General features: G+C 37.4%; 1 protein-coding gene and 1 non-coding gene across 2 annotated transcripts; both read left to right on the top strand.

Annotated features, from left to right (window-relative positions):
• The first annotated feature begins 25,615 nt into the window (after positions 1 to 25,615).
• Positions 25,616 to 25,722, top strand: LOC145118040 (small nucleolar RNA R71). The gene has a single exon (XR_013713024.1). It is a non-coding gene; the product is annotated as a small nucleolar RNA R71 (small nucleolar RNA).
• A 16,551-nt stretch (positions 25,723 to 42,273) lies between these two features.
• LOC145115013 (putative protein S-acyltransferase 7) lies at positions 42,274 to 44,950 on the top strand. Its single transcript, XM_079051157.1, has 5 exons — positions 42,274 to 42,507; positions 42,988 to 43,170; positions 43,378 to 43,674; positions 43,876 to 44,109; positions 44,324 to 44,950. The coding sequence occupies exons 1-5, from the start codon at positions 42,409 to 42,411 to the stop codon at positions 44,780 to 44,782; spliced, it is 1,272 nt and encodes a 423-aa protein (XP_078907283.1). The 5' UTR covers positions 42,274 to 42,408; the 3' UTR covers positions 44,783 to 44,950.
• Positions 44,951 to 72,089: the final 27,139 nt, after the last annotated feature.

The raw sequence follows: 72,089 nt of genomic DNA, 5'->3' as shown, positions 1-72,089 counted from the left end.
TGAAAATGTTTGTATTTGTTTAGTGAAATGTTTGTATACTTCCCAGAAAATCCTATATTTTCTTCTAAAAATGAAATGTAGTCTTCTACCCAAGACCCGACTGTTTCGTATGTTTGTTCTCTTGTAATGGTGTAAAATGTAGGTTCGTACTTGAAATAGTATAAAATGTATGTTTTCCATATTTGTAAACCATCTTTACTAGAAAAATAGTATGCATTTCTCATGAGAGAAAATCACTGTATGAATGTAATGGAAAATGAAGGTTTACAGTAGTATTGAATGAAATACACTACTGATGCATTAACTACCTTGAAAACCAAACTGGTTAACTAAGGTTAAAATGTGATGAGGTTATAACCATGATCGATTGACTAGTGTAAAACAGGACGTTCTTCAGGCGTCGAAAAAGATATGACATTTGTCACCCGTAGACCTGCAGGTCCCACTGTAGCTAGCAGCGAGGTGTGGGATGGTCAATCCTGTATAGATCTATACACAAACTCACGCTCTCCCTCCAGGAGACTCTGGTTATAAAACGTAACATAGCAAGAATATTGCTATGCCAAGAAATAGTATCTCACATTTTAGTTATCTTGTTCACGTATAGTATGTAAGTTCCTTTCTGTTCTTGTAAATGAACAGTATACTTTGTAATGAATAGTAATAGTTTGTATGTATTGATTCATGTATTGTTCCTCTGTTCTAGAAAATAGTTTGTATTGATCCTCTAAACTATACATATTATAGGTTACTAGTATGTTTGTTTTGAACTGTAACTGATTTAGAGAAAAGACTCAATTGTTCAATGTATGCAACTAAGTTAAATATGTACTTTGAAAATGGGGTTTAATATTCATGTATATATTTAGCAAGTATAACTACGATTTAGCCGACAGTCGGACTAGTGATCCTACCCTAAGCCCACAACCAAACAAGGAACAGGAGTCAAGGTATTTAGCAATAGTCCTAAGTCCGTTAAAGCATACTTATACATAAATATATAAATGAATACAATTTTGATAATAAACAGTAATCTAAAATAGTTTAAAAGAGTTTGAAAATGATTTTAACAACGTTTAAAAGCATAAGAAATCCTTTGTTTGTTTTCAAATGTAAATATTAACACAATTAAATTGTATTCTACTTGTATTCCCCCCCCCCCCTAAAAGCATTTAAAAAGGTAAATTGTAGGGGTATGAACTCACCTTGTGTGAGTGATTCGTTTGGATGTTCGATATAGGGTGATTGTTTCCACAAGTTAGATCCCGAGACAAAACAAATCCTAAAATGCATTTCACGCGATATAATGACATGAAATTAGTGAATATAACCTCAAAGGTGCTAAGGAAACAACCTAGGATGTAAGAATTACTTACAAAAGAAGTGTTAGAAGCTAAATCGAGTGACTGCTTGGAGTTCACGACTGGGCTTCGGTGTTTACGGTCGTAAACAGTTCACGGCCACTTGAAGATTCAAGTGTTTTTGGCTGAGTGTTCTTGATGAGAAGAAGGAGATTCAAGGGTTTACGGCTGTAAACCCAGAAATGAAGGGTGCATGATCGATGAAAAGGAAGAAAAATAGATGTTCTTAATAAGATCCGAAGGTGAATCAAATGATCCTTGGATGATAGTTGAGAGAACACTTTGGGTTTTCGGTTGAAGATCTTGAGAGAAAAAGCTTGAGTTTTCGGCTAGAAGGGAAGAAGTGAGGAAAGAGTTCACGGCCCAGCCCTCATATAGGGTCAAAAACTTAATGCGACATCTTCGTTTGAAACCACACCGAAGGGATAAGACCGGAGTTTGCGGCCGAAGAGTTCACGGCCGAGGTTTGCGGCTGCGAACAGTTTGCGGCTCATGCGAGGGTTTGCGGCTCGGACAAGGTTCTTGGTTCTCGGTTCCAAATGTTTTCCTCCTTAACACACAACACCTTGAATACAAGGTCTATACACTTATAATTCATTTAATCTAAACATATTAAGATAATTCAAGAAATAAGTTTGACCTTCATTAGATAAGTTTGACTTTTACAATATTTGAAATTACGGGTTGTCACACAGATCCACTTGATGGTGCGGAATCCCAATCAAGTGAATGATGCAAGATAGAATGGGGAAGAAGAAGAACAACAACAACAAGATGAATCTTCAATGGATACAATGATATTCAATATGATCCAACACACAATATTCATACACACACAAGTTCTCTCTTACTTTCTCTCTCTAGAACACCAAGTATGACAATGGGTTCCTCTCAAAAACGTTACCTCTTCTTCTCTAGCCTCTAGTGTCTTGCTCTCAACACGCCCCTAATGACTATGTATATATATGGACCGAAAACCCAAGCCCAAAAATCAAAAGCTAGACCGAAATCACATGTGATTTCGGTCCAAACTACAACAAAACCCAAGATTGTTTTCGGCCCTAGACCGAAAACTACAAATACCTAGAAAAGCAAAGTATAAACCATCAATTTAGACCTAACAATCTCCCCCTTGGTTTATAGCTTTCTTTTCTTATGACCTAACAAACTCCCCCTGGGTTTGTAGCTTGCTTTTCTTTTCAATCTTTGCTTTATGCTTGGCTTCAGCTTTAATCTCCGATTTCTTCACAACTTCAAGATGAACACATGAATCTTCTATGTGAATGACTTCATCTTGAACAGTTGGGTTTTTCTTCAAAAATTTGACTTTGAACGCACATTGGGTGTGGAGGCTTCTTGTAAAGATTCTTGAAAATCAGCACTTTTAGCTTGAGAATCTTCAGAAAAAATAACAGAGATACAGATTCCTCTGGATCACTTCAGCAGGTTCATAGATAGCAGCAAATTGATTGAGGATGCTTCAATGCAATCTGTCACATAATCTTCAAGTACAGCTTCACCTTGCTTCTGAGGTTGAAAGACTGAATGTTGAAAAATAATCTTCATTTCTTGTTTCTTCGAATGAATGTTCTTCAATGATCACCGTTGCGCCTTGAAAAGTAATCATGACTAAAAAGTCCCTGTGGATCACAGAGTTATGAAAAACCCTTCTCACCACAGTTGTTCAAGGATGAAACCTTGGCTCAGAAAGTTCCGATATAGTCTCCTTGAGTCTCTTCTTCCTCTGAGTTCTCTGATTTTTGAATTCGCTTTTCAAGACAAAGAAAATTTTGAGATAAAAACAAAACTAAAAGAAAATTTTAGCACACAATAGAAATCACTAAGAAGTAAAAACCAAAACTAAAATACACTCAAAAGTAAAACAAAAATATTTTTGGATTTTTGATTTTTTTTCTGAAAAAGAAATAAAAACATAAATAAACATATTTTTGTATTTTTTAATTTTCTGATTTTTGTTTGATTTTTTTTTTATTTTTATTTCTCCCCTAAATTTGTGCATAGAGGAATACTATGAACAAATTTAACAGAAACAAAAATAATAACTAAATTTAAGACTTTTTGGGATCATAAGTTTTGACACAACCTTAACTTGTTTTTCAGTACCTTCACCTTCATGAATATTTCTTCCAAAACAAATCAAAAATGCCAAAACCTTCAAGAAAAAATCCAAAAAACGTTTAATATCTTGCCAAATTAATTGATACGATCCAAGCTCTGATACCACTTGTAAGTCCCTAAATCGCTTTGATGTATCAATCCGATCCATTTGATGGTGCGGAATCCCAATCAAGTGGATGACGCAAGATAGAATGGAGAAGAAGAAGAAGAAGAAGAAGAAGAAGAAGAAGAAGAACAATATGAATCTTCAATGTATACAATGATATTCAATATGATCCAATACACAAGATTCATACACACACAAGTTCTCTCTTGCTTTCTCCCTCTAGAACACGTTCTCTCCTTAGGCCACTAGTGTCCCCCATTCTTCTCTAACCTCACCAAACACTCCTAATAGAACAATATATATACCTAGACTAAAACCCAAAGCCCAAACCCAAAACTCAATAGCTAGACTGAAATCACATGTGATTTCGGTCCAAACTACTACAAAACCCAAGACTGTTTTCGGCCCTAGACCGAAAACTACAATTGCCTAGAAAAGCAAAGTATAAACCATAAATTTAGACCCAACAGATCATAAAAGACCTCGAGGATGTTACACAGGTTTTCATGGTTATTCACATCTTGTGTGTGATTCTCGACATCCTAGTCACAAATATAAGAGCATAATCTGAGATTAAACATGTCATTGAATAGTTTAATTAATCTCAAAAGATGTAGGAATTTCATATTAGATTTAAATTGGGAAAGTTTTTTAGCTAATTAAAATAAATTCACAATTAGATTACAACATCCCTCTTCTTGATTTCAAATTGTATTTATGGATCCTAGCCTTGAATACTAATTTAATGATTGAATCAACTGACTATAATCATGTATATTGTCTTAGATGTTTGGAAATGGTGATCTTCCTCCTCCACCCACTCATAACTTTTCTCTATTGTCGATCCTATCAAAGCACAAGCTTACTTGTCCAAACTATATGGACTAGATGCAAAATTTGAAGATGGCATTATGTTATGAGTACAAGGAGTATGTTCTCGACACCCCGGTCCTAGAAATTGATAAGAAACTTATAGTCTTGAGGAATTGGATGAATACAACCAACATATTAACGATGCCACTAAAGTCGCTTTCATTATGATTGCAACCATGACACCTCATCTTCAAAAGTCCTATGAGGACTATTGGCCCTAGGAAATGAACTTGTCTCTCAAATGTTCCACAAGAAAGAGAGGCAAGAGCATTATGAAGTCATCAAGGCCCTGATTGCGTGCAAGTTGAAAGAAGGGAAATCTGTGTCTGCTCTTGTGAAAAAAAATGCAGAGACACATAGAGAGATTGGATAATTTTAATGTGAACTTTGACAAGGAGCTTTCTATTCACATGGTGCTCAACTCCATGCCTAGTAGTTATGATCAGTTCATCCTGACCTATCATTTGAACAATACTAAGAGCAAATTGATTGAGCTTCATAATCTCTTGCAAACTACTAAAGCTGGAATGAAGAAGACTCATTCAAATAGTTATGCAAGCGCCCCAGTCATGGCTATTCAACAAGTCAAGGGTAATAAGAGAAAAGCCTATTCCCATACCAATTGGAAAGGGAAAGCCCACATTGGAGAGTCTAGTGGATCAAAGGGAAAGGTCAACTTCCATGTTCCTCCTATCGGTGATCCGAAAGAAGTTGTGTGCTTTCATTATGGCCAAAAGGAATATTGAAAGAGAAGCCACCCCAAGTACCTACAATAAGTAAGAGATGCTAAGGGAAAGGTATCTGGCTCTTCATCTGGTGTGTACTCTTTTGAAATCAATAGAATTTATATTTCAAACTCTTGGATCCTTGATACGGGATGTGGTTTCCATATATTTCCTTATATGCAGAGGTTAAGAGAAAGTAAAAAGGTCGACCATGTGAAGCTGAACCTGATCATGAGGAATAGGTGAAAGTCGGTTGTTACCAGGATTGGAGTTTATGAGCTTTTGTTTGATTATAGTTTTAGAGTTTATTTAAACAATTGTTGTTATTCGTCAGAAATGACAAGAAACATAATTTTTTCATGCTTTATTTGGAGAAGGATATCGTTATAGTTTTGATAATAATGATTGTGCAATTTTAGTTTATAAAATGTTGCATTTATTTTCAAATCTTATCCTTCTAATGGTGTGTATGAAGCTGTAGTGTGTGCAAATGAACTTGTCGATAGTGTTTTTAGTCTTGATCTTCTAATTCATTTCCCAACTCCAAAAGGATGGAGTGTTGGAATCGTTTGATCTCAAATCAGTCGATGAATGTGAATCTTGTTTATTAGGCAAGATTACTTAGTCACATTTCACTAGTACTTATGAAATAGGTGAAGGATTGTTAAACGTCATGCATATTGATGTATGTAGTCCTTTCAAATCCGCCACAAGGGATGTTAATCGTGTTGGGTTATGAGCAGTCTAACACTCCTAAGTGTACATGCAACCCTAAATACCTTGGATCTATGTTTTCTCTATTATACATACAATTATGAACATCCAAGGTATTATCCTAATCTAGCATACAAAATAATAAATATAACAAGATAGAATACATACCTCTTTGATGTAGAATGTCTTCATGAAGCTTGAGTGCCTAGTGCCCCAAGTGTGACACCTCAAATGGTTCACACAACACCAAATACACTTGGAATAACTTGAGAGAAACTTGAACACTCCTTGAAATCGTCTAGCCCTCACACTCACACATTTAGTGCACGATTTCTTGAGCCATGGGATTCTTTTATATGGTGGCTATTAGGGTTACACCATGTAACTCATAACTTTACCCATTCCTTATGCTTCATGGATTTTAACCTCCATGGAGTATCCATGGGTCACCCCATGGACTTAGTCCAACATAAGGAATCTTGGATCACAAGCCCACATATATAAGAATGAATGATTTACACAATTAACCCATATATTTAATTAGTCTCCTTTTGATCACTTAATTAATTCCAAATTAATTCTTGATCAATACTAATTAAATAACCTTATTAATATATTAGAACTTATAATATATTAACCAACCTTAAGTGTTATTTCTCTCATTATAGTCTATCCAAATGCATGATGCCATGCAACCCAAATGGACCATGTCGGGTCGGGTCAAGTCTTACCAATTATAGTTATGGACTTAGACATTAATCCAACAGTCTCCCACTTGGATAAGTCTAAAACTATTATTGCGTATGACTTCAGGAACCGATCAGCAATCGCAGCTCTCAAAAGCTTCTATCGAACTCTGACCTTGTCGATGAACTCTGACCTTTGTCAATGACTTGTCCATTAGATAAGGGATCATATATTCCTCCATTCTAGATATCATATGGACTGAGACATGGATTATCAATCATTCTCTCTATCCATTTGTTGTTTCCCGATTTCCGATTCATGATGACTGACTGATTGAACAAATCAAATCAGTCCTGGCTTGGCCAAGCACTCACATGTATCATCTTTAAATCATCGAGGGGCCCACATATATCGCTTTTATCCCGAAGGTAAAAGGAATGGATAAACTTCGACTCATATGGCTTGTTCTACTACTTGTTGAATCATACACAAAGGCACGTTTTATAACATCGAGTTACCAATGCGTTTTCGTGCAATCAATGTATAACCAACTCATAGTAACAACTCATATCTCTAGGTTTGAAGAATATAAGATATTATCGTCTCATGATCACTCGTGATAATATCCATGAAGTGATTCAAATGAGCGCGGGTTGAATCCAATACTCAGAACTTATGAGCACTCATGAGTGTTGTAGCACCACTTTGTCCACCAACTTGGACCTTTACAAACCAACCCATGATAGTCTTGATTCATATCTACTTCCAACATATGACCGACTGTGGATGGTTTGAATAACTTAATCATTCAGGAAGAGCGACTTAGTTATTCTGGAAGTCAAAACATGCAAAGTGAAACACAAGAATAAATGAATCAAATATGGTATCAAACCCTATGAATATAAATAAACACTTTTATTTATCCCATACTGATTACTCATTATTCATTGTTTCAGTTTTATCAACTTTATACTTGAATTTAAAACAATAGTTGTCCCATGCTCCAAGCATGTAGACTATGTTTTCTAAACACTAGTCATGCCATACACCAAGTATGCATACTATGTTTGTCTATGATCTTTACTTTGTAAAATAGATCAATTGAACATCACTCCAATGATCCTCTTTTCACAGTCCTAAATCCTTACTGCAAATGCAAGAATTCCAAATTCATGCCATTTACTGAAATCTGTTAGATTCTAAACTTATATGCATTGATCCTCTTAATGATTATGCACGAAGTCAGAAAGACTTGACAACAATCATTACAGAGCATTCCAAAGGAGATCAGCTCCTTGGAAACATCCTTCTTTCATTAAGTTTCCTAATATTACACAGATTGAATAATTTCTAACTTTGAAACATTTCCATATTCCATTTTGACTATCACTTCTGAACAAGAGTTGCCTCCTTACAGATTATGTCAATATGGTCCTTCCAGAATTAACATTATACTTCCAACTGTCCTTGAGCAACCAATATTTGGTAAACCTTAGATTGTCCTCGACAATTGCTTAATCATTTTAGTCATATCCAATTCTAGACCTTTTCCCTTCATAATGCCCCAGGCATTTGGAAAATTTTAGAAAGGATGAATATAGCACATGTAATCGATCCTATATCCGAAGCATATGGGACACGATTCATGATGTCTCACATAAAGACTAAACCGGTCTTTTGCTATAATATTTCCATTTCAATTTGCCAAGTTCTCAAAATTCAGATTATGAAAAGGGATGCCGTAATCATAATCGAATTTTAGAACGCAAATAATGGACCCATATATAGAATTTCCTTATGTTGAGCCATTCCAACATGAAATTCATATATATATCCTTGATTAAATATGATTAGAATCTCAATCTAAGCTTTTTAGAATTGAAATGAAGTATAATTTCCTCTCCCTTAATTATAGCAAAACAACTTTTTCAACCCCTGCAACCTCACGAATTGAAACTTTTGTTTTCTATAATTAACATTGCTAACTTGCAACCTTTGTCATAATTATCATGCTCCCACTAACATGATGATTATTAGCATAACACTTATGCTCCCACTAGCTTTGACATGTACTCAGAAATCAACTGACTTTCTTACCAAAGTTCAGATTTCTGATACTAGATTGTTTTGATAAAACTTTATCAAAATCATACACCTCTCTTAGATAGCTCACATGTGTGTCTAAACAATTTTAGAACTATGAAAAGGGATGTCGTAATCATAGTCTCAATTGTTTAGACCTTTGCCACTTCTCACAAGTCCATGTTAGTGTGCCGGTAAACCACACACGCTCCACTAACGACTTTGAGAATGCAAATATCACAATTGCTATCTAGCTAAAATCTACTTAGTGAAAGTGTTTCCTCACCATCATTTTCATGAACCGGAGAGAAACCTTATGACACTTAGATTTAATAGTGTATGTGTTCTTATCCATGTGAATTTGTCAAAACCATAATCACAAGACAAGGTTAGTGACAAATCCAAACTCATATTGATTAAACTTGTGCAATCTTAAATTCTTGCCATTTGGCAGCTCAGGTGCCTGCCATTGCTTCCAAGTAGTTGTGCAACCAATTGAGAACTCTCAAAACTCCTATGCAAAGCCAACTTGAATAGGCACAAAAATTTCAACACGATAGGTTATAAACCTCAAGTCGTGTGCTAGTGAAGGACTTTAGGTTTTTATTCTTGATTAAGTCTTGAAACTTTCAAGAGCTTTAAGACTCCCACTGTCCTCTTGACATATAAGACTCCCTTGTCAAATATTCAAGAGATAGTGCGGATTCTTTATCAAGACTAACACTTTACACAATTGGCCTAAGTTGGTCTCTGTTTTATCCAAAACATCACAACTTACCAATTTCAAATGTACAAGAGTAGATAACCTTTTACTCTTACATTTGACTAGTGTTAACAAACCCTCTTTAAGATATGTCACTCAAGTTACAATCTTGGAGTATGACTCTAAGAATTGTTTTGGAACGAAGTATGACTCATCTTTTTGATTTAACCATTTCAACAATTCATGACTCCTCTTCTTGACTTTAGAGGACCAATTGTGATATGGTATCTTAATCATTAAGATGATCATAAACATGATACTAAAGTATTCTCCCATCTTTTCAGATTTGAGAAACTTTTATCTTTCTGCCATACTTTGATTCTTCTTATTCGTTCTGTCTCACATTGAAACTTCTCCAATGCTACAGACTTATACTTAAACTTATAAGTATAACCATATTTACTGAACTTAAGTAAATCATGACGAATAGTCTTCTTGATCTTTTGTGGTGGACTTGACCAGTGCACAAGAATGTGTACTCGATCCCTTAGTCCTTTCCTTATTCACATAAGGAATTAGTCTTAATTTTCCAAGCTGAAAGTTCTCATTCATCATACTATACAACTTGCATGATTCCAAGTTTCGGTCCAATTGAACCTTGGGTGATGAGAATCTTTCCTTATTTGGTAATATTAGACACTACCACAACCGAAAGAATCAAATCCATTTTTCCAATATTGCTATCAATGGAATCTTATAAGCAACAACTTTTCACAAATGCCATTGTAAGGATACTTAAAATAAATAAAATCAAAACCTTTTTTCTTTTATTTTAAAACTTTGCGGAAAAACTTATCCTTACAATCCATATGAAAACCTTGTTGTTATCTATTCCTAAGCAATATAAATATCATAACTCTTAAGTAATAGCCCAAAATTCTGATCACCGAACCATGCGATTGAAATCCATCTTCGCGATCAGAATCAGCATGTACTTAATAGAGTTAGACAATGGACTTTACCTGAAGTAGAGCCAAACTTATTGACTTTAACATCCTTAGGTAAATTTGGCAGCTTCGTAACCAATGCCCCTTCCTTTGGCAATAGTTACCTATGGATCCTTGATAATGGGACTATCTCAGACTTCGCCTCTCTCTTTACCATTGGGTCAACAGAGTTGACTGTGGCCGATCCCTTTCCATTGGGAAGAGAGAGCTTTACTGGATATCCAATGGCATCATTGTCAATGTCCATAGCATTTTAGGAAGTTAATCTTAGCAAATAGATAAGATCATTAAGGGTCTTGTCTTAGTCTGTTTCATAGGATTCCCAAAAGAACTCACTATGTGACTTAGAAAGTAGTTGAGCCACCAACTTTCTCAAGACTTTGACACCCAACTCTCCCGACTTGTCAATATGTGACTACATCTCCAAGATGTGATCACACCTAGACCTTGCCTTGCCAATAGGGCTTGAGTGACCTTAAACTTTTTAGGAACTTGTGGGTTAGGGAGAATAATTGGAGGAGGTGAAAGAAGTATGATATCCATGGGACATCATCTTCATTTAGGAAAGCTTGTTTCAAGAGATTTGGGAAGATCATAAATGTCTAGACCAGACATCTTTTTGGGAGATATTCAAGATAGTTGATTTAAAGTCCTTAATATGACACCCAATATGAAATATTAAGGCTAGGACCCAACAAACTATTTTATAACTTAGAAGAGGGATGTCGTAATCCAAGCTATAAAATATTTGAAGGTAGGTGAATGACGATTCACCAATTTCCACCATGAAAAACGAAATAATTTATTAGGTTTTAATTGGATTTGAAAGTCCTAGATCTTTGAGATTCATTGAACTGTTCAAAGGCATGTTTCAATCTCGAGTGTGCCCTTCAGGTTTTGTGACTGGGATGCCGAGGATCACAAAACAAGGTGTGAATAACCATGCAAATATACTTGGTACCCTTAATATTTACCCCTTAATCAGTGTGCCGGTTAACCACACACGCTCCACCGATACTATGATAAATATTAAGTTACCCTTTGCCTACCTTGTTAAGTCCAGGTTAGTGTGCCGGTTAACCACACACGCTCCACTAACGACTTAAGCAAAGTGCAAAGTGTAATTTCATGGGTTAGCACCAAATTCACATTTTCCTAAGTAACTAAGATTGGGTATTAATAAGAGTTTAGTTACTTAGTATTTATCATTAATACTTTTAATGAAAGGAGATATATAGTCCTTGTCCTACCCGTTCGGCTAACGACCCTCCACCAGTCAAGGAAGCGGTGGGTGAGAGTGGACACCCATTAAACTGCCATTTTATAGGCAGTAACCTTATACCCCCCCCCCTTATAGACCGGCTTCGTGAATGAGGCCTACTAACGGTAAGACTGACTTTACTCTTATACATATATATAAATATTATTAACTTATAATATTATAAAGTATAAGGGTTGAATTTTAACTTTTAAAATTCTAAGGGCTAACTTGGAATTAAAGTATTCATAAGTGAAAACTTTTCAAATTCCAAAACTTGAGGGCAAGTTTTGAAACTATTCAAAACTAATTAATTCCATAATTTATGAGTTTAAAGTAGTTTTAATTAAAAAAAAAAAAAAAAAACTCTTCAAGTTCCATAATTTGAGGACAAGTTATGGAAGACTTTAAACTAATTAATAAAAAAAAATAACTTTTTTTTTATTGTAACTTATGGAACTAATTAAGGTTACACTTTTTTTTTAAAATTTAATGAAGAGACTCTTGAACCTCCATAACTTGAGGACAAGTTATGGAGTCATAAAACCATTTAATTAGAACTAGACTCTTCATTTTGTAACCTTTGCCAACTTTTATGAGTTTTATGATTCTTAAATGTGACTTTTCATATAACTTGAGGACAAGTTACAAAACACACTTTGGAATCAACTCTTAGATTAAAATGGATTGAAAACAACTATTTCACACAACTTTTCTATTAATCTAAGAACCTCATAAGAACAAGATAATTCAAATCATCAATCTTCAAGAAATTAGCATGAACATACAAACTAATACAAATCTTGAAATTATGACAATTATCTTAGAAATTGGATTAGCATGAACATTACCACATCAAAAACAAGTTTATAAGTCCAAAAACATCTTAGGGTAATGTTCCTAGTCCAATTCCAGCCAAAACAATCGAATATATGCATCCAACTCGATTTTTCAGCTACTTTTGCAAGTATAACAAGAAAACAAGCCTAGGCTCTGATACCTATGTTGGGTTATGAGCATTCTTACACTCCTAAGTGTATATGCAACCCTAAATACCTTGGATCTATGTTTTCTCTATTATACATACAATTATGAACATCCAAGGTATTATCCTAATCTAGCATACAAAATAATAAATATAACAAGATAGAATACATACCTCTTTGATGTAGAATGTCTTCATGAAGCTTGAGTGCCTAGTGCCCCAAGTGTGACACCTCAAATGGTTCACACAACACCAAATACACTTGGAATAACTTGAGAGAAACTTGAACACTCCTTGAAATCGTCTAGCCCTCACACTCACACATTTAGTGCACGATTTCTTGAGCCATGGGATTCTTTTATATGGTGGCTATTAGGGTTACACCATGTAACTCATAACTTTACCCATTCCTTATGCTCCATCGATTTTAACCTCCATGGAGTATCCATGGGTCACCCCATGGACTTAGTCCAACATAAGGAATCTTGGATCACAAGCCCACATATATAAGAATGAATGATTTACACAATCAACCCATATATTTAATTAGTCTCCTTTTGATCACTTAATTAATTCCAAATTAATTCTTGATCAATACTAATTAAATAACCTTATTAATATATTAGAACTTATAATATATTAACCAACCTTAAGTGTTATTTCTCTCATTATAGTCTATCCAAATGCATGATGCCATGCAACCCAAATGGACCATGCCGGGTCGGGTCAAGTCTTACCAATTATAGTTATGGACTTAGACATTAATCCAACAAATCGCTGCTACGTGACATTCATTGATGATTATAGTAGATATGGGTATATCTATTTAATTAAGCATAAATTAGAAAGTTTTGAAATTTTTAAAGAGTTTAAGAACAAGGTAGAGAATAAATTAGGAAATAAGATAACGATAATCTGATTTGATAGAGGTGGAGAGTATCTTAGTATCGAGTTCAACGACTATCTTAAGGAATGTGTAATTGTTCCTAGGACACCACAACTTAATGGTGTAGTTGAGAGGCGAAATCGAACCTTGGTTGACATGGTTCGTTCCATAATGAGTCAAGTTTTACCCCCTATATTGTTTTGGGGATATGCCTTAGAGACAACCGCCCATATCCTTAATTTTGTTCCTACCAAGAAGGTTGCCAAAACACCTCATGAGATTTGGATAAGGAAACCTCCCTCGCTCTTACATATCAAGGTCTAGGGTTGTGAGGCTCTCGTTAGGCACGAGGACCAAGATAAATTGGAACCTAGAACTTAGAGATTTATTTTATGGGTTTCGGGCCTCATTAGATCAAACATAGGGCAGTGGAAATGATAAAAAAAATATGTTCTAATACTCAAAACATATGGATCTAAACTCAACTAATCTATGCAACTTATTAGAACTTAATAGAATAAAAAACATACCTTTTCTTTCTTAGTTGGTTTCTTCTTTTGTTAAGCTAGTCGATTGGACTAGAGACCCCAAAGGAGATTTCCTCTTTTGTGATCGCATCCAAGACACAAACAAGAAATAGATCCAAACAATCCTCGAACTACCAGCTGCAAACCAAATCGAAATCTCGATTGGGCTCTTCGGCTACGACATGGGAATGAAAATTCAGGATTCTTTAGGGTTTTGAGTAATCTGAACTTTTGACAACTGAGAGGTATTTTCACATATACCAAAACCGGATTTTGAGCCCTTTATTTATAGGGAGGTGATTTAAAACCCTAGAGATAATTACCAAATATAATAGTAATAATATGATGAATTCAAATCATTTTGGAATATTCCATATTCCATTTATTTGTTATTAATTAATTAATTTATTCATTAATTAAAAAAACAAGCCCCTCAAAGAAATATATTTTTAGATCTGCTTCATTTTTGTTGTTGTGTGTAACCCGAAAGGACACTTCTATTTATAGTAATATTGTTGGGTTTTGTTATGGCTATGGGTACTAATCTCCATCAGCTTCCACTTGAAATTAGTCATCAACAATTGACCAGTCTAATACTTACTAGGAACAACAATGACTGGTAGTCCAATGCAACTACTATACTTATAGCAATTTTGTTATAAACAACCCAAAGACTAATAACTTCAAATTACTTTGATATTCATGATACCTTATTATGAACTAAAGATATGGATCAACGCTCAATCTCATGGTTCAAGATCATGTTTCCCGATACTGACTTATGGTAACCTTTCACACTGACTGTCGAATCTATTTAACTTAGTCTCAGCTTGGCCAAGCATTTGTTGTAAACACTAAATCAATGAGGGGACCAGAGATATCTACCTTTCCATTACTGGCAGAAGGATCAAATAAACTTTGACTACATAGGTTAGTACTATTCCTCATGCAATACCTAGTCAAACCCTGTATATATGCCAGTTACGGACAACATTGGGGAAAAACCAAGATATAACACATTGTAGGACAAAACCTCATGTATCTCCATTTGAAGAATATGAAAAATAGTCGTCTTAATTTACTCATGACATAATCCATGGAGTAATCTTTAAGCGTGGTTACTCTAATACTTAAAATTCCCATTTTCAAGTACTCATCAGTACTGATCGCAGAGCTTTACAATGTTCATCTTCATGAACAATCTACCAATAATATAACAATCTTAATTCACTACTATCTTCCAAGACTAGGATTGATTGTGGAAGTTCGAATAATAAATTATTCTAGAAGTGGTTCTAAACATGAAAAAGTAGAACACAGATAATATGAACAATCATAGTAACTTATTATTAATAATTACCAAATCAAAATATCCAAAACTTCCCAAAAAGAGATCAAACTACAAATTATGTTATCAAACCAATTCACTAGAAAATCTAATGCCAATAAACCTAGTATGAGCATCATGCTTAATCTGTGATAATGGTTTGATGAGCAGATTTGTTGGATTGTCTTCAGATGGAACCCAAATCACAATAATGTCTCCATCTTCAACTAGTTTCCTTATAAGATGGAACTTTCTCTTAATATGTCTTGTGTGCTATGATCTCGAGGTTCTTTAGTTAAGGCAACTTCACCTTCATTATCATAGAAGATCTCAACCGATTTAGTTATGCTTGGAACAACACCTAAATCATTGATGAACTTCTTGAGCCACATTGCTTCTTTAGCTGCTTCATTGGTTTTAATATACTCCGACTTTATAGTTGAATCAGCAATAGTCTCTTTCTTGGAACTTCTCCAAGCCACTGCTCCACCATTTAGTGTGAACACAAAAACTGACTGAGATCTTGAGTTATCTCTTTCAGTTTGGAAACTTGCATCCACATATCCTTTGTCACTTATCTCATATTTACCACCATATCCATGAACATATCTTTCGTCATCTTAAGATACTTCAGAATGTTCTTGACTACAGTCAAATGAATTTCACCAGGGTTAGCATGATAACGACTTGTCACACTAATGGCGAATGAGACATCTAGCCTTGTACATAGCATGACGTAGATGATCAATCTTATAGCAGAAGCATATGAGAGTCGACTAATTATTTCTAGTTCTTCACTAGTATTAGGACATTAGGTTTTACTCAAAATTGTGTTGCATATGTATAAATTCGTTCTTAGATTCTTCCATCTTGAATTTCTTCAAGATTTTATCTAAGTAAGCGTTTTGGAAAATTCCTATTAGACGCCTAGATATATCCCTATAGATCATGGTAACTAGTATGTAGGCAACTTCTCCTAAGTCCTTCACAGTGAAAGTTTTCCCAAGCCTTGATTTTACAATATAAAGTGTACGGATGTCGTTTCCTATGAGTAGAATGTCTTTGAAATGAAAGAAAAGAAAGACAACTACTCCCCCACTAGATCTAACATACACACTGATGCGTGCAAATAGCTACACCTAATTTTACCTACTATTCTACTAGCTATTCGACCCAGGGCAGTGTACCCGTTCGCAAATGGTATAGCACAAAAGTCGGGTATCAAACACAGGGAACATAATTAATTATTTAACATACTTACTATTGAGTTAACCTAAAATTCTAACAAAAGTAAAACGATTTTTATCTAATTTTGTAAGTTTAGATAAACTTAAATTCTCAAACACAATTCAATCAAATAATAAAAACACTTCTATTAGTTTGAATCCACTTTCCCTCAATGGTTTAACTATTAATTATGACAATTCCCGTTGGTTACCAATTTATTTATTATTAGCAATTCAAGTCCAAATTTACTAATATTGAATTAATTCATGTAGAGTTATGCATGGCCATACATAATTTAACACATAATCAATTATTAAATAGGATTCGAGCTATGTGAGATTGAATAACAAACACAATTATGGGCATAATATGAGTTCTCCAGCACAGCTAAATTCAATACTTTAATTACTTATCTAAGATTGGTTCGATCTTAGCTCTAATAATCTAATGTTCACTAAATTACTGGGTAATCAAATTCATGCAGATTAATGGTCACTAAACTACACAGAATATGAATTAGAGCAATCTAGTATTAAATTAAGCATGCTAGGTATAAAAAATCAAACACAAGACATTAACCAACTAGGAAAATCTATATTAACATAACCAAACCATGAGTTCCAGCTTCATCTAGCTAACAGAAGCAGCTAGATTCAGCTACTCATAGCTAAAATAAAACACACAATTTCAACTACTAAAGACATAATGAATTGTACCAAATCAAAAGTAAAGTAATGATCTTCCTATCCTTCTTCCAATACCAATGTTTGATTTTTCTCTTAATTCTCTCTGAAATTCGTCTTCTGGAACTTCTAATCTCCATCCAACCTCACAAACCCGTAAGTACCAAGGATATATATATATATATATATATATATATATATATATATATATATATATACTTATCGTGAATTTGCACTCCACGTCGTAGATTAGGACTCCACGTTGTGGCTTTGGATGAATCCTTATCGGGCAAGGATTTCTACTTTCTGTGTACTCATCTTCCAGAATTTTCCATGCCACGTCGTGTAAATGAACTCCACGACGTGACTTTAGCTGTTTTCATGGATTTTCTTTTCTTTAATTCTCCAAGCCTCCGAAGTTCAATATTTTGTCGCTTTTAGTCCTTGTTCTTCAATAATGCTCCTTTTAGCTGCAAAATACAATTTTTTATCTTATAAGTACCACTTATGTATGCAGATAACTAAAATATTAAGCAAAACGTATTAAAATATTGCCTAAAAATATGTATAAATATGGCAATATCAAATACCCCACACTTATCTTTTGCTTGCCCTCAAGCAAAACTAACTATTTTTAATCCAAACCTTCATCACTAGCATCACATAAAATAATCCATTTTGAAGTCAGCCATTATACCAAGACCGCAAGCGCATATTTGTGTCTAAATCTCCTAATAACTTCCCGATCCTAAATACTCGTAATCCTTATGAACCTTCACCCCTTAGCTTATATGACACTCATTTTTGCAACCCTCCGAATCAATCCTCAGAAATCTTTCTTAACCTCAAGGTATTTTTGGTTAAGCTACCCAAGCATACATAATCTAGAAATTACAACTTTAGATACCACAATAGAGCTCTTTGAATTCTTCTCTTATTTGAATATTTGGTCTTTGATTTCTTTGAATTCACCTCCTTTTTGTTTGATTTTTGGTATCTTCAACTTTTGGTTGTTTGGAATTTTTATCTTTTGATCTTCATACTTGATAGCTCCAAAATTCTTCAACTTTTTAGTAATTTCTCTCTTTTTTTATATAACTCACTTTTTTCACTCAAAACCTACATGCTTAAGCAAGGGAGTTTAAATTCAACCTTTATTGGCTAGAGGTATTAGTCTAAGTAAAATGACTACATAAGCTTTCCTAGATAGATTTCAGGTTTAGGCTGCAAAACATATTATGCCATATAAACTACCAGATTACCTTTCATATCTCATGGCTTTTCACTAGGAATGGGATGCCACAAATATACTATAACATCTATTGGCTCAATTAAACATTTGAGCTCTCATCGGATCATACCACGCAACACTAGCAACTTAAGTTTAAACTAATACTAGATTTAATTGTTAAATTATTTCAAACCTATTCCTAAATTTTCAAATTTTTAAATTTCAAATTTTTTCTAGCAATTTACTTTTTCAACCCCCTACCCCACACTTATTACATACAATACTCTCACTGTATGCATAAAATAATATAAAAGCAATAAAAAGGGAGAAAAAGGAACAGACTCCCCTGAGGTAGTAGTAGTGAGATCGAATTCTTGACAGTGTGGATAACTTGAACATCCTGAACTTAGGCATCTTCAATTATGGATAGTGGAACTTGGATCTTTAACGAGTGAGATACGTAAATGTGCCAGCAAAATATGAATCCGAGACTTTAATATTCAACAAATGTAGTGTAGAAAATCTTCAAAGCATAATAGACCAATGTGGGAAAGCATACGCCACATTGCATGGTGTAGAGAAGAAGAGAAATGTAACTTCTGAATTCCACGTCGTGGTGTAGGAATACACGACGTGGCTTCGAGTGATAACGTTTTCTGAAATCGTGATTTAAACTCAATCCACGACGTGTAGTTGATGTCCACGTCGTGGAAACTGGACGTCACAGAAAACAGTTTTGCCGATTCTTCTTTAAATAAGTGCAATGCAAACTTGTGTCTTAATAGATTAAGACCCTTCTTAACTCTATATTACGTGACTCTTCTCCAACTCGCTTCTCTCTCGATTAACCCCACACTTATCTAAGATTGTGGGTCTCGACTCATAAATCTAAATAACATGGCCTCTCTCGGAAAATTCTATCTCTAACTCTTAACTTCTCGCTCACGAAAACTCACAAAATCTGCAACAAAACAAGTTATAGAGAAGAAAAGGAAATAATCATCCATCATTCGGTTACAAGTTTTAAACATAAAAGGATAAACAAACAATTTCAAAAACCAAATAAAAACATAAAAATAAAAACTAATAATCATCGTCATCGCCTTGAGCTCCACTAGTTCCTGCCCCGTCTCCTTGTGTCGTCCATAACTCTTCCCATGTTGGAATATACGGGCAATGAGGTGGTATCGTGGGAGGTCGCTCCATATTCATATGTGTACATAAAGCATTGAGCACTTGAGTGTTGTAGTTGACACCTCCACGAAGATTGTCCAAATATAAACCAACCCGACTTTGAAATGGATCGGTCGGTATCCCACCCTCAAATTGTTAAGGTGGTTGTTGTGGTTGTCCCCTCTCTCCTAGGGCTTTCACATTCCTCCTCCTAGGCCTAGGTTGTTCTCCTTGTTGCCCTATGGGTTGTTCATCTTCCTCGGGTGGTATCACAAAAACTCCTCCAACATTCACCACAACCCGCATTACACTCAAAAATGGAATAGTTAAGTCATTGTCCGGAAAGAGCATGAGGTTCCTAATAAAATTAGGACTCAAGATACCATAAGACCATGCAAGTCGGGTGACTAAGTGTCCACCCGTAATGGGACTACCGGGTCTAGAATTGGTCGCCTTCCTTCCCATAAACCTCGCAAGCATGTAAGGGATGTCACAAAAAATATCGGGTGTAATTATGCTCCACAAATGAAACAAATTTTGAATGGGCACTTTATCTCCATGATTTTTATGATTGATCGAGAAGGTGATGAGGCGATGCAATAAATGATAAACAGGATTCCGGATTTGTCCTTCGCTTGCATCACGAGAATTGTACTCGTGATTAGAAATCGTTCTCCAAAACTAGACATCAAAAATCCCGGAAGTGAAATATCGAACACACCCTTGTAAAAATAGAACAACGAATGGTGAGTGTGTTTCCTCCTCAGTATAAAGTCCCATGCCCCATGAAAATTCTCTAAGGCTGCACTCGCGGTACACTCCTCCCAATCGAAAAGCAAGCGCGTGGTTGTAGTTGGGATCGGTGGTCTTATCCTCAAAGTTGACGGTAGCAAAGAACTCCACCGATAATTCCCAATTAACGAGTTCTTGGATAGAAAAGAGGTTCCTCCAACCGTTACACGTGAATGTAAAGCCATCTCCCACAAATACTTTTGTCCAATACCTTTGCAACTCCGTAACCATACCAACCCCATGTAACCATGCCCAATCCACCACAGGAGCAATCGCGGTTGTACAACCACCCCAAACGATTTTCATAATTATTTAACATAGCACGGGAGAGGTATTGAGGGAACCGGCAGAGTGGGTGAATACTCGACACATCAATAGGGTCTTGTGCTTGAGGAACTGCCCTTTGAGGACCCATTTTTCCTGAAATGACCAACAACAAACAAAACAAACCAAAACCTCAATTGTTTAAATTTTATTGAAAAACAGAAGTCTGGTTGCCCAGATTTCACAACGTGGGTTTCAAGTCCACGTCGTGGGCTTGATTCGTGGTGGGTGTCAAGACCACCAAATAAAAAAAAACATAAATACGACGACATACAAAAATGAATTGTAATAGCGGTAATAGCGATCGAATCCACAGGGATTGGTTCGAATCAAATCTATGCATTCAGTTTCTACGAAATAAAAAAATATATATAAAATGGTATGGGGGTTTTCAAAATGTTAAATGCGATAAAAACTATTTTACAAAAATAACAAAAATGGAAAATACAAAATCTATAAAATAAAATGTTCCAATATCGGGATAAATCGCAAGTTCAACTATTTGACTAATCATCATAATTTTGTGGTGTAATGAGTTTAATGGATACTAATTTGGCTATAGTAATCTAAGAAGTTTGATATCACCTAGACTTTTCTTAGTTAATACAATGGTTAGAGAAGCTCATAACACATTTTCTTAGTTAAAGTCACAATTTCCATGAAACATGTAATTAATGAAAATTAACTAGCATTAAGATTTAAAAGTCAACAAATCCAAGAGGAGTCAAAATGTTTTCACTACCATGTTGGAGAAAATACTTTCATGATTGTGTGAGAGGAAAGCAATCACAAGAACCATTTGTCGATTGTTAATTCGAGGATCTATTACGTAATCAAAAAATTAACCAACTAATTAAACATTCACATATCTAAACTCATGATTAAAGACATATGGACATAAATAGATGTTTTACTAAAAAATATTTTCATAACATACCATCAAAACCATACAAAAATATTCCTAATCAATTAATTGTTCCATAGATTCACCCAATATTGAAAATAAAAACTAACTACACATAATAATGATGACAATAAAAAGGATAGAAATTATACCAATACCGATTACGAAACGAATATGACAAAGCTTCCTGAAATCGTCACTTCTTGTTGCTTCAAAAACTCCATCAATAATCAAAGTATTAATACAAAAATTAACCTAATCTAATCTAAAAAAAATAACTAATTACAACACAATAAAATCATGACATAAATATCAATGATAATATTGTTTGATTGTTCCAAAAATAAGAAAAGAAAAGAAGACACCAAAGAGGCGCCGCTTTCTGTTCTCTCTATTCAGTGTGATGCACTGATGTTATCAAAAGCAATGCCCTACATTTCTTTTATCTTTTCGTTCAATTCAGCACAAGTTCAAAGTGGGCTATCCTCAAAATGGGCTGCAATTCTTTTTTCTGGGCTGCTGGATTAATCAGAAATGGGCTTGTACAATTACTCTATTGGGTTGCCATAAAATACTAACGTGGGCTGCATATTGGACTTCATGTATTGGGCTGCCAAAACTAAGTTTGGCAGCAATCTGCATTGTTCCTCAATCAGACCAAAAACCCTACCAAAACATATCCGAATCAGCTCATTTTTTGTGTGATTGAAGATCAACGAGTTGGGAAGATTCCTGTAGATTTTCAGCTCAAACGGACATCGTTTGCCCCTCTGATCGCTTGAAGAAAGCCGCACAAAGCTGTCAAAATCCGAAAAATTAATTTATTTCGCTTTATTTTTCTTTTCGCTCCCGGATTTTGCTACGAGATTTCAATCATGGTTGCAAGGCATTCAATGTGGCTTTAACAATGTTCCAAAATACCATATTGCTCGTACAAATCTACACAAAAATAGTTTAAACGAGAAAATATTCAAAAAAAAATAAATCTAACGATTTAATGCAAAAAGAATATTAAAAATGCTAAAAACTAAAATAAAAAGAATGCTAAAATATATACAAAAAATCAAGCTATCAATTCGTGTCGTGAATATGGATCGGTCCAAAGAAGGTCAAAAATAACCAAAATTTTCACTTGGGGTTTGTTAATTTCGTCAATCTAAGGTCTTATATCGCACATGCAGTGGGAAATTATCAATCAAGCCACTCCATTTTGGGTATTTCATCTCTAAATAAACCCTAACCACCAAATGCATAAAACGGGAATAAAGTTATAAGATTAGTGGATGTAATACTTACCAAATGTTGTTAGGAGACAAAGAATGCAAGAAATTTTTGAAGAAAATGGCAGAAAATCGGATGTGGGGCTATTGTTCTTCGTTCGTGCCTGTGGTAAACAAATGAGGATTGTCAAAGGGTTTAGTATAAACTGGTCCTCCCCCCCCCCCCCCCCCGGGTGACTTTTTAAAGTCCACGTCGTATATTGCAAGGCCACATCGTGGGCTTGTTAGGTGGGTTTAAAATCATCGGGCCATATGAACTTACCACGAGGGGGCTTTTGGGACACGAGATGATGTCGAGGTTTCACACATAAAATGTCCATTTTACTATAAAAACCTTAATTTATTCTACCACTCAATTTTTAAAAGGCTCCACACTTGATTTCACCAATTTCTAAAATAATTAAGATGATTAGATGATTAATTATCCTAAAAATCAACTAAAAATGCAAAAATTAAACTAAATGCAAAAATGAATAGAAATCGCAAACCAAGTTCGGGTTGCCTCCTGAGAAGCGCTTCTTTTTTATTGGAGTCATGAGTCAGACTCCGTGCCACCTCATGTTGAATTTGTCGGATTGTCCATCACCAATTGCACCTTTTGCTCATTATCTTTCCTTTTATAAGCTTGAACTCGTCTAAGATAAGCCTTTTTAGAATTTTCTTTTTTACCCTTCGCATCATTTTCTTCGAGTTTTCTCTTAGTTCCCTTATTTTCCACAATATGAGGTTTTGTTTTTCTTCATTTTTTAGCTCCACAGGCACCATCTTCTTATCCATAGTTAGTCTCTTTTCATTGAAAGTAACTTCGCCCTCGTCTCTTAGTACCAAGTCTTCACTTTCCTCACTCACCCAAGATGTTGTAGTTTTATAAGCAATTACTTCAAAAACAAGTGGAACGGATGCTCTTGGTTTGGTGTGTTTAACTTGTTGAATTGACTTAAGTTCTTCTTCCATTAACTTCTCCAACTCTTCAAGCTCATCTTCTTCATCAATGTTGAAGACTCCACCTTCAACATCATTGCCGTGAAAACCATCTTCTACTCCAAAAGTAGCTTCATCATCTCCAACTCTCAAAGTAAGTTTGGACTAGCGAATATCAACCAAGGCTCGAGTAGTATTTAACAAGGGGCGACCAAGAATTATTGGGACATTGTTGTCTTCTTTCATGTCCATTACGACAAAGTCAATTGGCAAAACGAATTTCCCAATTTTTACCAAAATATCTTCTACAATGCCTCTAGGATATGTCACCGAATGGTTAGCCATGTGAATTGTCATTCTTGTAGCCTTCAAATCCAGAAGATTTAACTTTTGATAGAACGAGTAAGGCATTAGATTTAGGCTAGCTCCAGAATCAGCTAAAGCATAAGTCTTCAAATTATTCCCAAACTCACATGGAAGAGTGAGGCGTCCAGGATCTCCCATCTTCTTTGGTAACTCTCCCATAATCACTTTATAACTCTGCTCACAAAGTATTACCTTGGAATTCTTCTCTAATTGTTGGCGAGTGTCAAGTAGATCTTGCAAGAATTTGGCATATTCAGGAACTTTAGAAAAATGCTTCTATAAAAGGAGTATTTATTGAAATACCCTTCACTTGCTTCATAAAATTCAAATGTTCCTGCTCCAGTGGGTGAATATGAGCTCGTGATAAAAACAGAAACGGAGGACAATAAGCTTGAACATCATCAAAGTTTTTCTGATCAGACCCTGCCCACGTCGTGGGCTTTGAATTCCCACGTCGCGGGTTTGGTGTTTCAGCAACATTTTTTTCTTCTAATCGTGACTTCTTCGAGCTTGGTCCGGTCTGAGATGGATCGACTTCTGGTGCTTCAAGGAACTCAGAGATGGTATCCTCTTCAGTTTCTATTACCATTACATGCGATTGAGGCTTTGCCTCAGTAATTTTTGGAGATACTTTTTCTTGCACAAAAGTAGTTAGTTGAACTAGTTGGACTTCAATATTTTAGATCGATGCTTGGTGATTTCTTAGCAAGGCTTGTTGTTCCATCATGATATTTTAATGTTCCTTTATCATTGCATCTGTCTCATCATGTCTTTTCTCGGAAACCTCCATAAATCTATGTAACATAGACTCAAGATCAACCTTCTTTTCAGGAGGTGGTTGTTCTTTTTGGTAGAAGCCTCGATCAGTCTGCCTATATTTTTCTTCTTTCAGCTTCTTATATTCATCATATGGTAACCACTCCCTCTTTGGTTTTCTCCAATTTTCATCATACTTATCCCCACTCGAGTAGCAAACTTGCACCTTTTTATTTCCATTTTCATCCAAGTGGCAATATTTTGTTAAGTATGGACCATTGCACCTTTCACATCCAACTCTAATCGCATGAATTGACTGGTCCATCTTCGTCATTCTCCTGTCCATGGTGTGAAGCATAGCTAGTACAACAGCCATGTCTTCAGAATTTCCTCCCCCAATTCCTTTAGCTCCATCATGTCTTGGATTATGGTACTCACGAGAATGCTTCGAGAACTATTCAATCAACTCCTTTGCTTCACCCGGATTTTTCTTAGTAAATGGTCCTTCAGAATCAAGGAGTTGCCTTGTCATGACATTCACCCCATCCTAGAAGATAGACACTTCTTGTTGCATGTTAAGGTTATTTTGAGGGCAGTTTCTTAGTAACCCTTTATAAAGCTCCCATGCCTCATAAAGCGACTCATCCACATGTTGCTCAAAGATGGCTATTTCCTTCTTGAGTTTAGATATCTTTGATGGTGAGCAGAATTGTTCTAGGAATTGCTCACGCATCTGTGCCCAAGTAGTAATTGCACCGGGTGGAAGTGCTTTCAACCAATCTTTTGCAGCTCCCTTAAAAGTAACGGGAAGCATCCTTAACAAAACTGTCTCTCTAGGAACAATCGGTACATTGAAATAACCTCATCTAAATGCTTATAAGCATCCTTATGATCCTTCCCAGAAAATGGTACATCCTTAAGTGTAGTAAGAATGTGTCCTTTCAACTCGAATGTTGCAGCAGCGGGAATTGCGGGTTTTACTAAATCAGGACCAGCATCATCTCTTATTCGCTTCTTGTATGCTCCCATGGACATATCAGCAATGTATGCCATCTCGTTCTTTGGCTCGTCGTCGGAATCGATTTCTTCAAACTCGGGTTCAGTCTCGTATTCTATATCTTTTGGATTTGGATTTTGTTCAAAGCTTTCTATTTTGCTTCCTTCCTTGTTTTGGCTAATAGACTCACCCACGTTCTTTCCTTTCTTCTTTCCAAAAACTAATTTAAGGTCCTTGAAAGGAGACTACTTTGACGGGTTTGCTTCTTCTATGTTTTTATCCGTCTTTTTGTGAAGGGCCGACTCTGGATCTTCAAGTGGTGGTACCAAAGGTGTGTTGGAACCTCTGGTCATGAACTACTGCAACAAAAAAAACAAAAATAAAAACGTAAATATGAAAAAAAAAACTATATAAAACTCACCTACTGACTGGACTCACGTCGTGAGCTTAAGGCCTACGTCGTGAGTTCAGCACTGAAACAAGAACTAATGCATAAACTTAACTTTTTGCAGGTTTTACCCCACAAAAATGATCGATTAACCTAAAGCAAATAAATCAACAATCAAATAAGTTGTTCCCCTGCAACGGCGCCAAAAACTTGATGCGTGCAAATAACTACACCTAATTTTACCTACTATTCTACTAGCTATTCGACCCAGAGCAGTGTACCCGTTCGCAAATAGTATAGCACAAAAGTCAGAATTAATTATTTAACCTACTTACTATTGAGTTAACCTAAAATTTTAACAAAAGTAAAAGGGTTTTTATCTAATTTTGCAAGTTTAGATAAACTTAAATTCTCAAACACAATTCAATCAAATATTAAAAACACTTCTGTTACTTTGAATCCACTTTCCCTCAATGGTTTAACTATTAATTATGACAATTCCCGTTGGTTACCAATTTATTTATTATTAGCAATTCAAGTCCAAATTTACTAATATTGAATTAATTCATGTAGATCTATGCATGGTCATACATAATTTAACACATAATCAATTATTAAATAAGATTGGAGCTATGTAAGATTGAATTAACAAACACAATTATGGTCATAATATGAGTTCTCCAGCGCAGCCGAATTCAATACTTTAATTACTTATCTAAGATTGGTTCGATCTTAGCTCTAACAATATAATGTTCACTAAATTACTAGGTAATCAAATTCATGAAGATTAATGTCACTAAACTACACAGAATATGAATTAGAGAAATATAGTATTAAATTAATCATGCTAGGTATAAAAAATCAAACACAAGACATTAACCAACTAGGAAAATCTATATTAACATAACCAAACCATGAGTTCCAGCTTCATCTAGCTAACAGAAGCAGCTAGATTCAGCTACTCATAGCTAAAATAAAACACACAATTTCAACTACTAAAGACATAATGAATTGTACCAAATCAAAAGTAAAGTAATGATCTTCCTATCCTTCTTCCAATACCAATGCTTGATTTTTCTCTTAATTCTCTCTGAAATTCGTCTTCTGGAACTTCTAATCTCCAGCCAACCTCACAAACCTGTAAGTACCAAGGATATATATATATATATATATATATATATATATATATATATATGCTTAGATTATTCTATTTTAAGTAATTATTGTGTTACTGTATGCATCAATGTAGGCCAATCATTTTACTTATTTTAAGAAAGTGATTTACCTATATTATTAAATAAAAGAAAAATAGAATAATGCCATTTAATTAAAAGAAGGGTAATATTGTACATTTGCATTGCCTTAAAATTAGGAAACCCAAATTTAAAAAAAAAAAGAAATTTACAGATTTTAATGGGTCTTTGATTATCTTAATTTTTGAATTTTGGTTTTTTTTAAATTAATTTAGTTTAAATAATTCTAACATATGTTTTAATCATACCTGGTTTTATTCTGACAGAATGACATTGTTTTTATAATGATATTCTATGAAAATGCACGCCATAAACTAATAAAGAGTCTTACTTCTCGCAGAATAAACAAATTTTTAGATACAAGTTAAATTTTTTCAATCACATCCTTGATATAATAAAAAACTTTATATTTTATTCTATAATAATGAAACACTCCCTAATAACAAACAAATATAATATGTGGATTATTCTATTGGAATATACTATTACATATACTCTTATCATTCTATTATAGATTAATCTAACAGAATATGACAATGAGTAGTGCATTTTTGTGGAAGAACGGTGACCATTGCGGATTGTTCATGTATATCCCACACACATTCATCCAACCTTCGGGCCATTGATCATCATGTACTTCATTCATTCTATGAGAATAACTGTCATGAAATTGAATTATGTAAGAATAAAACTATGTGAGAATGCTTTTATACAACAAAAATAAAACAAATTTTAGTAATTCTAGGAGAACTCATACTACATGTTAAAATCAAGTAACACAAATAACGAACTCATAAATTATTTTTGTGTTCTTCAAGAATTTGAACATCAAGTTCTCTTTCAGGCATTTCTACAAACACCTGGTGTGCAATATTCTCATAGAATTATTTTTTGTGTTCTTCCATATGTTACCTTTGCTACTGGTAGTAAGTTCTGGTCAACTGCTCGGTCATATATCTTCAGTTTAAAAACCTAATACGAGTTTCTAGTTCACTTCCTAGAGCATAATTTCAAGCTTCTATTCTTCCCAACTATGTTTAGACCATTCAAAGACTCAAACAACATCTTACAAAATGGAAAAAGATCATAAATCGGTAAGTAAATCATATATAAAATGCTAGGGGTTTGATGTATAAAACGAAGAAATAAAGAAAGGGGAATAGAAATCAAACCTGTTATCGATACAAGGGTGTACAATCGATTGGTCCGATCGAACCCTAAACGACGCACCTGACCACCAAAATTTAAACTTCGAATTACACACCAGTACATTACGAGATCATTATTGTGTGTTGACATGATGGATTCAATGGCTTGTCTGATTCATCTGGTTCAGACGAAGAAGGCACTGGTAGCAGCAATAGCGTCGCAGCAGGTAACAGAGGCGGGCTACATATGATCATCGAGAGCCTGATTAGCATAATCCCACCAGAAAACGATAGCGGGTAGTGTAGCTTTCTTCTTCGATTATTAAGAATCGTGATCATGGTGATGTCGATCTTGTTCACTTTCGGTGGTTTTAAAAAGCCGATGGAGAAAACCTAGGTAGGTAGCTATGTCAATGGTTACCATAATTATAGGATATTATTTGTGGAAACTAATTATCAAATTCCCTATTTATCCTTATTTATTTATTTAATTATTTGTTTTTATTTTAAATTTTCATTGGCCCACATGTATGCATACAATAACACAATAATTACTTTGAATACCTGAACCTAGCTCTCTCTCTCTCTCTCTCTCTATATATATATATATATATATATATATATATATATATATATATATATATATACTTATCGTGAATTTGCACTCCACGTCGTGGCTTTGGATGAATCCTTATCGGGCAAGGATTTCGACTTTCTGTGTACTCATCTTCCAGAATTTTTCATGCCACGTCGTGTAAATGAAGCCCACGACGTGGCTTTAGCTGTTTTCGTGGATTTTCTTTGCTTTAATTCTCCAAGCCTCCGAAGTTTAATCTTTTGTCGCTTTTGGTCCTTGTTCTTCAAGAATGCTCCTTTTAGCTACAAAATACAATTTTTTATCTTATAAGTACCACTTATCTATGCAAATAACTAAAATATTAAGCAAAACGTATAAATATTGCCTAAAATATGTATAAATATGGAAATATCAGACACATTGGTCATCTTCATTTCGTGAGAAACCGAACTCCTTGATTTTCTCATCAAAACAATTGTTCCACCTGTGAGGTGCTTGTTTAAGTCCATAGATTGACTTCTCAAGCATACATACCATATTAGGATACTTAGATTGTACAAAACCTTCTGGCTAAGCCATGTAAACATCCTCAATCAATTTCTCATTAAGGAAAGCTGTTTTTACATCCATTTTCCATATTTCATAATCATGAAATGTAGCTATGGCAAATAGTGTCCTCATAGACTTAATCACAGTTAATGGTGAGAAGGTTTCCTTATAATCAATTACTTGAGTTTGAGTATAACCTTTCGTGACCAATTGAGCTTTATAATCTGTACATTCCCATCCATGTCAGTCTTCTTCTTGAAGACCCATCTACATCTAATGATTTTAAGAACATGTGTATGATCAACTAAGTTCCATACTTGCTTATCATACATGGATTGAATCTCGTTTTCCATCACCTCTTTCCATTTTGTAGCCTTTGGGCTTGTCATGGCTTCGTGATAGCTGTGTGGCACATTATCGCCTAACAGGTTGTCATCCTCTGGAGTAATATGAAATCCATAAAATTTAGGTTGACGACGTTCTCTATCAGATCTATGAGGTGGAGTTGAAGTTACATTAGATTCATCAATAGTTTGTTCAACCTCTTGTTGAGGTCTACTGTTAACTGCAAGTTCTTCATTGGTTGACTCTTAAATCTCAGCAAGATCAATTGGGCTCCCACTAGTTTCTTTTTATATCAGACTCTCTCATGAAAGATTGTCTCACAAGCAACAAAGACCTTATTTCAGTAGGCTTGTAAAAAAAGTATCCAAAAGAATCTTTGGGATAACCAATGAAGCAACACCTTTCTGATCTGAGTTCAAGTTTGTCTAGCGCTTCTCGATGAACGAAAGCCTCACAACCCTAAACCTCGATTCATGCAAGAGAGGGACAAGTCTTTTTCCACATTTCAAATGGTTTTTTGTCAACCTTATTAGTTGGAACGAGGTTTAGAATACAAGCAGCCATTTCTAGAGCATAACCCCAAATACTAACCGAAAGTGTAACACGAGTCATCATACAACGAACCATGTCAAGCAAGGTTCGATTTCTCCTTTCAAACACACCATTATGTTGTGGTGTTCTTGATGGAGCTAATTGTGAGACTATCCTACAACTTCTAAGATAATCATAGAAGTCATCACTAAGATACTCTCTGCCCCCATCAGAACGAAGTGTCTTGATTTTATTGCCCAATTGGTTCTCTATTCCACTTTGGAATTTCTAAAATACTTCAAAGGTATCAGAATTATGTTTAGTCAATTAAAAATATACATATCTACTGAAATCATGTGTAAATGTGATAAAGTATCTTTCACCATACCCAGTGATGTGTCTTAACAGACCTGAGACCACATACATCCGAGTGATGTGTCCAATAGATTTGCTACTCTCTCACAGTAGCATGTGAAAGGAGACTTTGTTATCTTCCCAATTAAACAAGATTCACAATCTCTATTAAACTTTAGGTTAAATGGTTCCAAGATTCCATCCAATTGGAGCTTGGTGATTCTCTTATTGTTTATATGGCCAAGACGACAATGCCATAGACATGATTTATCCAAATAAGTTGAACTAACATTTGAGATTATGTTATTGTTTCTTCTTACACCAATCATAGATTCATATATGCCATTGCAAGGACTCGCTTTAAAATAATAAGCATTATCTCTGTAAACCAAAATAGAAGCATCACTATTGTCACATCCAAAAGTAAAACCATCAATCCACAATGCATAAAATGAAATAATATTTCTTGTCATGTAAGGTGAACAACAATAATCTATCAAAACAACTGAAAAACTGAAAGCTTGTAATATCCGATCTTGGTAACAGCCACTATGCTCTTGTTCTCCATGATCATGTTAAGCTCTCCATGCCTTAGCTTCCTACTTCGCCTTAGTCCTTGTACAGAAAAAAATATGGGTTCCACATACTATGTCAAGTATCCAATTATTAGAAGTAGAGTTCGAATGTAATTCAATTGTAAATATACTTGTAGTGCCAACACCCTTGACCTTGTTCTTCTTAAGATCCTCTAGATACTTAGGGCAGCTACGTGTCTAATGACCCTTTTCTTGGCAGTAGTAGCATATGGCATCTTTAGGGTCATTTAAAGGTGTTATGTTTGGAACGTCCTTCTTAGGGTTGGAATTTGGATTACCAACTTTCCTTTTCCCTTTTCCCTTAACATTGGGATGAGAGGACCTCTTTCTCCTAACACTACATTTCCTAATAGCCAGAAAAGGAGTGTTTGAACTTGTGTTCCTAGGTGGAACAATGCTTTCCCCAACTATCTTGATCATCCCATGTAGCTCCATGATACTCTTCTCCAAACGATTCATATAGTAGTTTATAGTGAACTGCATGTGTGTACTAGTTGGAGAGTTAGGAATGAAACTAATAGCCAATTCTTGATTAAATAGGAAGCCAAGTTGATCGATTCTGTTAAATTACCCTTTTAGTTTTAACACATGGGCCCTCACACAACCATTCAACTGTTGCTTGCAACCTAGAATATATTGCATCACGTTGAATCTCTCTATACGAGCTTGCTCTTGAAACATGTATTTGAGTTATTCATTAATGTTGTATGACCCAAGATTCTCACAACCCTTTTGGAGTTCAGAAGACATGGTCGCCAACATTAGACATGAGACTTCAATCGAGCAATAACAATTCTTTTCATGTTTGACTGCTTCTTCTTCAGTAGCATCGCTAGGAAGATCCTCTTCAAGATACTCGCCCAATACATACTCCTTTTATTCATACCTCAAAGTGATCCTTAGGTTACAATTCAATCTAGGTAGTTTAGACCAGTGAGCTTATATCGCTAGAGGAATTGGAGTAGAGAGAAGTTTGATGAAGTGGTTGGTGCAGTAGGAGGATGAGGAGTAGCTATTGGATTAGTGTCTAAGTCCATAACTATAATTGGTATGTACTTGACCCGAGAGTAACATGGTCCATTTGGGTTGCATGGCACCGGAACAATCTGAAGGATGGATAATTGAGAAGAGGTTATTTATGGTTTATTAATATATTATAAGTTCTAATATATGAATATGAAATCATATTATTTAATTAGTATTGATCAAGAATTAATTTGGAATTAATTTTGTGATCAAAAGAGACTAATTAAATATATGGGGATTGATTATGTAAATAATTCATTCTTATAATGTGGGCTTATGATCCATATTCCTTCATGTTGGGCTAAACCCATGTGGTGACCCATGGATACTCCATGGAGGTTTTAACCCATGGAGCATGAGGGATATGGAAAGTCATTAGGGTTTACATGGTGTAACCCTAGTTTGCCACACTATATAACAAACCACAAGGCTATAAAATGGGCACCTAGACCTAAGAGAGTGGACACACAAGAGGGCAAGCCGATTTTATGAGTGCAAGTGACATCTTCTCAAGTTCCTCCATTTGTTGGTGGTGTTGTGTGATTCCATTTGAGGTGCAACACTTGGGGCACTAAGTTCTTAAAGGTCCAAGGTTTCAACTACACTAAAAGGTATGGCATCTAACTTGTATTTCATGTTGTTTATACTCCATTGTATGCTATTTAGGATGATGCTTTGGAATATTGAATGTATGCATGTATAATAGAGAAAACATAGATCCAAAGCATCTAGGGTTGCATGTACACTATAGGAGTGTTAGAATGCTCAAAACCCAACAGTAGCACCCGAGCCATTAGTTGTCTATTAAGAAAAGATACACAATTAGTTTGATCAAGAATCGATTTATTATAATTACCCAACAAATTATTAATCGAGAGACTATGATCCATATTTGGCTTCACAATGTAAGGTTGATTAGCTGAAAATTATAAAATAAATTTATTTAGGTGGACAAACTAATGTCAATCTCAATCTATATGAGATTCCTAGAAAAAGATATTTATTGACTTATGTTAATAGCATGTTAATCTCTTCTAATGCTCATTTATATTAATGACTGGATTAGCCGAGGATCATGAATCCAAATGGTGAATCGACCATGCGAAGTTACAATAGGATTTGGCTCAAGTAACGTTTGAGAATCGCGATCACCATATACCTTTCTCTGACTATGTTTTTGACGAGCCGGTAAACCACACAATAATCCTTTATGCAGTAGCTTCTGGAACCTTTATTCTTGATATACATTGCATGAGCATCAGCAACACACATGACGGTACATCATAATCCATAGTGGCTCATCATAATGCAAGAGTGGCACATCAAGATCACCATGACTCATCAACCAACATGGTGACATATCATGTAATAATGCTTGAGCATCCTTGGACAATCTTGAGAAATATAGTGAACTTCATAGCATAAGTGTCTCATCAAGGGATACCATGGCTCATCAAGAACACAAGTAGTGTACCCCTGCACCAAGATGACGCATCAAACATGTGGATGGAATATCCTCTCCAAGAATGGTGCATCCTCTCCTATGATGGCTCACCTCCTTTCACAAATGGTGCATCTCCTTCACAAGTGGCACACTTGCTTCCTAATGGAACACCTTACCTCCTATGTGGAACATCCATGATTCGGATGATGCATCTTGATCATCTATGTCACATCCATGCTCCAAGATGATCCATTCCCTTTTAGGTGCTTCATACCCCCTTTATAATATTATTTCATTTGTCACTTGATACTTTTCTTTGTCAGACGATCCATTCCCTTCTCAGATGATATGTTCCTTGGTCACATGCTCCATTAAAGTCCAAGTGCTCTATTGAGTTTTAAGTGCTCCATTGAACCCAAATGCTCCATGAGAGTGATCTAAATGCTTAAGTCGCATTTAATAGTGCTTGTTAGTTTTTGTATCGCATGGACATAGCATTGCATGCACTTGTCTTTTACTTCCTAGATGCCAATGACCTAGTTAGTGATGAGTAAGGAGTCGCTTAATGTCTTGATGTTTTTTGCTCCGACTTCTTTGGTTAGCCTAATTCCTACTAGTAGTGCTTCATATTCTGCCTCGTTATTGGAGGTGTTAAAGTCAAAGTGTAAGGTATATGTTATCTAATCGTTGTTTGGACTTTTTAGCACCAAACTTGCCCAAGATCCTTATTTGTTGGAGGCCCTTGTTTGTGTAGAAAGTCCATATGTATTGATTGGTTGGACTTGGAATTGCGTTAGTTGTGTCGTATTGTATCTGTTTTGCTCTGCATCTGGTATTTCGGCCAGGAAGTCTGCTAGAGCTTATGCCATAATGCTCGTCCGCGGTTTGTAATCAATGTCGTGTTTGCCAAGTTTAATTTCCTACATGGTGAGGCAGACTGATTTTTATAGTTTCTGTAGTATTTGTCTTATTGGTTGGTTGGATAGTACTTCAACATGAAGTTTTTGAAAGTATTGTCTTAAACATATTGCTACATTTATTAGTGCTAGGAAAAGTTTCTCTAGTATCGGGTAGTTTAGCTCTAGTCCTTGTAGATACCTACTGACAAAATAGATAGGTAATTGTCGTGCATTTCTTTCCACTGTTAGGACTGCACTAATTGCTTCTACGAATATTGCCAAGTAGACAGTTAACATTTTTCCTGGTATCGGGCTGGCTAGAGTTGGAAGTTGTTGGAGGCCGTTTTTGATTTCATATAGTGCTTGATCTGCCTCTGGTGTCCATCGAAAGTTGTTCTTGTCTATACGTCCTTTCAATGTGTTGAATAGATTTAAGGCTTTCTTGGCGTAGTTTCCACTGAATCTTCCTAGCGCGACCAGTTTTCCCTTCAATCCTTATATTTCTTTTAGGATTCTTGGTGTTTTGCTTTCTAGTAGATCTTTGATCTTTCCTAGTTTGGTCTAGATATCATGCTTTGTTATGTAGTATCCTAAGAATTGGACTTCTTCAATGCCAAATGTGCATTTGTTTGAATTTAGTTTCATTCTTGCTTTTTCCAGTGTTTTGAATGTTTCCTCGATGTCTTGTAGCAGCGTCATGTCATTTGTGCTCTTTATTACCATATTGTCTACGTTGACTTCCACGTTGTGAACGATTTGGTTCTTGAAGATGTTGTCGACTAGACGTTGACATGTGGCCCTTGTGTTTTTCAATCCAAACGACATTTTCTTGTAACATAACATTTTGTGGTTTTTGAAAAATACAGTTTTCCTTATCTTCTTTCTTCATCAGAAGCCTATGATAACCCTTGTATGCATCCAGAAAACACTTCCATTTGAAGCCCTCAAGGGACACCACCTTCTGTTCAATTTCAGGTAGCGGGAAATAATCTTTCGGGCACACCTTGTTTAGGTCAGTGTAGTTTATGCACATTCTCCAACTTCCATTGTGTTTTTTCACCATCAATGGATTAGCAATCCATGTTAAGAATATTGTTTCCCTTAGGATACCAAACTGGAATAGTTTAGCTACTTCTTGGTTAATTGCTCTATTTCGTTTCGCACCTGCCCTCTTTGTTTTTATTTGACTATGTTGCTCCCGGGATAAATATTAAAGTTGTGTTCGATGAGTTCTCTGTTAACATTGATCATCTTTGTAGGTTACCACACAAATACATGTTTGTATTTTTAGCAATGTGATCCATTTCTCTCTGGCTGTCTCCGGAAGGGTGTTACTAGTGCAAATTGTTTTTTCTGGATGTTCATCGTGGATTACTTCCTTTTCTCTGGGTTTCGATTCTCTAGCGCGCTTCTGGCCTATTTTAATTTCTTTTGGTCTCATGATCTCGTTGTATTCTAGCACGCGGGGTAGTCTTGCTATTATTGTTGCAATTCCTTCGCTTGTTCGGAACTTCATCAGGCCGTGGATTTTTGATATGATTACGTCGAACTGTAGTATTTCTTTTCGTCCTAATACGACGTTGTGTTCAGACGGTGCCCGTACAATCATAAATTCTAGTATTACCATTTTCTTTTTGGTGTTGTATTGGTCCTGTATAGTGAACGGTAAATGGATGATTCCCAAGGCCAGACGCCGTGTCTTGCAAAACCTATCAGCCTTCCTGGTGTTGATTTGAGTTTGTCTTTCTAGTGGTAGGGTAGCTATTGGAAACATTGCTCGAACATTATTTTTGTCGCGTTGTCATTGTCAATGTATACCCTATGTATTTTTGTGTGTTTGATTCACGCTTGAATAATCAGGGGGTCATCCCCTCCTTAGTTTGGTGGTATTGGGTCATTTGGTGAGAAACATAACACGCTTCTAGTGGATTTGTTGATAATCGATCTTAGTTCTTCGCTTTCAACTTTTGGTTGGTCCAATGCTCATATGGTGAGGATTTCTACGGCTTTTCCATTGTTGTTTTGGTCTCCTGGCTTTGTTTTTTGGTGGACCGCTTTGTTGGTGGGTGGTCTGATACTTTTGGCTATCTCTAAGAGTTTTCCTTTGGTCATTCGCTCTTTTAGTTATTTCTTTAGGATCGTGCATTCTGTTGTGTGATGGCCTTGATTTTGATGGTATTCATAATATTTGTTTTTCTTAATAATTGTGGTGCGTTGTTTCATTGGTATTTGGGTTTGTCTGTAACTGCCAGGATGTTAGACCACTTGTATAGCCTATCCTCATGAACGTATGGCTGGAATGACCTGTTCTGCTGATATGTTTGGATGTTTTTTGTTTGTGGCATTTGGAGGATTATGTGGGAATCTTTGTGGTTTGTTGTCTTTGTTGCATGCTTGTATGTTTTATTTGAGGTTGTTCCTTCTTCATGTAGTTTGGTGCAAGGATTTGGAACCACGCTTCGACATTTCCATCTAACGTTGTTGGAAAATGTGAGCACCAAAATCCCTCATCTTACTTTAAAGATTCCACGTGTCATTCGTATGTGTTTATATGGTTGTGTGGGCAAGTTGTGATGTGATAGATTTTGAGGTTTAGTAATATTTTGGTGATATTTATGTCATAGTTATGTAGTTCTACTATGAATAGGGAGGTATTTTTAACATGAATAAGTATTAGGGTGTATGCTTGGGAAAATGTAAATGTAGGTTTTTGGGGGAACATTGTGTTATAAGGGAAAGTAAAATTGATGTTCATTGAAGGAGTGTATTGTGTTGTGGAAGGATTACTGTATATATATATATATTTTAGATTGTTGTTGTTGAGATATGAGACATTATACTAAGCGGTGGTGGTTGATTGAGATTCAACTATACAAACATGTTTCAACTGACGACATGGAGGTGTGAGGTTGGATTGCTAGATCATTTTTTGTGACATGTGTTGTTTGTCGGGTTGGTGTAGGATTTCTCCTGCCCAGTTTCCAAAGTGTAGTTTGAGGCATTGCCATAGTTATAATTTTGGTGTGGTCCGACGCTATCAAGTTCGATATGAGAACTTTTGTAAATATAAATCATCATATCATCATACAATACTATAAAAGAAAACATTTTCCCTTCACCACATCCATTTGAAACTCCCAACTATTCATATTTCTACATAATATAGTTTTAGTAACTTAAATATGTTTTAATTATAAAAATTATCATAAGTAGAAGACTTCTTGAATTATCAATATGATATACTCAATTTGTTGACTTCAATATAGTGTTAAATGCATAACGTAAATTAATATATCCAATAAACATAAAAAAAATAATGTAAAATTTAAAACCTAAAGTAAAATATCAAATAAAGTTTTTAAAAAATTCAACGTATAGCAATAATTTTGATGTAACACCCTGTTTCGTATTGTTTCATAATTCGGGGTCGTGACCCGTAGACCGGGTATCATAAGGATTAGGGTCTTTAGGAAAGACAGAGGCTTAGACCCCTTTGAGTGTGGATAATGTAGGCTAGATGATCGGGGAGTTTGGTTTGTGATTTGGAGTCCAAGGGTATATCGGTAAAGTGGCAGTTCATGCCTTTATTGAATTTTGGATTTTAGTTCAGAAAGTTTTTTGGAAATGGAGAGTTGATAGAAGTGTAGAGCTTCTTATTACCTTTCCTTGGATATAAGGATCGTCGAAATCGGATTTAGAACGAAGAAGTTATGGCTTTCAAAAGTTTGGTGGCTTTAAGGCTAAGCCTAATACGTTGGGCGTACATAGGGAGTACGTTGGGTGTACTAGGCAGGAGGATCGCGAGCACCTTATGGAGTACGATGGGCGTACTGGGAGTATGCATGGCGTACTCCAGCCTCATGCAAACCGTGATTTAGGGTCTTGGACGCTATTTAATGATCTTAACTCAACTCCAATCCATCTTATCTTCATCCTCCTTCCCATTAAACCCTAGATTCGAAACCCTAGCTTCTATTTGAGCATTTTGAGGTTTTTGGTGTGATTTGGTGTACCTTGGAGAAGAAGGAGTTCTTGTTGGAAGCATTGCTTGACTTGGATCTTGTGGATCCAAGCTCTAATCATCTTCATCAACTTTCAGGAGGTATAAAGTTTCTAACTTGATGACTCTATGTGTTAAATCTAGTCTAGGGTATGTTTTGGGTTTATTTTGGTCCTTAGGTCATCCTTGTGAGTATGAGCTACTCCAAGAGCTTAGAATGTTGGATCTTACCACTTTTGAGGTTGTGGGTGCATACAAATGTCATCTTAATGGGTTTGGGCGAGTCATGATTAAGTTGGTGTTCATATTATGGGTTTAGAAGGATAAAATCGGGTTTTGAGTCCCTTTAAGGCATGGAAAGGAGTAAAGTTGGCAAATTTATGGTTTAAGACCTTATATAGGGATCAGATATGTGTTTGGACGACTTGACTTAACCCAATAAGAGCTTAATATGGATTTTTGGCCTCTAATGAGTACGTTGGGCGTACACAGGAGTACGCTCAGCGTAATGCTTGTAGCATGCATCATCTACTTCTATGTGGTGCTTTAGGCATGAGTACTCGGGGCGTATATTTCTGGTACACAGGGCGTACTCCCCAGGGTGTCCATTTTGGGCCTTTTAGGGTTGGGCCTTGTTGGGCCATTGGACTTCTGAATTTGGGCCATGGATAGAATATAGGCTTTCTTGGAATTAGGTCAATGATGGTTTTTAGGCCCAATTACGAATTTTGACCATATTGGGCCTTGGGATGTCATGTAGGGAATTGGGCTTTTTGATCAAATAAGTTGGGCCTTGGTTTTGGGCCAAGTAAGAAAAAGGGTAAAATGGTATTTTACCCTAGATATTGGACAAGTAATTTAGATTCTTGATTACGGGTCGAGATCCAATTATTAATTGGATATTATTTAATGGTGCTAGCGTGCGAGGATTTTCTGGATCGGCAGACCGAGATTTTATTTGAGAGATTCAGCCGCTAGAGGTGAGTTTCCTCACTGTGTTTAGCGGGTCGAAGACACCAATGCCGGCCCATGGTTTATTATGTTTAGGATGCTAATTGTCTGCGTGACTCTTGCATGTGTTATGTGTTTATATGTATACCGGGCGGGACCCGATGTCGGGTGGGGCCTGATGATTATATTGTATGTTATTTATCTTTGTGATTTTTGCATGTGTTTATATGTTTGTATGTATATCGAGGCGGGGCCCGATGCCATGCGAGGCCTGATGATGACTGACAGATCTGTTCCGAGCGGGCTCGATGTCGGGCGGGGCCCATGGTATGTGGTACTTTGGGGAACTCATTAAGCTTGGTGCTTACGTTTTTCAGTTTATGTTTTCAGGTACTTTTGTTTCGAACGGGGAGAGCTCGGGATGACTGCATTGCACACACCATATTGTTCCACATATTACATGACTATGATGTACTTGGATGTTTATTGATACATACTGATTCACTATGATTTTTATGATATTGTTTTGGATAGTGGTTTTATTAATGTAAAAATCGAAAATTTTTAGTCTTAATTTTTGGGACGTTACATTTGAGCTTCAAAAATTCAACAAAAAAAATCATGTTTTTAAGTTGCTAGTATAACGTTTTTGAGATGTGATAACATTTTTGTTTTTAACATGTAAAATTATGTTATAAATAACTATTTTATGCCCAAAAAAACTTCTTTTATCCCAATAAAAAAAATATGCCAAAATCAGTCGGGGGCGGAGGCGGGGGATAATCCATGAACATGGGGGCGGGGACGGGGCTGGGAAATGGGGAAATTTCGGGGGCGGGGACGGGGCTCGGAAATGGGGAAATTTCGGGGGCGGTGACGGGGCTCGGAAATGGGGAAATTTCGGGGGTAGGGGCGGGGGATACAGTCCCCATCCCGTTTGTCCACGTTGACATCCCTATATTCATATGAAAGATGACAAATGTTTTAAAATATTATTAATTTTATCAAAATGTGACATTTGTCACCATTTCATATGGGTAAGAAGATAAATAGGGAGAAAATATAAGAGGATATTTAACTTCTATTATTAAAATAGTTAAAAAAATATTAAATATGAATTATCAATAGGATATACTTAATTTGTTGACTTCAATATATTGTTAAGTACATAACCTAAATTAATATATCAAATAAATTTAAAAATATAGTATAGAATTTAAAACCTAAAATAAAATATCAAATAAAGTTTTAAAAAAATTAAACCTATATTTTTAAAATAGTTAAAAAGAAAGTATTAAATACGATAAATGTAAAAGAATCTAAATCTCAAAATCGAATTAACTAAAAATAATCAAGTTGTTTTAAATTAATTATTAAAAAAACATAAAGTGTTATATTACAAATAGTGATTGATAATTTAAAGAGTCATCATGATGAAATTAAAACATCGTTAGAAATTTTTAAAAATTATAAATCATAACAATAGTTATTTAAAATAGTTGAAAAATATAATTAATTTTATACACACGTAAATATGAGTAGTGACTATTAAATGATTTGGTTTAATAAATGTTATTTTCTTTATTATTCAAATTAATTAAAATTTACATCAATTAAACGTAATAATTATTACTTTATAGTTAATATAAATGACATAAATATATTTTCAATAACATATGATTACCAAAAGTTTAAGCATATAATTTTATAAAAATAAAATAAATAGTTATTTCGTAAAAGAAACACACAAATTAGTTTTGTAAGTATTTTTGAGAGTGTTTCATAGGGTGGCTTGCAAAATTTGCAATGCAAACATACAAATTTAACAAATTAGTTATTTCACAATCAAAACAGTATTTTAAAGATATCCTACAAAATTTGTCGCTCTTTTTTAAAATGATTTTTCTCTTAACATCTTAGAAAAATGTTAATATTTTTGGTTAGATATATATTGAGAAATAAAATATTCTCATATTTTTTTCTACTATCTTTCTATTTAAGATTATGATATTTATTATATTTAATAACATTTTATTATATTTATCGATATCTAAAAATAATAGGAGAATCAATAAAAAAAATGATATAAGAAAGGTAGTATATAATTTCTCATATTTTTCTAAATAATAGTATTATATTTTGACCAAGATGTGAAATTTATCCAAAATTAGTTTTCGTCGGCCGTTTCATTTGACGCTTCCATTCATTCCATTAATGGAGTCAAAAATCCGCCACCAGTAGCCGTCCCCATTGACCTCTCCCTCTCTAGACCTTTCCTTTTAGAGAGAGAGAGAGAGAGAGAGAGAGAGAGAGATGCATGTGGTACACCCGCCCAAGACTCCGGATTCCGCCGGCTATGATGATCAAGCGCCGGAACTTCTCCGGACATACCAGACTTGGAAAGGAAGCAACGTATGTTAACTTACTTCTTTCGAATTTTAGCGTTTTTGCTTCATGTGATTCTGAATTTTGTAGTTAAGGTTTTTTAGATCGCAGTAGTTGAATTATGATTTGCAATTGGAATTTGATGATTTTGTCTCCGAATCTACGACTCGGTGCTTTAGTTGTTGAAGTTGTAGCTTTTTTCAAATCTAGGGTTTTGTTTGCAATGAAACTGACGATTGCAAGTTTACTAAGAGCATATTATAGATACCGATCGACACACGACAAATAAGGAGAATCAAATTGCTATGCATGCCCTAAATTTTAGGTAATCTTATAGCCGGCGAACTATGTGATACCGTTTGAATGATTACTAATAGGCTATACATTATTTCGAATTGATGTGCTTCGTGTGTGAATAGTTTACTCAATGATGGCGAAAAAAGTATACTCGATTGTCATAATTTTGTGCATTTTTTCTCAATCAATTGCTTTCTTTCTTCTGTGCAGATATTTTTTCTTGGTGGAAGGTTTATATTTGGACCCGATGTCAGATCTGTTTTCCTATCCATATTCCTAATCGTTGCCCCTGTTTCAGTCTTCTGTGCATTTGTTGCCAGAAAGCTGATTAATGATTTTCCTCATCATCTAGGAGTGCTGATTATGGTCGTTGTAATCTTGTTCACATTCTATGTAAGTTCTCTCGTCTCACCAAGATATCCAATTTACATCAAAATCCGTATTGAATTGTTTGGTTCAACTTCCGAATTCTGATCGAGTGATTGTTATTTTCTATAAAAACCAAAGCCTTTATACAAGTAGATGAAACTATGAATTAATAATGTTTCTATTTCTTGCATTTAACCCTACAATATATGCACATTACAATGCTATTTTCAGGTAATAATCTTGCTTCTAATGACATCTGGAAGGGACCCAGGTATAATCCCCCGTAACACACACCCTCCACAACCCGAAACAACCGATCAGAGTCCAGAAGTTGGTCCAGGTCAAACTCCACAGTTACGTTTACCTCGGATCAAAGAAGTAACAGTCAACGGGATGATAGTAAAAGTCAAATACTGCGATACTTGTATGTTGTATCGACCCCCACGTTGTTCTCATTGCTCAATATGTGATAACTGTGTGGAAAGATTCGATCATCACTGCCCGTGGGTCGGACAGTGTATTGGACGGGTAAATAGCATCCTACTTCTACTCTTTTAAATAAACATCAACTTTTTATTTAAACTCATCTATTTTCGTAACTTTTTTTGGCAACTTTTGACCTAAGTTGATGCATTTAATTCAAAATAGCCGTTATACTTGGAAAAATCCCTAAAAATAACATTTTTTAAATATTAACATGTTTTGTGACAATTATGTTTTTGGATGCAGCGAAACTACCGGTTTTTCTTTATGTTTGTATCTTCGGCGACTTTGCTTTGCATTTATGTGTTTGGATTTTGTTGGGTGTATGCGATAAAGATCATGCACAGTGAGTACGTATCGATTTGGAGGGCATTAATCAAGACTCCCGCATCAATCGTGCTAATAATTTACACTTTTTTAGCGGTTTGGTTTGTGGGTGGCCTCACCATCTTCCATTCATATCTCATCAGTACAAACCAGGTACCACATTATTTGACATGTATTTATGTTTGTGGGGCAAAAAGATGCAACTTTTTAGCCCCAACCAAAAAGGTGATGGGACAGGGATAAGGGATTCACTCTCGATTTCTTCTTTGTGCAAATGACGTGAATGCCCTTGTAATCCTTGTCGTTGAAAAGAGCGTTATCAAATCTATTAAAATTTTCAAACCGTTTTTTTTGTCTGATCGTGCAGTCGACATACGAGAACTTTCGATACCGATACGATCGGAGCGAAAATCCATACAACAAGGGTATTTTTGGAAACTTCAAGGAGGTTTTCTGGGACACCATTCCTGCATCAAAGAACAACTTCAGGGCATTTGTGAAGAAAGAGCCCGAACTTCCAACTAGAGTCACCGGAGGTAATTATGTAAATTCAGATGTTGAGAAAAGTCCAATCGATATTGAAATGGGTGACCGAAAGCCTATTTGGAAGAACGGGCCGGCAACCGGAGACAGTGGCGGCACTTATGGCGGTGGTGGCGGTGATTTGCAGCCTCATCCACGGCAGTCTAGCTGGGGAAGGAGGAGCGGAAGCTGGGACCTACAAAATGAGGTGGGTTCGATTGCATCAGGAATTGGGTACTCAGATCGAGTGAGTGGTCGTAGTACTGACAGCTTAGGTGGCAGTCGGGACGTGGTAGTCAAATGACAGCTCAGCTTTGACTGTAAGACTACATTGAGTGAATTTGGTTGTACCCTTTAAATTGGGGTATAGTTATAGACTTATAGTGGAGGCCTTGCGTTGTGTATATTTTCTCTGACGAGTATTATTTATGAGAATCATCAAAACTTATGATTGGGTTTTTTCGATACAAAATGTGATTATAAGAAAAAAAAAAAAATGTGGCAACTCACATATATAAATGGTTTGTGTGTGTGTTGTTGTAGATGTATGTTTATGTGTATATGCATGTGTATGTACATTGGAGATGGCGAAATAAATGGCAAAAGTAATAGGATAACAGATAGGGCTGATTTCAAATATATTTTGTATATAGATGTTCTTTTAGAAAAAAAGAAAAAAGAAGAAAATTTGACTAATCTTATTTGCTAACCATGATTTAGTAGATAGACAAAATAGGTGTCATTTGCAAAAATTAGTGCAAATTAGGGGTATTGTATGTGGCGGTTTAGTTCGGTTATTTGTAAAAACCGAACCATAACAATTAGGCGTGGTTAATGTATTTCAATAGTAAGTGTGTAGCGGTTAATAATGGTTTTGGTTAACGGTTTAAGTCAGTTAATGGTTATGGTTAATTGTTAATATTAGTTAACCATAATGGTCCAAAATGAAAAAAAAAATGTTTTTATAAAATTGAAAAACATAAAGCCATTGTTATAGAAAATGAAAAACATAAAATCCATTAAAAATGAAAAACATAAAATCCATTGCTATAAAACATGAATGATTGTATATATATAATTGTATTGATTAAAGATTACTTATCATATCTAATTTTAAATAATTATCTTTTAAATTTGCAATTCCTAATATGCTAAATACCATATTTTTAATATTATATTATATTAAAAAATATTTCGGTTCATTTTATAGTGGTTCGGTTTTAAATTAAAACTATAACCAAACCATATATATATATATATATATATATATATATATATATATATATATATATATATATATGCCTAGGTTATTCTATTCAAAGTAATTATTGTGTTATTGTGTGCATAACTGTGGGCCAATCAATTTTACTTATTTTAAGAAAGTGATTAATATATATTATTGAATTAAATGTAATTGAAAAATATCATCTAATTTAATTACAAGGGTATTTTAGTCAATTAATATAGATTTAATAAAGGAAAATTGCATATTTCAAGGAATCATAGATTCTATTAATTTTAAAAATCCAATTTTACGAATTATAACAATTTTAATTCGGACATTCTGACAGAATATGTTTATTTATTTAATTATTTACTCAAAAATAAAAATATTCTTCAACAATAAATAATAAAAATATTCTTGAACCTATTTTTTGATCATGACTTTAATAACTTCTTGTAGAATAACAAATTCTTGAACAATCAATTGAAGAATAAAAACAAAAAATACATTATTTTTTATAGAATACAGGTAACAAATTGTTAAGAATTATATTTATTGTTAAAGAATAAAACTAAAAAAACTTTTAAAACGGGAAAGAAAACATCAAAATCTAAAAAAGACTAATACATTCTAAAAGAATAATGTGATCCGTTTCAATTTTGTGGTCCGTTCTTCAAGCATCAATTTCTGTGATTCCAACAGAATTGGAATTCGTGATTCCATGCCAACAGAATTGGAATACGTGATTCCCTTCCAATAGAATTGGAATCTCACCAATATCATCCATTGAATCATCTACATAAACATACTTAATACCTTTTCAGAATTCAACCTTGTCACATAAATGAAGTGTTAAATCAGAAAAAAAAACATAAATTGAAATATGAACCAGACCATTTGAATCAGTCCCTTTGCTGCATCAATCAGACCATTTGAAAGAAACACAGATGATCTCCATATCACTCAAAACCCCCAAATTCCACTTGAATTGGAATTATAAAGTTGAGTTATCGATTCCTGTAACAAACAAAAACGGAAGGAAAAAACCCTAAGTGAAAATTAACTCGAAAAGAGCTTCATGTTACTTCATTATATCAAAAATCGAATCTAACCAAACATCGAAGACGGAAAAAAACCTGAAGGCTTCGTGTTCGGATTCTGGAACTTGAGCTGCTTCGGTTGCGCCAGCGGCCACATCCCGTAACGACCATCTCGGTTGTTCAACATCCCCTGCGACTGTGACTGATTCATCATCATATGAGAAGGATTAATTAACTGATTCATCAACATCTGGGAGTTCTGATTATTCATTAACCGATGGGATTGCATTATCTGAAGCTGTTGCGACTGATTCATCATCTGAGCTTGATCGTTCATCTCCACTCCGAACTCCGATGACGATTCACTACAACGAAAATTTTAAAACCCTAAAATACCAATTCGCGATCGGAAAACGTAAAAAAAATCAGACAGAAACTTCTACCAAGATTAAAAAGCTACTGATTACCACGAGATGAAAGACTAAATCGTACATCGGAAATCAACAAACCCTAAACCTAGCAGAAAAAACAGATCGATTTCTAGATAAATAAAAAGGGGAAACTTGTATGGAGATTTGTTTGTATATTGAGTGAGATGAATTCGGAAGTAACGACGACTAGCTTATTTATTTAGGTTAAGAGTGAATACCATGATTATAGGGATTATTATTGGAAGTTACTAAACAAATTACTAAATTACCCTTATTTATTTATTTAATTATTTAATTTTTTATTTAATTTTGATTGGCCCACATTTATGCATACAATAACACAATAATTAGTTTAAACAAATGAACCTAGCTCTCTCTCTCTCTCTCTCTCTCTCTATATATATATATATATATATATATATATATATATATATATATATATATATATATATATATTATACACAAAGTTGTCGCTTTGAGACACGCTTTAACAATGTCGAGACTCGTCACAATTTATAAATCTTGAAGATTGATATTGCCGACACGTAATACCTCACATGAATTAGAACCTTGTCTAAAACTATATTTGAAAAAAACATATCAACTTGCCATTTGAAAAAATGATGGGTTCTAAAACGCACTAATACTTTTTTTGCTATGACCACAATTTTTACGCAGAGTTATCGCTCTAGCCCATTTAACTAGTTTCATGGTTAACTCTGTTAACTTTCTTGCAAAATCAGTTCTAAATTTGTGTTTAAAATCGAAATTTCGTACTTGTAGATTGCAAAAAATTAAACCACATGATTTTTTAAATTTATTTTCGTTTTGTATATACTTTATTTATTTTTGTTATATATATATATATATATATATATATATATATATATATATATATATATATATATATATATATATACACACACTTAATAAATAAAAACCACTAGGTGTCAAGTGACACATTTCTAGAGAATGATTTTAACGATGTCATCTGGCATCCTTAAAAATTCATTAACATTTAATACTTCAAAAAAATATAAATATAAATATAAATATTTTTAAATTTTAAAAGCCTAATATATATATATATATATATATATATATATATATATATATATATATATATATATATATATATATATATATATATATATATATATAAACTTTACTTATTTTTTACTTTATTTGTCAACAATCTGATTTTTTTTATCTTTTTTACCTTTTGTGTTCTAGTTTTTTTAATTTTAGTTATTCATGGTTTTTCTAATTCTTTTGTTTATTTTGATTCCAGTAAATGAACTTTAATTCAATTTAAAATATTATAAAAAGTTTTTTTATAGAGACCGACTATTTTTATTTCTTTTGTTATTTGTTTTAGTCTATTATCAAATTGAAAAATATTATCTTGAATTAAACTATTGATATCACATATAGAAATATGATTTAATTTTGTAACACCATATTTTTCCATAGTCATAGGTTGTAATTATTATAAAGATGAAAAAAATAATATTACTCTAGAGCTAAAATAATTATCATAGACACATAGGAAACATCGATACGATTTCCGTAGATATATAAAACGTCCAAATCCGACTTCGTATGAACAAGTTATGCTTCTTCAAAGTTTTTCGATTAAACCGATGCGACTCAACGTATCGTAAAAAGTGAGTTTTAGATAGGTAGTTTATTAACTTAAGCAACATAAAAGAAAGTTATAGTAGTCGTTAAACTGAGAGCATAGATATAGAGAACGTCTAAATCTAACTTCATTACAGGAAGTTATGATTTTTCTAAGATTGGGCATAGTAGTATACAACTCAAAAATCGAATTTTAGATCGGCCGATTTTTAGCCGACATAATCTAAACGAGAATTGAAGATCGCTTTAATAAGAGTTCAACGATATAAAGATAGTCAAAAACGGATTCCGGATGAGAAAGTTATACATTTTATACGGGCTTTAACAGTCTAAGCCTGAGTGAAAATTATGAGTTCAAAATTAGCCGACGAAGACTAAACGAAAGTTATAGATCTCGTTGAGGGAATTCTGTGGATATAAAGAACATCGAAAACGGAGCTCGTACGAAGAAGTTATGGCATTTTGACAATCTAAAAATCGTCATGCGCCCGCGTCGTGTGTAGATTGCGCCCAAAGCTAGCCATGTTGCCCCACCCTTTTCGGACACGTGTCAGCCATCTAGAGGAGCCACCTTACCCATGTGCGCGGCGCGACATGGCCTTGCGCGACACACATCCCAATAAAACCCCCTTTAAATAGGCTTCATCTGTTCAATTATTCTCAGCCCTCAGATCTCTCTCTCTCTCCCTCTCTCTCTCTATCGTTCTACCCTGTTCTAGCCTATTTCCTTCGTTTCTAGCCTGCGACGAAGTCCTGCAACACCCATGAGTACTCATCTGAGTAGTAGCCTTTTAGTAGGAGATCCCGAGTCAGTATTCTGCCCGCTTAGATCTCGGTTCTCATCAATAGCACTCTGTAAGTGAGTTACACTTACTATGCCTCCGTGTAATTTATAATTATAGTTTTAAGTCGTTACTCGGAACCTACAATTAAGATTTATCAGTAATTCCAAGTCTTTATATTGATTAATCTACTTATGAGAGATGTGTCTAGAATGGTCACATTAGTTTGGTTGTTGGATTTCAGAAAAGCTATATGTCGAAATGTTCATGCCTCCCAAATGTTCGGCCTAGCCGATCCTTCTTTAGTAGAACTATATTCATTGGGATTAGTGTTTGGTATAGCCTACATTACAAATTCCCATAAAACTAATAAACTATAGTAATATAGGTTAATTGTAACGCCCGGTTCCTGATAAAGTAATTTTTTTAAAATGAAGAATTATCATTTTAACGAGGGGACTCGACGAGTTGAAGGATCAACTCGTCGAGTAGGATCGGGAGTGGACGCGGGAGTTAACTGACCAACTCGGCGAGTCGATAGACCGAATCGGCAAGTAGACGTTGTCTGTATGAAACCCTAAATTTGAGGGTTTGCACCCTATTTAAACAACTTATCTCAGCCTCCATCGTCCCTTATACTCCTAGAAGACATCATATCGAAACCCTAGCCTTGTTTGAGTATTCTCAGGCCATTTTGGTGCATTTTGGTGGATTGTGAAGCTTGAGAAGGGGAAAGGAGCTTGTGAGTTCAAGTTGGAGCTTGGAGATCCAGAGATTGTGTTCCATTCCCAGCTTATTTAAGGTAAAAAGCTCCTTCCTTGATCTTCCATGTGTTTATTCATCTTTAGGGCTTGGATTTTGGGTATAGTTAGGGCTTTCTAAGCCATTTTCGGGTTGTGAAGTGTTATAGGGAGTATTGACTTCAGATCTTGGTCATTGGAGGGGTCTCATGGCATAAAGGTGCCAACTTTATGGCCATGAGAGCCCCATGCATCTTTTAGACATCATTTGTAGTCCTTTAGGGCTAAAAGACCCATGCATGGACGTAAAGTTCGTGGCTTTACGTGCTATATCGGCCCTAGGAGGTCAGATCTACCCTTTGGATGAGATGAGCTTGACATAAATCGAGTTTATGGACATGGACTTTAGTGGACTCGGCGAGTTGTTCTTGGGACTCGACGAGTCGGATAGTGGTTCTCCAACCCTTTCTGTTTTGAGGGTCTGGTTGAGTCTAGAGAAGGACTCAACAAAGATGGATGAGATTATAGACCTGGGAATCATGGGACTCGACGAGTGGTTGAGCAAACTCGGCGAGTCCAAGGCAATCTCCCAATCTTTGAAGATGGACTCGACGAGTTATTCATACAACTCGGCGAGTCATAGAATGGACACATTCTTATGAGGGAGATGAACTCGACGAGTTCAAGGATGAACTCGACGAGTCGGATGAAGATGGTCCCAATGGTGTGATGGAAGGAGAACCCGTCGAGTTCTCGCTAGACTCGATGAGTAGATTCGGGGGTTGGTTCGAGTTAGAGGAGTATGGACTCGACGAGTTGGTAGACCAACTCGGCGAGTCCGGTCAACTGGATGTTGACTTTGAGCAATGTTGACTTTGACTGAATTGAGTTGACCCTGGTTTGGGTTGCATGTTCGAATTGATAACTTAGAAGGGTTTCCGTGTAGGGATTGAGGAGTCGAGGGGAGTCGACTTTCACGCCGAGGACATTTCAGACACTACACGACATCGAGGTGAGTTACCTTCCAGTAGAAGTGGGTCTAAGGCACCAAGGCCGACCCACTTGTAATTGGTTAGTTGTGATGATTGTCTTTATGATAATCATCTAGGTTGCTTGTGCTTGATATATGTGTATGCTAGTATGCTATGACATGCGAGATAGTATCAGTAGGAGGGGACTAGTCCCCGATTCGGCCGCTAGGACCAATGGGTAGGTCGGACACCCCAGATATGTCTGACAGCATGATTATGATACGATATTATATGCTAGCGGTAGGGGGTGAAATAGTCCCCGTATCCGGTTGAGATAGACCGGAGGGTAGGTCGGCACCCCAGAATAGCCCGACATGGGTAGGTCAGAACCCCAGAATGGCTTGACATGGGTAGGTCAGCACCCCAGAATGGCTTGACATGGGTAGGTCGGGCACCCCAGAATTGCTCGGCAATATGTATGTGGTATGATGGGGGAACTCAATAAGCTTTGTGCTTACAGTTTCAGTTTTGGTTTCAGGTACCTCTTCGTCCAAGGGGAAGGAGCCGGCGGTGTAGCAGCGCATCACACACACACATGATTTCCGCATGGAGTTTCTGGGATTGTACTCTGATTTTCATAACTCTTGATATTGTGATTTTGAAACATGACGCTATGGTTTTTATAAGTTGATTTATCCTTGACAATGTTTTGGCACACTATTTCATGAGGTACTTAATTTAAAAATGAAATTTTTGGCCTTGAAAATTGGGATGTTACAAGTTGGTATCAGAGCCTTGGTTTGAGGGATTCGGACACACCCTCGGGGGTGTTTGGACTCAAACCGAGGGATTAAAAGATTTTTCACAAAGAAAACAGTTTTCTAAAATTTAAGTTAAAGAATTTTGAGAAAGAATAAGGTGTGTGATCCGTGCGACCGGTCGAGCTCAAGTAAGTTTTCCCCAAGATACCCATACTTGTTATGTTATGTTATATGATTTATGATTCTGAGAACTGCATGCTAGATTAGGGCTAAGGATCTAGGAGGATGCCTTGTATGCCTGATGTATGATTCTGAGAACTGCATGCTAGGATTGGGCTAAGGATCTAGGAAGGATGCCTTGAATGCCTGTTGTATGAGCTGTATGCTAGGACTGTTTAGTCAGCAGTAGGATATCCTGATTAGGTTATGCTTGCTGTGGTTACTCGATGCACGAATGCTGCTTGCTTTGTGCTATAGGGGTTCTGGCTAACTTTAACTAACTAGTGAGCAGATATGTAACAGTATTCGCAAGCTAGTTAGGGAGAGGTGGTAGGGACTCCTAGTGCAGCTGACGGCGGAGAGTAGGTCGGAGAGTGTCCTAGGAAAGCCTAGGATGAGGTTAGTTGGGAAGTTGTATTAGTAGAAAGGCTCTTGGTGAAGTCAAGGCAGTTCTTGAGGAAAGTACGGATAGATGTGGAAGGTAGTATGGGCCCGTACTACTGGAAGCAGAGGATCCGTACTCGAATCAAGGAAGGCTGAGATAGAACCGGGAAACTTGGAGAGTGTGCGAGACCTCTCGAGGATATGTATGATCCTGACATTTATGTGTTTATTATCAGTATGGCGATTACACGACATGGAGCAGGATCTGGATCATGATCAGGATCAGGCTCGGGTGCAGGGTCCGAGCAGGTCAATGACGGACTACGCGAGTTCATCGCGTCTGAGATCACTAGAGGTATCCTTGAGTCGACCCCTATCATTTTCGGGTCGATCAAGGAGGGGAATATCGAGTTGATGGAGGATCGCCTCCGGGCGTTTAGGAGGGACTCGACGTCCAGCCAGTCGAGTACGCGCATACTGTCCTTCAAGGACTTCAGGGGGAGTGGTGCGCCGGAATTTCACGGGGTGAAGGAACCCATTGCTGCCAGGAGATGGATCGCAGATATTAAGTCTGTGTAGTTGACGAGTTTCTGCCCAGAAGGGTCGAAGGTCCACTTTGCTGCGGGATGTTTGAGGCATAGAGATAGAGATTGGTGGGAGTCAGTTGGTGACTCGTTGTGAGCCCCAGCCATCGAGGCTATGACTTGGTCAGATTTTGTGACCATGTTCAGGGCTGAGTTTGCGCCAGCTGTGGAGCTTCAGCAGCTGGTCAGAGAGTTTCTTGATATGAGACAGACGACCGAGACAGTGGCGGAGATCACCGCCAAGTTCAGGGAGAGGGCCTTGTTGGTACCTCAGTATGCGGGGGATGAGGAGATGCGGAAGACCCGTTACCATGATATGTTGAGGGCTGATATCCGGGAGCATGTCAGCTATTCAGCCTGCCTGACCTTGCAGTCCATGATTGCCAGGGCGCGGGAGAGGGAGATTTATTTGGAGCACCTCAGGAAGAGGAAGGCAGAGACTGAGCAGGTTACAGGGGTTTCGGGGAAGAAACCCAAGGGATCCGATATTAGGTCGAAGGGCCAGCCGGGCCAGAGCCGCTGCATGAAATGCAGCAGGCCGCATGAGGGAACTTGTAGAGTGGGATCGTCAGGCTGCTACAAGTGCGGCAAGACGGGGCACTTTGGCAGGTATTGTACTGCCCCCGCCCCCACAGTTCAGACATCAGACCTGATTTGCTTTCATTCTAATCAGAGGGGCCATAAAAAGGCCAATTGCCCTAGATTGTCAGCAGTATCAGCAGCAGCGCCAGTGGTGGCGCCAACTCCAGCGACAACACGAGTTGCGAATGGCCGGAAGGTCAAGGCAGAGGCTCTAGTGGTGCGGAGCCGAGCATTTCTATTGACAGCCGAGGAGGCACGCGCCGCACCCGATGTGGTGACGGGTATGATTTCTTCCTTACGTTCTTATTTTATGTCGCAGTGATTTTGATATGTTATATGTATGCTCTGTTAGGATCGTTCCATGTGAACAGTATCCCAGTTCAAGTGTTGTTTGATTCGGGTGCTACCCGATCATTTGTCTCTCTTGCGCTTAGCAAGAAGTTTTCTGAGTCCTCGGGCATGTAGGATTGCCCTCTAGAGGTCGAGATTGCGGATGACCAGTCAGTACGAGTATCAGAAGTTTTCAGAGACTGTGTTTTGAGACTGTTCGAGGAGCGTTACCTGATAGACTTGGTTCCCATACCTTGTGGGGGAACAAGGTTATTATAGGTATGGATTGGCAAAGCCCCAATGGGGCGGTGATCGACTGCGCGCAGCAGTTGGTGCGGATCAGGACCCCAAGTGGGGGAGAGCTGGTGATTCAGGGCGAGAGGCCACAGCGAGGGCCAACTTTATGTTCAGCAGGGTTGCGCAGGATATGTCGCCTACATTGTGGATACCCGGGAGGCGGGTAAGACGACGATGGGCAATGTGCCAGTAGTACGAGAGTTTGCAGATGTATTTCCCGAGGAGCTGCCTGGTATACCTCTGGAGAGACAGGTAGAGTTCAGGATCGACCTAGTCCCTGGTGCGGCACCGATAGCCAAGATACAATATCGGTTGGCTCCTCCTGAGGTGCAGGAGTTGTCTACACATCTGCAGGAGCTGTTAGACAAGGGATTCATTAGACCGAGCAGTTCGCTCTGGGGAGCCCCGATTTTATTTGTGAAGAAGAAGGACGGGTCGCATCGGATGTGTATAGATTATCGGGAGCTGAATAAGGTAACGGTGAAGAACCATTACCCACTCCCAAGGATTGATAACCTCTTCGACCAGCTACAGGGAGCATCTTGGTTCTCCAAGATTGATTTGCGCTCCGATTATCATCTGATGAGGGTCAGAGAGGAGGATGTGCAGAAGACTGCTTTTCGGATGTGCTATGGTCACTATGAGTTCGTGGTGATGCCTTTCGGGCTCACCAATGCTCTTGCCGCGTTCATGGATCTCATGAACCGCGTGTGCCAACTGATGTTTCTCAGTCCGTGATAGTTTTCATCAATGACATCTTGGCTTATTCCAAGATGCAGGAGCAGCATGAGGAGCAATTGCGGGAGGTTCTGGATACTTTGAGGAGGGAGAGCTTGTATGCTAAGTTCTCCAAGTGTGAGTTCTAGTTGCACAAGGTGCAGTTTCTTGGGCACCTTGTCAACCAGAACGTGATTTCGATTGACCCGACCTAGGTGGTAGCCGTGATGAGGTGGGAGGTTCCGAGGTCTACATCTGAGATTCAGAGCTTTCTAGGACTGGCAGGCTATTATCGGAGGCTCATTCAGGACTTCTCCAAGATAGTTGTGCCCCTAACCCGGTTGACAAGGAAAGCTGTGGTCTTTCGCTGGGGGCCTGAGCAGTAGGCCGCATTTGAGACATTGAGGCAGAGATTGTGCGAGGCGCCGATCTTAACCCTGCCGGAGGGCATGGAGGATTTTGTGGTATATTGCGATGCGTCCATCTCGGGTTTGGGCGCAATATTGATGCACAGAGGGCATGTTATCGCCTATGCTTCAAGGCATTTGAAGCCTCATGGCTTGAATTTTGTGATGTTATTTAAAAGTAAGAAGGATCGGGAATCCTTCAATTCCCACGCGCCATGAAGACTTAGTCAAATCTAAGAGGGGGAGAATCGATCAAATATTCAGGAGCAGAAATAGGTGTGAAACTAGGAGGAGTTTTACATCCTCGTCAGGGCAGAAAGGAGGTCAAGTGGCCGTCTAGGTTGAGGATTGGGCGAGTTGGGAGTTCAGAAAACGTTCCAACGGTTGGTTCGGTCCTTTCCTTGACATCGGGAAACATGTTTAGGAAACCCGGTTAGAGGACCAATTAGAATTCAAGTTCAGTTGAGAGTTAGGTCGAGTGCGTGTTCGACCCAGTTTGGAAGTATTGTAAGTCTGTGGGTGCAGCCGTAGCATTCACAGGGTTCTCAGATAGTATTGGAAGTGTTGTAAGTCTGCGGGCGTAGCTGTAGCATTCACAAGGTTGTCAGGTAGTATGGGAGTGATGTTAGATCACGAGGAGAACGGTAGTACCCTTCAGTTTGGGGTGCAGCAACGTGGACACAGAAATCACGGATCGGATTTTGGAATTTCCCCGATGGATTAGATCTGGTTGAGCCAGTGATAAGACTATAGGAGCGCCACTACAGGATGGGATCAGGGGAGCAATGGACCGTATAAGGTTACTTGTGATATACGGCTACCATTGGTCAGCTATCAGTCACTTTTAGCCGTGGATGCGGTGACGTCAGGATTCGACGCATGGACCCGATCGGTTGGATCGGGAAGCTGTTAGAACCATAGCAGTAAGATAACTAACGACAACTATTGGCAGATAAGGATTTCGATCGGAAGTCGCGAGGGGCGACTACATGGGAGCCTTTGGCTCGGTAACCAGGTAGGAACTCGGTGTTTCAGATGACGGGTAGAAGTGGGCTGCGATAATTCAGAGGGTTTCGAGTGAGATGTCAGGATATGACCTTGGATCTCAAGTTATGGGTTTAGCCCAAGTTATGTAAATAGTAGTATTCAATCTAGGGTATTCCATAGTAAGGATGACCGGACCCTATGATTGTTTGGACCTGATGTGTTTGGTATTCCAGCCAGAGGGTTGATTGGGCCAAAAATGTGCGTGATACGAGGGTATTCCATCCTAGGGATGACTGGACCCGTCCTAAGCATGCCTAGTATTCCAGCCGAGGCTGATTGGGCAAGGTATGAGTGTTCCACGAGATGGATGGTTGTTTATGGATACAGTTGCGGGGGCGGAAGGATGTAGGATCCCGTCAGCACAAAAGGATTTATTTCAGGAAAAGAAGAGTAGAGACCCCGATACCTTGGATCGTCAGGATTGTTGTTGGAATTGGCCATATGACACATCGGTTAGATCTCCCGGGGGAAGCCTAGTGTAGTGACATAAGAACATGGTTTGGCATGCGGAATTAAAGTTTGCACAATGAACATGGTGATTTGGGTGTTCAAGAGATGTATTGATTATGTATGGTGTTACACAAAAAGGATCTAGATCTAGACTACATAAATAACACACACTTACACACTCACTTTTACATCTCTCAAGCACACCTCTACAAGTGGACTAAACCCACATTATGTAGAGGTGTTTACATGTCTCTCTCTCACTCTCACTAACTCATGGGTCTAAAGGCTAATGCACCACATGCAAGTGGGTTTTACAAAAGTCAAACAATTACAAAGTCAATCATGAATAACTTTGCACCCCAACATTCTCCCCCTCAAAGTTAGGAATGAATGACCCACTTCGTAAGCTTGCACACTGAACATGGTGATTTGGGTTTTACAAAAGTCAAACATTTACAAAGTCAATCATGAATAACTTTGTACCCCAACATTCTCCCCCTCAAAGTTAGGAATGAATGACCCACTTCAAATCTTCCAAAATCAAGCAACTACGCGATTCGAGCCTCAAAGGTGACACATGTCGAAACAAACTTCAATCTTCAATTCTTCCATGATTCTTCAATTTGAGCTCTAGGATGTGAGACCATACAAACTGAGCATCAACGAATGATTTAGAGCTTCTCAAACTCCAAATCGATCACCCAAAAGTTGAGCATAAAAACACATCCTAAAAATCTTCAATAAAACCAAACCCATTTCGAAAATAAATCATTTCCGAACATCCAATTGTATCATTTTGTAAGCTTCAAAACTTCAAGATCACTTCGGTCTTCAAATCCGCGTAATATGAAAAATTCAAGTTCGAATTTCCATATAAATTTCTCCCCCTTTTTATAATCGAAAATTGATTATAAAACCTTCAAGGAAAGAGAACGTGCTCTATTCGGAATTTTTCGTGTCAAAACTCCCCCCTTAACATGTGGCATAAACTTTGTGCTTCAATCCGGAAAACCCAAAAAATATTCAATTTTTAGCTTCGTTCATGGATCGCCTTTGACAAAATTTCTCAAAAATGGGTAGAAATTGTCAATTTCAAAATTCTGCAGTGACCCGGTGCGCCTAAAACAACAAAATATGCAAAACTCTCCCCCTTTTCCAAAGCTGGGTAGAAAGCGTCAATTTGCACAAACTGCAGGGGCTTGAAATGCATTTTCTTCAATGTTCAGCAAAAACAGTCCTTTTTCGAATTTGGGTATGAACCGCCAAACATTCGAAGCCTCAGGGACTATTTTCGAAAATTCTGCCATTTGTGTTCCAAACATACGAAGAGTTGACCAAACATTCGAAATTTCAGAAAATATTCGAATTTGGGTGAAAAGTGTCAAACATTCGAAACTTCAAATAATTGATGAGGTTGCCAAATATTCGAAAATTTAGGGGTGATTTTCGAAAATTTTCCATTTTTGATCAAATTATTCGAAATTTCAATCAATTCATACGAAGCCTTGCTTCGTACGAAATTATCAGGTGACAAACATGCGAATCTTCAAGGACCATTTTCGAAAATATTTCTTTCTTTTTCCTCAACTCACATGAAATCACAATCCAAACATACGAATTCGAAGCCTCTTAATGAACAGTAACCTCTGAATACATCTGAATCGAATTTTCCCAGTTCGTTCTTTACCCCCAAACTAACGAAATTCACGATTCGTTCCTTCTCATATCGACGATCCAAAGTCTGCTATTATCCCAAATCTTCGTTCTCAAGCCAAAACTATCAAACCTTCAAAGATCGACTCCAAATTCAGTTCTCAGTTGAAAATCGTCAACCCAAAATCAATAATCGTCCAGGAACCCTTCGAATCTAAAATCCATTTGCTAGATCCATCAAACAACAATTTATCCAAATTACCAGTCCAACCATTCGAATTCCAACCCAATCGATCATTTGTTCTAACCCAAAACCACCCTTCGTTCTTAAAGTCACAGATTTGTTATCAAGCATCGATCAATCATTCGAAATACTCAAAATCAACGATTGTTGTTTTAAACCCAATCAATAAAATCATCGACTCCAAAATACCCAGATCGTCGACTCTTGACAATGATCCCATCTCTTCGACCATCAAACCACGATCCCAAAACAATACCAAATCAGCCTTCGCTTGTATCATTCAAACTAAATCACAATTTCGACTGCCTTCCTCTTCAATCACTTCATCCCTTGAACATTGAAATCAAATCCCAGCACATCTCGTTCAAGAAACAAATACGAACAAACACAGTGTTCGTTCATCATGAACATACACCCATTTCATTCCAAATTCGAACTTAAACCCAAATTAAGCTAGATTTCGACTCTTACAACCTCAAACCAACTTGTAACTATCAATTTCATCATACGATTTCACCGATTCATCTCTTGAATTCCAACTTTTTCACAGTTTGACTTTTTAAAGTCAAAGAACATAAACACGAAATTGATGATTCAAATGACCAATTTTGGATCAAAAAGTGATTTTATCACTATTCTTCATCACATTCATGAAATCAATTTCTTCATATGCATCGAAATCACAATTCTTTCTTCCCTGTAGATGCGAATCATCTATCAACCACAACAACTCAAATCGAAATAATCAAAGAACCTCACATCAACATCGACTCCGATTCATGAACCCTTCGTTTCTTGACCTCAAGATTTGTTCGTAACTATCAATTTCAGTGATGAAGAACCAAAGCCGACATTGACCAATCGTGAAATTGTATCGACATAAACGTGTTTGACTTTTAATTTCAAACAGATCCAGATCGACACACAAATCGAATGACTATCATATGAAATCGTGAACTCAAAACGATTCAATCATCAATCCCTTGCTTTGTAACAAATCAACGATACAATTTCATTTAAGATCGATCGAGAAAAAAAATATTAAGAACAAGATGAAGAACTCAAGAACAATCGATTTCAAAATTCATTCTGATTACGACTAAATAGATAAACATAATACTTGCAAAATATGAAACCCAAGAACTTCGATTTCAAAGAGGTCCATGAATGTACAACATGTTTATGCGTATGGTGCTGAACAAACGACTGAGAGTGAATCAATAGATTTATGGACTCAACCAAAATCAATAAGTTTATCATATCAAGGTAACGAAATGGGCTCAACTCTAGAATGAACAGTAAGATCATTATTTTGGGCTTGAAAGTTAGATCATGAACAGTAACGACGAACGTTTAAAGTTTGGGCTCGATATTTTTAGATCAAAAGAACAATAACGAAATTTATTTTAGGCTTGATCAAAAAAAAAATTTATTGGGTCATCAATGGGGTTTTTCAAGAAAAATTTGATCCAACGAGTCAAACGATCACAAATCAAAAACGCAACACACGAATTCAATAAAGTTAAGAGAGATCATAGAGAGACTCACCAAAATTGTTCAAATTGCGACAAAAATTGCCAAACCGAGAATCGTTCTTCAAAAATCACCTTGATCTTGAAGACCCGCTCTGATACCAATTGTAGTGACATAAGAACATGGTTTGGCATGCGGAATTAAAGTTTGCACAATGAACATGGTGATTTGGGTGTTCAAGAGATGTATTGATTATGTATGGTGTTACACAAAAAGGATCTAGATCTAGACTACATAAATAACACACACTTACACACTCACTTTTACATCTCTCAAGCACACCTCTACAAGTGGACTAAACCCACCTTATATAGAGGTGTTTACATGTCTCTCTCTTACTCTCACTAACTCATGGGTCTAAAGGCTAATGCACCACATGCAAGTGGGTTTTACAAAAGTCAAACAATTACAAAGTCAATCATGAATAACTTTGCACCCCAACACCTAGTTAGATTCACAGTACACTTCACGTCTTGCTATTGCGGAAGGGCGCATATTGGATGGGAAGGCAGCTGTCTCGCTGCATGATAATCAGGCTGGAGAGTGCCTGAACTACGTAAGGAAACCAATAGTTGTGGTGGTAGGGGAGGCAAAGATTCTACGCAGCCATATAATACCCTAGGAAAGGGTGTAATGAGAACGTCGAAATTGTTCGCCAGAGCAGACTTCGAGGACGAAGTCTAAGATAAGTAGGGGAGATTTGTAATGCCCGGTTCCTGATAAAGTATTTTTTTAAATGAAGAATTATCATTTTAACGAGGGGACTTGACGAGTTGAAGGATCAACTCGTCGAGTAGGATCGGGCGTGGACGCGGGAGTTAAGTAATCTACTCGGCGAGTCGATAGACCGACTCGGCAAGTAGCACCTGTCTATATGAAACTCTAAATTTGAGGGTTTGCACCCTATTTAAACAACTTATCCCAGCCTCCATCGTCCCTTATACTCCCAGAAGACATCATATTGAAATCCTAACCTTGTTTGAGTATTCTAAGGCCATTTTGGTGGATTGTGAAGCTTGAGAAGGGGATAGGAGCTTCGGAGTTCAAGTTGGAGCTTGGAGATCCAGAGATTGTGTTCCATTCCCAGCTCATTTAAGGTAAAAAGCTCCTTCCTTGATCTTCCATGTGTTTATTCATCTTTAGGTCTTGGATTTTGGGTATAGTTAGGGCTTTCTAAGCCATTTTCGGGTTGTGAAGTGTTATAGGGAGTATTGACTTCAGATCTTGGTCATTGGAGGGGTCTCATGGCATAAAGGTGCCAACTTTATGGCCATGAGAGCCCCATGCATCTTTTAGACATCATTTGTAGTCCATTAGGGCTAAAAGACTCATGCATGGACGTAAAGTTCGTGGCTTTACGTGCTATATCAGCCCTAGGAGGCCAGTTCTACCCTTTGGATGAGATGAGCTTGACAGAAATCGAGTTTATGGACATGGAATTTAGTGGACTCGGCGAGTTGTTCTTGGGACTCGACGAGTCGGATAGTGGTTCTCCAACCCTTGCTGTTTTGAGGGTCTGGTTGAGTCTAGAGGAGGACTCAACAAAGGTGGACAAGATTATAGACCTGGGAATCATGGGACTCGACGAGTGGTTGAGCAAATTCGGCGAGTCCAAGGCAATCTCCTAATCTTTGAAGATGGACTCGATGAGTTATTCATACAACTTGGCGAGTCATAGAATGGACACATTCTTATGAGGGAGATGAACTAGACGAGTTCAAGGATGAACTCGGCGAGTCGGATGAAGATGGTCCCGATGGTATGATGGAAGGAGAAACCGTCGAGTTCTTGCTAGACTCGACGAGTAGAGTCGGGGGTTGGTTCGAGTTAGAGGAGTACGGACTCGACGAGTTGGTAGACCAACTCGGCGAGTCAGGTCAACTGGATGTTGACTTTGACCAATGTTGACTTTGACTGAATTGAGTTGACCCTGGTTTGGGTTGCATGTTCGAATTGATAACTTAGAAGGGTTTCCGTGTAGGGATTGAGGAGTCGAGGGGAGTCGACTTTCACGCTGAGGACATTTCAGACACTACACGACATCGAGGTGAGTTACCTTCCAGTAGAAGTGGGTCTAAGGCACCAAGGCCGGCCCACTGGTAATTGGTTAGTTGTGATGATTGTCTTTGTGATAATTATCTGGGTTTCTTGTGCTTGATATATGTGTATGCTAGTATGCTATGACATGTGAGATAGTATCAGTAGGAGGGGACTAGTCCCCGATTCGGCCGCTAGGACCAATGGGTAGGTCGGACACCCCAGATATGTCTGACAGCATGATTATGATACGATATTATATGCTAGCGGTAGGGGGTGAAATAGTCCCCGTATCCGGTTGAGATAGACCGGAGGGTAGGTCGGCACCCCAGAATAGCCCGACATGGGTAGGTCAGAACCCCAGAATGGCTTGACATGGGTAGGTCAGCACCCCAGAATGGCTTGACATGGGTAGGTCGGGCACCCCAGATTTGCTCGACAATATGTATGTGGTATGATGGGGGAACTCACTAAGCTTTGTGCTTACAGTTTCAGTTTTGGGTTCAGGTACCACTTCTTCCAAGGGGAAGGAGCCGGGGGTGTAGCAGCACATCACACACACACATGATTTCCGCATGGAGTTTCTGGGATTGTACTCTGATTTTCTTAACTCTTGATATTGTGATTTTGAAACATGAAGTTATGGTTTTTATAAGTTGATGTAACCTTGACAATGTTTTGGTACACTATTTCATGAGGTACTTAATTTAAAAATGAAATTTTTGGCCTTGAAAATTGGGATGTTACATTAATCCTCGTTAAAGTGTTGGTCATCTGCTAAACTATCCGGTTAACTGTTAATCCTCTGAAAATCTATCAAGGTGAGTTCTTTTCACTATGTTGTATACTCCAATATGTATCCTATTTGTGTTAGGAAATAGTTACCCCGTTGTATGGTAGGGTAGGATAGTTAGTTTCCTGTTATGTGGATTGTTTCTATATGTATGTTGATATATATATATATATATATATATATATATATATATATATATATATATATATATATATATATATATATGTGTGTGTGTGTGTGTGTGTGTGTGTGTGTGTGGAGTTGAGGGCGGACAGGCCTAATGTTGAAGGCTAATAGACTAGGGCGGACTAGCTTTATGCTAAAGGCCAAGGTGTGGTCCAGCTATATGATGTAGGCAAAGATAGGGCGGACCAACTATATGTTGAAGGCCACTATGTGTATGCATTGTATATGTGTTGTGGTATGGAATATTTTGAGGGAATTCACTATGCCTCGACTTACAGGTGTTGAGTAACTGATTTGTAGGTTGTTCATCAGACCGTGGAAAGGCTCACGAATGGCTGTATCAGCATCGAAACATCAATAAAGTTTTATAGTCTTCCGCTAAGATACTCTTTTATATAATAATGAATTGTGATGTTTTGTAAAACTTATATTTTAATAAATAAAAATATAAAATTTGCCTTTAAATTTCGGGATGTAACACGTTGGTATCAAAGCCCTGGTTTGAGCGAACTGGATGACCACTCGTGGGATCCCAGACTGAAACTAAGGATCTGAATATCTTAAACAAAAAATTTCATAAAAGAAATGATATATTGAGGAAAAGGATGTGATGTGTACAGTCAGATGGAGCTCAAAAAGGAAAGTGATTCCCAAGATATAGATATTATATTTATTTGTTAGTATATGATCTATTAGAAATAAGCTAGTTCTCACACCTCACAATCATCGCTTAGCATTCTAAGTTTAAGTCTAGAAATCCTACAAATTCCTAGTTCGCTTAAACTAATGCTCTGATACCAACAGTGACATCCCCATTTTCACGGCCAGAAAAGACCGATTTTGTTTATGTTTTGTTTAAAAATTAGAGTAACATTTTAAATAAAAGTGTTGCGGAATTTGTTCCCAAAATAAAATATGATAAAGATTTATCATAGCATTTCCGAAGAAATGTATTTCATTAAAAACCTCGGGATGTCATGTTCGATACAGATTAAAAGCATAAACAGTACAATGTAAGCCTTACTACATTATTTCATATTTACAAGCCTACAATCCCTTATCTCTCATCCAAACATCTATGCTCATGTGCCACTACCTGTAATACAAGAAACTGAGTGGGTCAGGCTTGGGATCCTGGTGAGCACATAGGGTTTTCAACCCATAATAAATAAATTTATTATTTTCATCAACCAAACAAATCCGATTACCCCTTCCCGTTATCCTCACTTTACGTCCCTAAAACATCTAACACAAGGGACCTAGTCTAAGGACTTTCGTCGAGGTGACAATACATGCTTCGGGGGTTCCTCAGCAATTCATGTCAAATAAGTCAACCATGTGGGGGATGGAGTACTGCTGGTGAGCACATAGTTCAAATAAACACCTACAGGTTGCGAGCCTGCTAGCGTTCCACTGGACTGTCTAGAATAGTCCGTGGTCGTCATCTATACTCCGCTAGATGACTGGATCATCAATAACATCTATAACGAGGCCTCTCATTATTTTAATTTGTCACACAGCAACTATTACATCTACCCATGTTTTACCCAACATAATTTGTAGATATAAAATACATATACATTTAAATCATTTAAAACATGTATAAAATCGTTTATCCAGCATAGATAGCAAGTATACAGATAATATGCACATGTAGCACGTAATTTATATAAAATACTTCATATCTATGTGTAAGATGAAAGTAACTATGCACTCACTTGTTAAGGTGGTGATTCCGAACTCGGACAACGTTTCGTTATCCCAAAACAATTTTCCCTTGACAAAACCTAGAGTCTATACCAATAGGGTTTAGTCTAACGTTAACCGCGACTAATTAATAGTCTAGCTATTATTACTATTATATAAGCGTTAAACAACGCTCTATATAACTTATAATAATAGCCCAAATAATTATTTTAAGGTCCTAATAATGTTACTATAATTAATTAGAAGCTATATTAAAAATAGCGTAGGCGTAGCTCACTTATAGCGGGTTTTATAGAAAACCGGGCTTTGCTTGGAGCAGCGTTTCCGAACCGAAAGACCATTTTTTCTCGGGACTCCGGGAGCCTCGGGGCTTCCTTCGGGTGCTAGGGGGTTTACCTAGACTTTGGGGGGGGGGGGGTTTGGGAGCTTTAGAGAGAGAAAGAAACTAGAGAGAGAATGAATTTTGGTGTGAAAAAGATGGCAGCCTCTGCCCCCTTTTATAGGCCGAAGTTCGGACTTTACGCTGGGCGTTCAGCAAGTCTACGCAGGGCGTAGCTCGGATAAGATCACAGGTGGCGCGCTTCGGATGGGGCGACGTGGCATCCTTCGGTCCGCAGAAGAGAACGCGAGGCGTTCCGAACCTCGTACGCTAGGCGTAAGGAGAACGCTGGGCATCCGAGATAGGACGTGTCAAGATCCGGAGCGAGGCCATGGGCAACAAGAAACAGCTCAGATGCGGCCACGTCATCAATTTCACATCAGTCTCGCAATTTTCCTTCCCGACTTCTAAAATTCGTAACTTTCGCATACGAGCTCCGTTTTTGATGTTCTTTATATCCGCACGTAGGCGGGAACATACTCTACAACTTTCATTTAGACTCCGTCGGCTAATTTTGACTTTATTTTAAATTTATATTTTTAACAGGCCGGGACATGATTGGTCCGTTAAAAATTCATAACTTCTTCATCCGACGTCCGTTTTCGTCTGTCTTTTTATCGATGCGCTACTATTAATGAGATATTCGATTATCGTTTAGGTTGTGTCGGCGAAAAAACCGCTCGATCTAATATTCGAACTTCGGGCTGTACACTGCTAAGCCGAAACTTCGAAAAATCATAACTTCCTCATACGAAGTCAGATTTGGGCGTTCTTTTTATGGACGCTCTCGGTTTAACGTTTTCTATGACTTTCGTTTAGATCGCTAAGGCTAAAAGTCGCTCTATCGTAAATTCACTATTTACGCTTCTCGGTGTTGTGCCGATTCCGTCGCGAAACTTCGACAGGTCATAACTTCTTCGTTATAACTCGGATTTCGGCGTTCTTTATATCCCCGGAATCCTTGTTTCGACCACTACAACTTTGTGTGGAGATAGCGGGTTTATCTCACACTTTAGTTTTGATGCTTATTTTTATTCTTTATTTATTACACATTTATAGATAAGTAATAAGCATATAAAGGCACATAATTAACATAATACTCAAATATTTCATCTTTATTATCTAAAAAGAGTTACAATAGTTGACCTAGACTATTACATCATCTGATAATGCTTAGCCCCGAAACCCGGGCGTTACAATTCTCTCCCCCTTAGGATGATTCCCTCCCGGAATCATGCGTCAACAAACAGATGTGGATAGAGACTCAGGCTCTTCGATTAGCCTCTTATTCTCATCCATTCTAAACTCTGAGATCAGAATTATGTCGGGAACTTCTCCCGTGAACTTCGTCAAATAACAAACACGGAAGGTGTTATGAATATCATCTAGTTCTTTGGGTAATTTGAGCTTGTAAGCTTGGTTTCCAATATTCTGAAGAACTTTGAATGGTCCAATAAACCTTGGACTCAAATTTCCTCGCTTTCCGAATCTTATAAGTCCCTTCCACAGTGAGACTTTAAGGAAAACCGAATCCCCAACTTCGAAGGTCATCGGTCGTCTTTTCTTGTCAGCATAGCTCTTCGATCCTAAGCTGCTAACATCCTTTCCCTGATCTCCTTCAGCTTCTCAGCAGTCTCATGGACTATCTCGAGGCCCATAAACTGCTTTTCCCCATCCTCAAGCCAACAAGACGGTGTACGGCAATTCTGTCCGTACAAGGCTTGATAAGGTGCCATCTTGATGCTCGAGTGGAAACTGTTTTTGTAGGAAAATTCTACCAAAGGTAAGTGCTCATCCCAGTTACCTTGGAATTCCCGGGTACATGCTCTTAGCATATCCTCGAGTGTTTGTATCGTTCTTTCACTCTGACCACCAGTCTGCGGATGGTAAGCTGTACTCAAACACAACTTCGTACCCAATTCCTCTTGTAGACTTCTCCAAAACTTGGACGTGAAACGACTGTCACGATCTGATACAATCGTTAGAGGAACACCGTGAAGTCTTACTACCTCCTTCACGTAAGCATTTGCGAGCTTATCCATAGACCACCTCTCGTTGGCTGCTATGAAGTGTGCACTCTCAGTGAAACGATCCACGACCACCCAAATCATGTCGTGACCGTTTTTCGTCCTGGGCAGTTTAGTCACAAAATCCATGGTGACGTCTTCCCATTTACCCATGGGTACAGGTAAAGGTTCTAAACTCCCGTATGGTTTCTGATGTTGTGCCTTGACTCTTGCACAAGTTACACACTCGGCCACATACTTTGCAACATCGAGCTTCATCGTCGGCCATCAGTAGTAGGGTTTTAGGTCCCTATAGATTTTTGTGCTGCCGGGATGAATTGAGTACATGGTCTTGCGCTTCTTCCATCAGAAGTTCTCTTACTCCTCCTGTCTTAGGTACCCAAATCCGATCTTGGAATACCTTCAGTCCTTGACTGTTTGTACCGAATACTAACATTTTGCCCAAACGTTCTTCCTTTCGGTAATTCTTCTCTGAAGCTTCTTCTTGAGCTTTCTTGATACTTTCCACAATCGTTGAGACAACTTCTATTCTCAATGCTCTTAGCCTTTTTCTCTCAAGGTTGACTTTTTGACTGAGAGCATCAGCGACAACATTTGCTTTACTAGGGTGGTAAAGTATCTCACAGTCGTAGTCCTTGAGTAACTCCAGCCAGCGTCGTTGTCTCATGTTCAATTCCTTCTGATTAAAGAGATATTGGAGACTCTTATGATCAGTGAAAAGCTTGCACTTCGTGTTATAGAGGTAATGCCTCCATATCTTTAAGACAAAAACTACCGCTGCCAACTCCAGATCATGAGTGGGGTAGTTGTTTTCATGCTCCTTCAATTGTCAAGACACGTATGCTATCACCTTTTCTCTTTGGGTCAGAACACAACCCAACCCGACTCCAGATGCGTCACTATAGACCGCGAAGTCTTTAATTCCATCGGGTAGAGAAAGAATTGGTGCTTCACATAATTTCTTCTTTAGCTCCTCGAATGCTTCTTCGTGCTTCTCACTCCATGTATAAGTAGCTCCTTTGTGGGTCAAAGCTGTTAATGGAGCAGCTATCGAAGAAAAGCCTTGGATAAATCGTCGGTAATATCCGGCTAATCCTAGAAAGCTTCAAATCTCCGTGGGACTTTTTGGTCGTTCCTACTTCATCACCGCTTTGATTTTTGCTGGGTCAACCATTATCCCTTCTTGGTTAACCACATGACCCAAGAATTAGAATTCTTGGATCCAAAAATCACACTTGGAGAACTTTGCATACAACTTCTCCTTCTTCAAGACTTCCAACACTTCTCATAGATGCTGGCCATGCTCCTCCTGGCTTTTCGCGTAGATGAGAATGTCATCTATGAACACTATCACGGATTTATTGAGGAATGGTTTACAAACACTATTCATCAAATCCATGAACGCTGCTGGATCATTGGTTAGTCCGAATGACATAACCAAGAACTCGTAGTGTCCATATCTTGTTCTGAATGCAGTCTTCTCAATATCATGCTCTCTTACCTTTAGCTGATGATATCCTGACCTGAGATCGATCTTGGAGAAATAGCTCGAACCTTGCAGCTGATCGAATAGGTCATGAATCCTTGGCAATGGATACTTGTTCTTCACCGTTGCCTTGTTCAGCTCTCGGTAGTCTATACACATTCTCATGCTCCCGTCTTTCTTCTTTACGAATAGCACCGGAGCTCCCTAGGGTGATGAACTAGGTCTGATAAAACCGTTGTCCAACAACTCTTGAAGTTGCGTCATGAGGTCCTTCATATCCGTCGGTGCTAGTCGGTACGGTGCTTTTGCTATTGGTGTCGTCCCTGGTAACAAGTCTATCTGAAACTCCACTTGTCTATCAGGCGGTAATCCGGGAAGATCTTCGGGAAAGACTTCCGGATAATCACACATCACTGGTATACTCTGCACCTCCTTCTTTTCCTTCTTAGCATCGATAACAAATGCCAAGTACGATGCACATCCATTGGACAAACATTTCCTGGCTTTCATCAGGGAGATGATTCCAGTATTTACTCTGCGTTTGTCCCCGTACACCATGAACGACTCTTTTCCGGATGGGTTTACTCTTACTATCTTCTTTCAGCATAGTATCTCGGCATCATTGGCACTGAGCCAATCCATTCCCAGAACGATGTCGAAACCGTTCAACTCTATGGGCAACAGCTCTTCATGGAATTTGTTTCCGTTTAAGTCGATGACTATGTTTCTAATACGATTACTAACAAGTACGAATTTGCCACTGACAACTTCCACAATCAGGGCATTATCAAGTTTTTCTACAGGCAATGCTAGTTTCCCACCAAATTTATGTGATACAAAGGAGTAGTTGGCTCCGGAATCAAATAGTATATTGGTAGGAAAAACATTTACAAGAAAGGTACCTGAAGCGACGTCTGCTGCCTCCTTCGCAGCCTCGAGCGTCATCTGGAAGGCTCTCGCCTTCGGCTTCGGTGGAATGTTGGGCCTTGCAGCATCTTTCTTCTTCGGGCAATCCTTAGCAATGTGCCCTTCTTCACGGCACACGTAGCACACCCTTTTGTTGGCGGTGCAATCATTGGCGTAATGCCTTGTCTTCCCACACTTGTAGCAGGTCACCTCCTCGCTACATTTCCCGAAGTGCTTCTTCTTACACTTCTATCACCATTTCGATTCATTTCCTCCTCCCCCGAAATTCTTTGAACCTAACTTGCTCTTCGTATTGTTGGGTTTAACAGACCCCTCGAACTTCCTTTTCTCGCCAACCTCAACCTTGTTGGAAGCTCTTCCCTTGATCATCTCCTCCATAGACTTGGCAGCCCAGATAGCCGCCTCCAGAGTATGTGCCTGACGTACCGGCACTGCATACTCCCATGGGAGTCCCTTGGCGTACTTGTCGATTTTTGTTAGTTCATCTTGGACAAGACACAAGGAAAACTGCATCTTCTCTGTGAAGTTGTTGGTGTATTCATCAATCGACATACTTCCCTTCTTCAGGGTTAGGAACTGGTTCTCTAGCTCAAGCAAGTTTTGGACTGAGCAGTACTTTCATTTGAATTGCACCAAAAATTATGCCCATGTAAGTTGCAGGGGCTCATTGGGGCTCAAAGTCTTCCCCAGGGTATTCCACCAACGCATAACGCCTCATCGAAACTGACGCACTGCAAATGTGGTCTGTAGTTTGCCTCTGCAACCACACGTCATGAAAGCTAACTCCATCACCGAGATCCAATCCATGACCCCGATCGGATCTACCTTTCCAGTGAAAGTCGATGGCTTGCAAGTCAGAAAATCCTTGTACTTGCATCCATTCCTCTCGACTCCGTCATCCTGGTTGTTTTGTCAAACTATTGGTGGGTTGACTTGACCAACGGTCCCATTGTAGTTCCCCTCCTCAAACTGCCCTTCGTTCAACTCGGGATGTTCGATCGGTATGGTAGTTTCCTCTCGATTCTGTTGGAGCAAACGTCTGGTTTCCTCCATTTGACGTTCCAACATCATCTAGATCATCGCTTGCACTCCGGCCATCGTTATGAGCTCAGGAGCGGCTACCACAACCGGTATTTGCTCAATCACTGGAGGTTGGTTTCTGTTCCCATTTGCATTCCCGGCTCCACTGCGGGTTCTTGCCATTTTGATCTATACACCGAATAAGGTGAATTTAGATTTTATTTAGGATAGTCGTTTAAACTGTCCTTATCACTCCGAAACGTTTACATGTTATTTCTAATATCGTAGTCGTACGTTTAGAATCCTTAACACATAAGGTTTCCAGATCCGGTCGGCAACAGACCATAGATCCGAAAAAATAACAGCATATCAAGCACAAAGCATTTAGCGCATAAAAGCATTTTAGGCATTATTCCTAAAATAAACTAGTGCTCACACCTCACAATCATCGCTTAGCATTCTAAGTTTAAGTCTAGAAATCCTACAAATTCCTAGTTCGCTTAAACTAATGCTCTGATACCAACTGTGACATCCCCATTTTCACGGCCAGAAAAGACCGATTTTGTTTATGTTTTGTTTAAAAATCAGAGTAACATTTTAAATAAAAGTGTTGCGGAATTTGTTCCCAAAATAAAATATGATAAAGATTTATCAGAGCATTTCCGAAGAAATGTATTTCATTAAAAACCTCGGGTTGTCATGTTCGATACAGATCTAAAGCAGAAACAATACAATGTAAGCCTTACTACATTATTTCATATTTACAGGCCTACAAATCCCTTATCTTTTATCCAAACATCTATGCTCATGTGCCACTACCTGTAATACAAGAAACTGAGTGGGTCAGGCTTGGGATCCTGGTGAACACATAGGGTTTTCAACCCACAATAAATAAATTTATTATTTTCATCAACCAAACAAACCCGATTATCCCTTCCCATTATCCTCACTTTACGTCCCTAAAAAATCTAACATAAGGGACCTAGTCTAAGGACTTTCGTCGGAGTGACA

Source organism: Lactuca virosa, chromosome 5, assembly GCF_052849685.1.
Source record: "Lactuca virosa cultivar CGN04683 chromosome 5, Lactuca_virosa_CGN04683_v6, whole genome shotgun sequence".
NCBI lineage: Eukaryota > Viridiplantae > Streptophyta > Magnoliopsida > Asterales > Asteraceae > Lactuca > Lactuca virosa.
Note: the sequence above shows the minus strand (reverse complement) of the source record. Positions and strands in the feature narration are given on the sequence as shown.

What these genes read in the sequence shown, in the direction of transcription:
- LOC145115013 (XM_079051157.1), top strand. Translation starts at nt 42,409, where the DNA reads ATGCATGTGGTACACCCGCCCAAGACTCCGGATTCCGCCGGCTATGAT. An exon ending in TAATCTTGTTCACATTCTAT is followed by an intron (nt 43,171 to 43,377) that starts GTAAGTTCTCTC and finishes TGCTATTTTCAG; the next exon opens with GTAATAATCTTGCTTCTAAT. An exon ending in ATCTCATCAGTACAAACCAG is followed by an intron (nt 44,110 to 44,323) that starts GTACCACATTAT and finishes CTGATCGTGCAG; the next exon opens with TCGACATACGAGAACTTTCG.